The sequence below is a fragment of the Homalodisca vitripennis genome, chromosome 1, assembly GCF_021130785.1.
Source record: "Homalodisca vitripennis isolate AUS2020 chromosome 1, UT_GWSS_2.1, whole genome shotgun sequence".
Taxonomy (NCBI): Eukaryota; Metazoa; Arthropoda; class Insecta; order Hemiptera; family Cicadellidae; genus Homalodisca; species Homalodisca vitripennis.
Window position 1 is genome coordinate 12,623,206 of NC_060207.1, and position 63,932 is coordinate 12,687,137.

At 32.7% G+C, this 63,932-nt stretch overlaps 1 protein-coding gene across 2 annotated transcripts; it reads left to right on the forward strand.

Moving 5' to 3' along the window:
• Window positions 1–11,713: 11,713 nt before the first annotated feature.
• On the forward strand, window positions 11,714–59,775 carry LOC124357298 (alpha-N-acetylglucosaminidase-like). Of its 2 annotated transcripts, none has more exons than XM_046808970.1 (18): window positions 11,714–12,093; window positions 23,463–23,641; window positions 24,416–24,597; window positions 25,994–26,212; window positions 30,317–30,478; window positions 31,084–31,149; window positions 32,121–32,184; window positions 35,077–35,222; window positions 36,308–36,392; window positions 37,758–37,907; window positions 38,439–38,581; window positions 41,509–41,581; window positions 42,871–42,957; window positions 43,810–44,009; window positions 45,362–45,482; window positions 46,774–46,867; window positions 56,428–56,598; window positions 59,453–59,775. In XM_046808970.1, the coding sequence occupies exons 1-18, from the start codon at window positions 12,018–12,020 to the stop codon at window positions 59,527–59,529; spliced, it is 2,295 nt and encodes a 764-aa protein (XP_046664926.1). In that variant the 5' UTR covers window positions 11,714–12,017; the 3' UTR covers window positions 59,530–59,775. The 2 variants fall into 2 exon arrangements, with proteins under 2 accessions (XP_046664926.1, XP_046664917.1); XM_046808961.1 differs by lacking the exon at window positions 36,308–36,392 and adding an exon at window positions 36,422–36,506 and having other exon boundaries at window positions 11,742–12,093.
• The last annotated feature ends 4,157 nt before the right edge of the window (window positions 59,776–63,932 follow it).

Here is a 63,932-nt window from a genome sequence, read left to right on the forward strand (position 1 = left end):
CCATGCATTCTGAAACACTATAGAAACATTCATTGACAAGATATTGCAAGAGAAGTTTTTTGAACTTTTTATATGATTGCTCATCTTTAAAGTGGAGTGGCAGGTGATTATACAGAGTAATATAGGAGAAGTGTGAGGATTTTTGACAAAATGTAGTTCAATGGATAGGATATTGCAGAAGTGATGTATTCCTTGTAAAGTGTTCATGAGTATGGTTTCTGGACATAAACTTATCAAGGTTTTGCTTGGCGTACAAAAGGCTCTGGAAAATTTACAATGAAGGCAGAGGTAAGATGTTAAGGGATTGAAAATGATGTTTACAAGGGCTAGAAGGTTTTATTCAGTTTGGTCATTAAGAGGCTGATATGCTGCTGCCAATTAAGACTAGAGTAAATCACCAAGCCAAGGAATCAAGTCGAAGAGACTATTTGGAAAGAAGATGGGTGATATGTTGAATCATTTTGAATCACTGTTCGGACATTGACCCGCATTTTTGGCAAGACAATTTTTATGAAACTATAAATAATGTAATTTAATAACTTACTTATATGTTACTTAATAACTTATATGACCTTGATTTGTACACAGTTCTGTCTGTATGCATCTGGACAGGATCCGCACATAGAGTCTCGCCAGAGACTGCCACAGACTAAACATGGACTGTGGCATGTTTAGTCAGCATAATAAAAACATAAATACAAAATTGTTTGAAGAATTTTACTAATGATAAAACAATAAAATTTCCAAAGGAAAGTGAATGAATGACCCACCAAACATAAACTTTGTACAGCCCCTCTCTCCTCCTTATAAACATCACAGTTTTCAAACTTTCATGGTTGATGTTAAAGCATTGCTCAAAGTCTGACTTTCTATCACATACCTTACCTTACATATGAACCTTGTTTGTAACATTTTTACAGTCCTAGCAGCTAATATGTCTATTCTACAAAAGAATAACAACTCAGATCATATGATACATTCTTCTCTGCTATGTTGCAACAATAAACATGTAAACAAATGTGTGTGTTTCTTTGACACTGTTTGGACAGTTGACCACTGAATTTAAAGTATACTTTGTCTAAAATATGCTAAAACTGCATACTATGCTCTCTACGAATCACATCTTCGATACGGTATTGCGGTCTGGGGAGGTACCACACTAGGCAACCTGCAACGGGTCCTAATACACCAAAAGAGAGCAATTCGGATCCTTGCAAGCCTACGCACAAGAGAATCATGCAGGCAAGCCTTTCAAGAACTGAAGATTCTCACTGTGGTCAACCTATACATCCTAGAAGCTGTGACCTACGTACAACTGAAATCACCCGATGAAGTGATGACTGGAGCACAGCAACATGACTACAACACTCGGCATGCTGCAAACTACCATCTTCCAGCTCACCGCCTAGCACCCACGGAGAAGAAGCCAACGTATGTCGGAGCAAAGCTGTGGAACGCCCTCCCACTAGAACTGAAGAGGAGAGACCGGCTGCAGTTTGGACACAAACTAAAACTCTGGCTTCAAGACCATCCATTTTACACGATAAATGAATTTTTAAATTGTACTATTCTCTAAGAATATGTTCAATAAAGAATTTAAATAAGCTTTAAAAATTTGCTAGAACACATTACCTAATACACGAAACAACAGAGAAACGTAACTTTGGTAATGCAATTTTCTGGACAGTGCCACATGGTTTTGGCGAGAAACATCACTGTCTGGACAGTGGCCTAAGTCAAATGTATTATGGCTTCTTTAAGAAAGGCTTCCTGCTTTTCAATCATTTATATAATCTTCTTTGTTGATTTTTTTTAGCCAAATTCTATTACATGTTAGGTTTAGCATTGTGTAAGCAATGTTCCAGTACGATGTGAACCGGAAAACATTTTAGATGTTGGTTATGATATATCGCAAAAGCCTAAGAACTAAAATATTTCATGTCTTCTTTTATTATCATGCAGTCACAATTTTGCACTATTGCACTGCAATATTGTAATTATCACAGTCTTGTAATGAAACATTTAGCCCATATAAACCCGACCTAGAATCGTCAGCAACTTTCGTATGTGCCCCAATTTGGAACTATAGGCACATATGATTTAATAAACCGATTTTAAATCTTTCATTAATTTCATTCTTATATTATTAATATAATAAACATTTAATGACTGTGACTGACATAATTCATCAAACCATATGTCAGACAATAAAAAATTATTAAAGGATGCTATGTTATTTATTAATATTAACTAACCAAATATAAAAAATCATAACAAACCCAGTGTACACAATAGCTGCAGCATTGTTGTTAGTGTCAATATTGTATTGCCAATAAAGACACAGCCTCAACAACTTCTTATCCAAATACTTGGCAATAGCTTGGCATACAAATTGCTCACTGTTTAAAAGTCAACAATAAACAAGTCATTCAGCCGTATATATATAAATACATGCTTGCCATATGAGTGATACTTTAAAAATATGTACATTGAACATAATCTCAACAACTGATCTAAGACTGTTGCTGTTCCTACATTCACTTTAGGCCAAGGAGCTTTTGCTTCCAGATACCTATTTGCTTTTGGGGTGTGCCAGTATTGGCATGAAATAAATAATTATATTTGAACTGAGCAAGTGGGTGAGGATTTTTACTTGTATTTACTTAGATAACAAAACCCTTTGATAACTGAATGGATTTAACATTTTTAACTCTTTCCTCATCTTAATCACAGTTAATCCTCAGTTAATTACAGTGGAGTCCCGCTAATCCGAACACGTGTAATCCGAACGTCGGTTAATCCGAACAGGTCCAGGAGGAATTATTTATAACGATAATGAACAGTTATAGGAACTAATTACTTAAAAAATGAAAATGGGTGCATCATTTCGTACATAAACAAAGAAAACTTTAACTAAATAGACATACAGTATTTTATTAAGACAAATTGTGTACGGTACAGTACATAAATAATGAAGTTAAATACAGTACCAAATTGAAACTTATAGGTTAAGTATGAGTTAAATTACTGTATTAAGAAGTGAAATCAAACAAAAATTGGACGTACAGTACTGATATTATTATTGAGTACAATATTAATTGTTAAAAGACATAAGTTCAGTTATTGTCTTCTGTCGCATTGAAGAGAGTTTATTGGATGACTCACATTGCACAATAGAACTCTCACACTAAATACGGTAAATGTGCTTAGTGTTCGCAACACGTTTATTTGTCAAGAAATACAATGCAAGTCAGAAAACATGTTTTAATAAACAATATTGATAATTCTATAACAAAATAGACCCATTCTCAAGTTTAAAACCGTATTTTTCTGTAATTCTGGCTAATCCGAACAATCACATAATCCGAATAGGGCTCGGTCCCAATTAGGTCGGATTAATGAGACTCTACTGTACAGTGTTTGGTGAAGTGTGATCATAACATTTGGAAGTTCGGATAATTGAATTGTTCTGGTTTTACTTCCGTTTGGCGATTTCTGCATCTGCTCATAGATAAGCTCACTTTTTTTGAGGTATGGTGTGCAATGAAAAGCTAGTTATATCTCCCCTAGTTTCCAACAACTCAGTTTTCATGCTCAGCATGTTTCTAAGCTCGTTTAAGGTTTCGTTCCTGGGCTCAGCTTGTGATTATTCATCACAGCGAACAACAATTAATTAGCAACTAAATACCAATGGTAAATGCAGTGAGTCTGAGCACTTAATAGTCATAAGAGCAATCTTCAACTCAAAGAGAAACCAAATAAATACCAGTGCCTCAACAGCCTGGATGAAGTCGGCTTCCATTGCAATCTCTGGTTGAGATTGTGGTTGTCAGCCTGGATGAGTCTGCTTCCCTTGGAATCTCTAATTGAGATTGTGGTTGACAGCCTGGATGAAGTCTGTTTCCCTTGGAATCTCTGATTGAGATTGTGTTAAGTCAGCCTGGATGAAGTCTGTTTCCCTTGGAATCTCTGATTGAGATTGTGTTAAGTCAGCCTGGATGAATTCTGCTTCCCTTGGAATCTCTGATTGAGATTGTGTTGACAGCCTGGATGAATTCTGCTTCCCTTGGAATCTCTGATTGAGATTGTGTTAAGACAGCCTGGATGAATTCTGCTTCCCTTGGAATCTCTGATTGAGATTGTGTTGTCAGCCTGGATGAATTCTGCTTCCCTTGGAATCTCTGATTGAGATTGTGTTGACAGCCTGGATGAAGTCTGTTTCCCTTGGAATCTCTGATTGAGATTGTGTTAAGTCAGCCTGGATGAATTCTGCTTCCCTTGGAATCTCTGATTGAGATAGTGTTAAGTAAGTCTGGATGAATTCTGCTCCCTTGGAATCTCTGATTGAGATTGTGTTAAGGCAGCCTGGATGAATTCTGTTTCCCTTAGAATCTCTGATCGAGATTGTGTTAAGTTTATCCATGTTAAATTAAATGCCTCTCAACAAGAATATATATACAATCAAAATAACTGCATTTAAGTGTCCACATCCATGAAGTTACTGTATTTAGAGACTGCTGTACTTAAAATGCAACGCTATCACATAAAGCGTGACATGATAATGGAGTATACAATACCTTGTCTGCCTAGATTGTGATAGGAGGGTCATTGCTCAATACTGATGAGAAATCCCTTAAAATATGGTCAGAAAAAGAGGTGATGAAAGAAGAATCCTACAGAGTTAACTGGATGATGAATACTTATATAATGTGATTGATGGTGGTCAATAAACCTGGAGCTCGCTTCAACTAAGAGGCCAGAAACATGTGGAGCCGAGACATCTTCACATAATAGGACAGACTGTACTTCTTGAGGGATCCAACAATATCAATAGAGATACTGTTCTATTTTTGTTGATAAGTATAGTTTTAATGCAGTTTACTGCATAAAACTACTGTGTAAATCGAGATTTCTTACATAAAATCTGTAGCTAATCGGCATAAACAAAAGAACCAAGAGCACCAACATTTCTTATGAAAATATCAAGAACTTAGTCACAAATTGCATTTTTGGAAATAGTTTTATCCGAATTTCATCCAGACATAACTATTTTAACAGAGAACAACAGAGCCAAAATTGAATTAGAAAGATTGAATAAACCAAAATTACACTTTATTTCAGAGTACTATTATAATACTGCATCTGGAGGTTGTGTAATTATTCCTTCAATGAAGGGTTTGAAGGGGAGCCATCTTGGTCCTTCAATAATAAACAAGCTCTGCCAGGATGAACTGTTTGAATACTGTGCATCTGGATTAAAAAATGAAAATATGGGGTTCCTGCTGATTTAAAAGCTTGGAGGTTTAAAAAGTACGCTATCAGAATTTCTTGATAGATCATACCATGTTATAGAATTTTTGTTAGATAAAGAAATATATTTAATCATTGCAGGAGGTTTCAACATTGCCTGTTGAAACATGAAAGAACAAAAAGAATTAAGGAACATACATCAAATCAAATTTATTCCTTCATTACCATTACAATTTAATGAACACAAAACAAGAAAACAGAACAAATATTTAAAATAAGAGAAGAACTTTTTACTGTATAATATAAATAAAAATGTTTTACAACTTATATTAGAAGGAATGCCTACATAGGCAGCGTAGACTGTGTATAGGCATGAGTTATTAAAATTGTTTCATAAAAAGTAAATTTAATTATGTGTGAAAGAGTAATTTGATATGTATGAGTTAGAGCCAAAAATTATTATTATGTGGATATGAACAACTCATCAGTATGGACACGATAGATATTCAATAAATGATAACAGAATATATTCCGAAACCAACACTAGCAGGTAGTGATGAGATATTTTTTTACATATAAGGTAAAAAAAGGTTTTAAGTTCATTTTCAAACAAGAGTAACCGAAACATCTTATATCTGCCTTGAAGATTTTGTAACAAATATTAGTGCACAAGATTTTAAGGTCTCAGGAATACTAACTTTTTTACTGTGAAGGACATATACTGGATTTTATGGTGTATTTGAAAATAATTATTTATTTCTCCTTTTTATACAAGCAAGGTACATGTAATAATGTCTTAGAAATTAAAACTGCCACGTTATCAATTTATGTGGTAGTTATATAGACAAAAAAATCAAATAAAAATGCACAAAACAAAATAGACAAATAGTCAATTGACTCGTTTACAAACTGAGAGTTCAGTAATATAATGACTAAATTATTTATCTCAGTGGCGTCAACTACAATTTTAATAAATATACACTAGTATTAAATGATAAATACAAATACAGAGAGTAAAATAAAGAGCAGTATTAGACCAATGTTTTAAATCATGTTTATACTAATAACCAGACTATATTAGAAAGATTACAAAAGATTATCAAAACTGATTGATTAGGTATTTGAACTATTGCAACACTTCCTTAAGAAATACTAAGCTGTCATGCTCAAGTAGGCAGAATGATCTTAAGCTTCTTGCAAGACTTTTTCTGAATAACTCTGAATAATTTTAAGATGCATGGGCATATTTATTAAAAACATTTGGATTCAGCATACTGGAAGGAATGTCTGAAAATGAATTTATCAACATTATCTAAACATCTGTTGTCAAGAACTTCTAATGTCATGAGGAATATTTATGTTACCCCTATTTCCACTTCTTAAATAAAATAACCCCAGTGAGAATGAGAATATCTTTATTTAAAACTTTTGAGATTGCAAATAGTGTCATAAATACATTAACATTAGGGGAAGGATTTTTGCAGAAACTCTTCTAGCGTGTAGAATGGGCGTTCTATAAGCCATTCCTGTAGAGCGGTCTTCAATTCCTTTCCTCTTTTGGACAACAGGTGAGGTGGTAGGCGGTTGTAGAGCTTCACACCCATGTACGAAGGTTTCCGCTCGTAAAGCCTCAGACGATGTGCTGGAAGGTTGTAGAGTTCAGCATTTCTGGTATTGTACTCTACAACCTTAGCAGTACAATTTTAATGAAAAAGCAAAGCTATCTGTAACACATAGACAATTTTTACCAGATTACATGATGATACTATTTAAATTGTTATAAGGAAATGAGGAATGGTAAGTCTTTTGGATTACCAACAAATACTATTTGATTGCTTGGCAATATTTTAGCAAGGCAAGATATGAGTCTTGTTTCTCAGATCTGTTAAGTATCAAGATACAACCCTGCTACTAAGCCAAGAGTGACTAGAAAGCACTGTATTAGCTGTTATTTCAGCTAAAAAGACTGACACAATCATTGGCCAGCCCAAATCATAAGGAGGTTTTATATGACTTACTTTGTTACTCTGAAATTTAAATGGCCAAAATAACTCAATGGTCAGTTATCAAAAATTCTAAGCTGGAAGGAAGAGGGGTAACATCACAATGGATGAAAGCATCAATATGCATTGTTTTTCATCCAGAAGGTACTGATTTCATGCTACTGTGTAAAAATGGGTGGCCTGGAACAATAAATTGCTGGCTTCATTAAATTAAAATGCCTGTAACTTGGATCTGGGAACGGTCTTAATGAAAACTCTTATGGAACCAACCATTTTATTGAATAAATAGTTACGCTCAGCCATCAGAGAGTAAATAAGTGATATTGTATGGACAAAACCTCCTTAAATGCATTGTTAGAAGATAAATAAAAATTTCCTTTTTTAAATAAAATTTTAATTTTAGATAAGTCCATGCATTTGACTCAGAAAAAGGATCAACCTATCCTCGAGAATAACATATTCTAATATAGACAAGTATCTAAATAATTCTTGATACTAAGAAAACATGGAATCATCACTTAAAGTACTAAAAGCTCTAAGTGCCTGTAAAAGACTTTTTGGATATAAATGGGAATTGAATTCTGAGATGAACCATAATAAAATCAATGGACATATATGCCGCTCTTATGTGGTGACCAAAACAGAAATGAAGCTTCAGAAACTGTTATGTGTAATTATCTTAGGAGTAATGTAAAACTAGGGCTCTGGAGGATGTACTGGGGTTTACATATCAAAGGAAACAGATGAATATGGCAATGTGACTAATTACAATAGATATTAGGTGATAAAGTCTACTACCTCACAAGGTTATAAGGAATTTTCTGATGTTGAAATGATAAAAAACATATCTGAGTGCAAGATAAAGAAGTGCCGAAGTGCCACTTTGATAACCATAAAGTGTCATCAAAAGTATAGGTACATGGTATACAAAGGAAACTTACCCTACAAAAGATGTTAAGGTGTTCTGAAATTTTACACTGGAGGTTCATGGCAGTTTTTGGAGTTCATGAAACAGGAGTCATGATGGAGGTGCCTTAAGAAAACAAGTCACAGTGAACGAAGGAGAAATCATGAAATGTATTCTAGAAAGCTTATCCAGAACCAGTCTGAATGCTGAATATCTAAAACTATCCAATATTAAGCAGGCTGCTTTAAAAGCACTGGATCCCAATACTCAAATCAAATCAAAATCTGTTTTAATACCATCAAAATTACAAAAAATCATTCACAAAGTCACAGCCAAGCCAGTCTCTATTTTTAAAGTAGATAAAAAGGTTAATACAATTAATTCTGGTCAGTATAAATCTAAATTATACTGTTTTTTCAATGTGTAGAATTAGATGATGTCACAGAATTGTTTGTCAATAAAAATTGGAGTGTTGTGGAAAAGAATTCTTCCAGTGAATAAAAAAGTACTGTCTATAAAAGCTAAAATAATATATTTTTTCTTTATCGGCTATATGTTTTATGTAATATTATGATGTATAATTTTAAAAGAATTAATTGGTTAGTATTTTGTGTTTTGGTTAATTTGTTAAGATTTATTCTATTTCTTGTGTTGTATACATTATTATTACTGTCGGGTTTTAAAAGTTCTGGATTGTGAAGCATATTGAAACTGAAATCTAAAAGACATAGGTTTATGACAGGTTATGATGGCTTGAACTTAAAAAATTATAAAAAGAAGTATTTAATGTTTTAAGTTATTGATAAATATGCTCAAGCCCTTTTTGGGGGGAACAAGTGGATTATGAATTTTGTTTGCATTTCTCCACGAAACCAACCTAACTAAAAATGGATTTAAAGAAGGCCAAATAAGCAGTCTTTACATAATTGTTACGGACACATTGAGAGTGTTGCCTAAGAATAGTTAACGATTTAGACAGTATGTGTTGATGTACGTTTCCCAATTTAGATTTTTATCGATAAATATTCAGAGGAATTTTGTACTACTTGATAGAGTGCTGTGAACGTCATAATGTATCTCCCTTCCAAACTATTTATTCTTCTCTAATGTCGGGGATTAATTCAGATTTACCAAAGCCATCCTTAGGATTCCCAGAATTTTGTTTAGACACAAAATACTTAAAATTACATTATCAACACTTTCATCAAAGCAAAATTTTATTTATTAATGAACTCATTACTACATGAAATTTATCATAATTTTGGATTAGAATGTCTTAAAATAAAAATAATTTAAATCTGAATCATAACAGGACTTGAGTTTGCAGAAGAACTTTGGCCTACAAAAAAGATTCTAGGAGAAGGTTCATATGATGATTACCCTTACAATGTTGAGCATGGCTGCTGATTGGATGGGTGACCACTAAGGGATCCTGCCCTTGAAAGCAGCCCACCTACTTGGTTAAAATAATTTTTCAACCAATTTTTAAGATTTAACTTTCTTTTTATATTCAACATAAAACTTACTAAATTATCAAATTTAACTGTAGAAAACGTTTAATGTATTGTGCAAAAAATAACTTGCCTTGAAAGCTTTTTCAAACATATCTTGACTTGAGATGAAATGTATAGCGTACATACAATACTATACGCACTTATATTATTATTGCATACAAATTTAATTTAAAAAATGAGCAATAATTTAAAATTTCATTTATTTGAATCATTAAACAAATAAAATACAAGATTTGTTTACCAATTATATTTTATTTTTAAGAATTGAAGTTTACTCAGGATTACCAGTAACAGTCAAACTGAATAGAACTAACATATAAAAGACACTGGCTTAGAAGTATAAACATGAAAAGAATAGTACTAAAATTAACTAAGTAATACAAACAAACAACAATGCAACACTCGCTTAACAATAGTTCTTTTTCTTCTCTTAAGACAAGAAGCTTAGAAATTACATCTAGTCCTACAAGGACCCTTGAGCTGCTTCTGGTGTGACAGGATATTCTGGATGGTTAAGGTTGGGGGTAGGGGTTGCATCTTGTCAAGATTTATGAGGAAGAATTTAGGGCACTAATCTTAAGCCATGTCCCCTTGGAAGAAGGATAAGCCAGTTCTGAACTAGCCTCTCCAGTCAAAGCAGCAGAAGGTGGCATCCTTATGTCTAGGCTAGGAAGAACCTATGGCTCTTAGGTAACAAACCCCACCAACTCTAACAGTCATCCCCGCAATAGACTAGATCTATCAAATTTCTGTTGCACCTCAGAATCTTGACATCTTTGCGGTTACTGATGTGCCGCTCCTGAACATCCATAATATTGCCCAGATTTAAATGACACATTGGTTGTTGCTGTGCCCAATATGGGTTCAACTGGAAGATATAAACAACAAACTCTCTTGGGTGTAAATATAGTAAGTTGCATTGCCACCTTACATGTTCTATAGCATTTGTAAAATACTGTATAAAGTTTTATTCACAACTTTATATTTTAATACAATTATTTTTTTAAACGTCCATACTGGCATTGGGATCAAAAAGTTTAAAAATATGAAGACAATAAACCTACTATGGATTTTATTTTTAGTGGACAACAGGAATTTCTCTACTATTTTTATGGATTTCAGCTTATGAATAAATATTAGTTTAAATTTCTAAGGAATCTGTACTGTATCTTGTATAAGTTAGGTACATAATTATATAGTAAATAATTTGGACTACAGTAGATATCAGATAGTGTATAAATAAAAAATAATTAGACTAAAAAGTCCTGTATTTTAAGTTTAAAATATTGTTGTTGTTTAAGTTAAATAATAAATGCTATAATCCTTCTGTAATTTTAAAATGATTAAAGTTTTATACCAATTTTGCTAATAATTTGTGGTTTGAACTTCTACCAACATAAGTGGAAAAGTTCTTTTTTCCTTGAAAGATAGAATATGTACAGTTTATAAGAAAAAGACTTTGAGTGATGTAATAAAATAATTGAACGGAAATACTACAGTTCATGAAAACATTTAGTCATAACTAATTATAGAGTTAACTGGAAAGAATTGTGTCCATCTAGCATAACACATCTATTAGACTTCAGCACTTTGTTGAATAATAATATTATATCATATATTGTATAGCCTACACAAGTATTTATAAAACAAAAATAAAACTAAATGAAAGGAATGTTGATGACTGATGTTAAATGTGTTCTTATAACCCAATAAAAATGAGAAGAAATATTAAAACTAAGTTTATTGCTATTTTTACTGTTTTTTATAGCATCGTAGTAATTGATAAATGTTATGCCCTACACTTTTCGTGCAACATGAGGAAATCTCTGATATAATATAACCCTTTTTGTCAGGTTATTGCTAGTTATAAAACCTGTTTTTACTTGCAAAATGAATAAGAAGTATACAAACGTTACAACAAAAAATTCCCCCAGTCCACAACTAACAGGTATTGGTATTGCACTGCCTTTCCTTCAACTTTAATTTGCTGAACTCGTGTGTGATTTTATATATTTATGTATGATATATAATTAATACATTTTAGCAATATTTGAAAACTAGAGCAACCAGTTTAACATACAATATGCACCGGCATAATAATGCTGCTGTGGGCATATAGCATATAGCTGTGGGAATGTCCATCTATTATATTGCTTGCACGAGTGGGAGTAAATGGACAGTGATTAGAGTGTAGTGGGGGAGAGCGACCTTGAGCATGGGACTATTGTTATCAATGCTGACTATAGTTCAACTTGTTTCTTCATTGTTGGACAAATACAAAGTTAAGCTCCAAGCCTGTCTTGGAGCAATCAATCTTTAGTTGTTGGAATTGAGTTTCAAATTATGGCTAAGCAAGCCGGTACAATGTGTACCATCATGTGTCAAAATTATTTCATCTACTTCATGGTTGTGTTATCAGGTATGCTGTGGATTATATTATTCTAGCTATAGTATTGTTGTTTACTGATGCATTGTCTGTAAGGAACTCAGGATACTGTGTTCTTCAGAATCTAATGCAGAGTTATGAAGTTAAAGCACATAGTCCTATAATAATTAAAATGGTTCTGTAATTTTTTGTATGATTCTTCTTTTTTCAATACCAATATTTCATGATTATGGTGTCAAAGAACTTTTTGTTATAAAATGGAAAATACAGTATAAAAATGTACCTGATGACATAACCTCAAAACCACTCATAACCGTACTAGCAGGTAGCAGTTACCTGCGTTAAAAAGTGGATATTTATGTTCATTTTAATTTACTCCAATCTTAATATTTTTTTGTTCCAAAGCTGATTTTGCCTCTGTCCCGACCAAGAAAATATATATACTTTACATACACAGCTCTGAGAAGCCTACTTTTGCAAAAAGACAACTTAAGATAGGTTTTATAACAATATTTAAATGAATACTATAGTAAAAGTTAGATTGCATTGTCTCTCATATCTAGAACACTGTTAGCAGTTACACGATGCAATTTAGTATACTGCATGTATATGATCAGTGCTAGTTCGAGTGAATTATATATCCAACGCACATTTTGAGTTTGCCTTGTAGTTACGATCAAGAAAATACATCTAAAAATTTGTAATTACGGCCATTGTAATTTACTTCCTTCTTAGTATGTTTTGTTCCATAGTTGATTTTATTTTGTTTCCTGATCAAGAAAATATATAACACAGATCGGAGAAGCCTAATTCTGTCAAAAGAGAACTTAGGATGGGTTTTGTACCAGTCTTTAAGTTTATGGTAAAAGATTTATTAAATATTTTAGAACATTTAGAGCTGGAGTTAGTTCAAAAGAACAGGTAAGCGAAATTTTGTCTTGCATAGTTCTTGTTGCATCTTCATCAAAGTCTTCATAATCAAATTCTGAACTCATTACGTTTTAGGACATTTTCTAAGGTAGATTAGTACTTACCTAACCACTGAAATCTGAAAAGGCGTTAAAAGTTAAGGGTACTTTTTATAAAATTTACCCACTATAAATGAAATAGGAATAGGCCTATACTTATCCTAAGGACCGCTAAAATGTCCATGTAAAATTTCAGTACAATCAGTTAAGTAGTTTACGGGTGAAAACAAAATACACAAGCAAAGGCACTTTCGCATTCATAATATTATATTAGATTAATGCAAGTCTGTTGAAATAATGAAGTATTTATGGAATGGTGTAAACAATTGCATGACAAGATAATGCACACATTCTAGGAAATATTTATACTGTAGTAAATACCTTAACCTTTAAACCTCAATCTGACAATCAACATTATAAAGTCGATCTAAATCTTTTTTCAAGTGGCAATTGACATTATATTGTCGATCTGACACACATGTGTTTTGACAGTACTTATAGTACATATATCACAACTTCCAACACTATTTATATACCATTTTAAACAAAAACTTACTGATTTCAATGGTGAAATTTGTTTTACTATTTTAGCAACAGTGACGTCATAAGTCTTATCAGAGCAATTTTCTTCGTCTAGGCTTTTTGAAAATTAGTGATATATCATAGGTATTGTTTATAATGTTGGTTTATAGTTTGTTATATTTTTTTTAAACTATACTTTGTTAAAGTTTGATATATTTCAAAAATATTGAGTGTAAAAATTATATATTAAAATTTTTTTAATAATCGTATTTATAGTAATAAATTTATAGTAACGTCTCACCACTTTTCAAAAAAAATTTGTGGAAATTTATTATTAATTAATTTATTGTTTTTTAGTGCATATAATTCTATACATTTTGGTATAATTTGGAAACATTTAGTGTAAGAATTATATTTTTTGTAAACTTTAGAAAATACTCGTACCCATAGTAACAAATTTGGATTTTTGTGTACTGTTTGTGGTTTTTTCAAAATATATATATATATATATATATATATATATATATGTATAATTTTTCTTCGAGAGAATCTGGATACTATTATATATATTTTCAGAAATTAGATAAAATAAGGAATAAATTGGCTATCCAGGTTCTAATATTTATAATTAAAATAGGTCCCACCACTTAAAAAATTGTGTAGTAATTTTTTTATGGTTTATGCATAATGTTTTATACCATAATTATCTTATCTCCACATGTTCCTGAAAAAAATAATGTATTACACATATAGGTTTATAGTAATAATGTACTTTTTACATAATATTTAAAATATAGGTACAAAACACTCAAACTTGGGCTGCCATCTGAGGAAACAATGATTGCTAGTTCAAGGGTTAAGTTCCAGATGTTTGTATTAGACATAAAAATCATCAGTCACAAGAATACCTAAATAATAAATTTATAATAAATAATAATAATAATATTTATAATAATAATAAATTATATTTTTACAAGATATTTATGCTCTATTTGAGTAATTTTGAAAAATGTATGTAGAACATTTTTTTATCAGGATTGTTAGTTTCTATTTATACTTAATTTTTTATTTATCAAATCCTTTTTGTTCAAAACACTATACAATATAACAATATACACACATCTTGTATGCAGTGAACTTAAAAATAGGCAGACAACTTTTTTGCTTTTATCAATAGTCAAATGTTAAGTAAAATTTATCAGCATTAATTTTAGTATTGTATTACATGGTTACAAGGTAATTAGGGTAAGGAGGCAGTCAACTACGACTTATGGTGCTTGCTTGTCAGTTTTGACACTGATTTTCTATGTCAAGGATCTGTTAGATGTCGCACAATGGTTCATGACTAGTATGTTGTGTAGTAAATATGCTGTTCAGGTGTCTGCAGAAGCACTGTGAAGGTTTCCTGTGATGTTTCAGTCATCTATCCCTCCACCCTCCACTACACCAGTCAATGCATTCATGTAAAACAGTTGATTACTTTGAGGTTATGTTATTGTAAAAGTGAGTTGGAAGCAGATCCTGAAGGTCCCAATATTCTAGTAGTAAACAATTTAAAATGTTACTTGGCATAACAAATAACTGTCACTTTAGTACCTTGTTAGAACATTATACAGACATATCATCTTTGATTTCTGTCTATTTCTGCACCAATAACCTGTTCTTAAACTTTTCTAAAATGAACATTATGGAATTTTATTCCCAAACCCCCCAACATGTTCCTAATATTTACACATTTGGTGGCAATCCAATAAGTAGCAGTTTTTCTGTAAATTTCTCAGGGGTCACCTTGATTTTGACATGAGATGGAATACCCATATAAACACATTATCAAAGCAACTAAATTCAGCTACATTCGCCCTGAGGTGCCTTTCTACATTTGCCTCAAAACAAGTTCTTAAAGTGGGTTACTTAGGCTTATTTGAGTCAAAGTTGAGGTGCGAAATAATATTTTGGGGATTTTCTAGTGTCATCAACTTTAATAGAGCATTCACTCTTCAAAAGAGAGCGTTGAGGAATGAGACCAGATGAGAGCTGTAGAGAGCGTTTCCGATCTAGTGGGATCCTATCCTTGGCCTCCCTTCTCACTCTTTATTTGACAATGTTTGTTTTTCAAACAAAATCTTTTTCCACATTTTAAATCATGATCATAACACATGGCACAGAAGTTACTTAATTTCAGACTGTTTGAAACTCAACCTTTTTGAAAACTCTAATTTTTATTTTGGTCCTAAACTGTACAATTTACTTCCAAATTTAATCAAAATTCAAACAAATGTAAACAGTTTCAAAATTATTTAAAGGCTTACTTGATCGGGAAGGCTTTTTTACAGTGTCCACTAGGCTCTCATGATACCAATGAATCTTAGTCTTGATTAGACTGATTGTTTTTGTAGTAGGAATAACTTAAAATTGTTATAAGAATTTATTGTGTTTTATATTTAGAATGTATGCTCTATTGTAAACAGTTCTGTTGGTTTTTTATAATTACTTTTAATAGGTACTGATATTTTAACTTGCACAGAAAAGCTTTGTGTTCTATTGTGTGAATAAATTATTCTTATTCTTAACAATAAGTGCCAATCTGTCCTGGACTGAACATGTTAATACTCTAAGCAAAAAGCTTGGATCTGTAATTTGCAGTGAGAAGAATTATGTGTGTAGCTGGGCAAGAGGCTGCAAAGGATGCATATCACACCCTGGTGGAATCACACATCAGATATGGCCTGGCTATATGGTGAGGAGCATCACAGCAGAAACTCAATAGAATGCTGATTCTTCAAAAAATAACTATCAGGGTACTGACTAACTTCACTCCAAAAGAGAGTTTTAGAATAGCCTTTAAATCACTCAGGATTATTACTTTCATCACCACACATACACAGTACATTTACACAGTAGTTGTCTACACAGACCAGACAAACCTCACAATAGGGGAAAATATCCACTCCTACAACACAAGGAGAGCAGAGGACTACCATCTTCCAACACACCACACCACGTAACATAGCAGAAAACCATAACATAACAGACGAGACCTACATCGACATAACACCAGAAACGCAATAGATTTCTTACTCCCAACTCACCATTTGAGTCTTTATGAAAAGAAGCCTAGCTACAGAGGAGCCTTGTTCTACATCAATATGCCTGGACATCTCAAGAAAGTATCTGGACAACGACTGAGTAGGCAACTAACAGCGTGGCTAGAAGACAGACCCTTCCAGTCAGTGAATGAATTCCTGGAAAGAGCCCTTGACTAAATGAAGACTACATAATGAATTTACAAACACTGACTATTACACTTATTTATAACATTAACACTTCTTCTTGACCTTTGTTCTGTTCTCTAAGAATATGTACAAAGAATCTGAATCTGAACCATTGTACATCGGGTGGAAAGTCTTCAAAAATGCTTCCACAGAATCGAGAAAAGCATTCAAAGGCTAACAACTGAAACAACATCTTTAAGACTGGCTGAGGGAGCGACTGTTTTACTCGATAAACGAATACTTCAATAACCTTCAAGATAATTGACATTTTAATGCAAGACTAGAACTTCTAAATCTTTTGTAACACACATGTAACTTTTTGACAAATGTATATTTCTTTAAAAAAATCATAATAGAGATCTTTGATGTATTTGATTGATTGATTGAATTCTATGACAGATTCTACAAAGCTTATCACTGCAATCATTGTTGATTTTTGTTTTCTAAAGCCATGTTAAATGTTTTACAGAATATTACTACTTTCTAAATGTGCATAAGTCTGTTAAATACAACTTTTTCATAAATTTTTTATAATAAAGGTAACAAAGATATTGCTCAATAATAAGGGTCTTATTTGGTAAAATGCAACTCTCAGATGTAAGTATTTCTAACAAACAATAAATATATTAAAATAACCATTACTTTATTTAATTGTTTATTCACAATTTGTATAACTGTTATTAGGATGTTATCATGCCTCTTGAAAATGTTTATTGTACAGAATTAATAATCTTTATATCTCCATCTTGAGCATATTTTAAGTAAATTAACATGTAATCAGTATTGCTCTAAATAAATTGCAAAACAACAATATATTGTTATTCAATTAATATTTTGCAAAACAATATAATTTTGTGTGGTGATTTTAACTAAAACTTACACATTGATGTATCAAACATGGTCCTCCAAGATTTCAGATTCAAGATTATTTATTCCTTATTAGTTACAATTTTAAGCATTGCTCAAGTAAACATATAAATGAAGCTTCAACATAATTAATTAACCAAATGACACTCTAAAATAATATAAAATTGCAAAATACATACATTCAAATTAAAATGCCATGAGGGAAAAACTTAAAAATACATTTTTTTACTCATTTAACTAGGTAATAGGTTTGACCGCAGATATATGTCTTCGGATAACCTCACAATGCATTGAACACGACAAGACAGTTAACAAGATGTTTTGCTGTGTTTTATCAGATACACTTGTAAAGTATATGTGACCTGACATGATGCGATGGTCTGTGATGTCTGTCCAGTTAAGACCAACATTTAAGAGCTGACTGTAGTGGGATGGCTGTTTTACTCCATAAGAACTATATTAAACCTCAAACACTTTTACATCCTTCTCTTTTGATATAGAAGTATAGGTGATTTCTTATTTTATAGATGTTCTAATGCAAGATATAATATGCATCCAAACACTTTTTGTTTTTCTCCCAAAGTGTGTACTCAATAAGTTTTGAAATTGTTATCTAGGTAATATAAAATCAATTGAAAAACTAAAAAGCTTTTTGATGCGTATTAAGTATATTTTTTTAATGAAACATTCCCCATAAGTCTACAGTCAAAAATTACGGCATATAATTAATAAAAATCAATCATCAAGATTTGAATAATCTTAATGATTGATTTTTAACACACAATAAAAATAAAACTAACACAACAAAACAAACCAATGACACAATCTAAGACACTAACAACTAATAACCAACACAACACTAAACAACTGACACCAAGTGACACCAGTGTTGAGTTTAACATTTATCTTATTTAGCTAAAATCAGTACAAATCAATACAGTACATCTGCCTCTTAAGAGAAAGATGAATAATAACATAGAAAGTTCAATTTTTTAGCAATGACATCCCAAATAGTATTTAAGACATCAATGTTATGATGTTCTTTCAGATTAATATTAAAAATTCTAGGATTGTTTGAACTAAAATTAGCATTTTATCGGCGATCATAGAATTAGCATAGGATAAGGTACTCTCCTGATACTTGGTGTACAGTGCATGAAGAGTTTTGGTGATTCTTTCGTTCTACTGCGATGCATACTGAATGTTTTTTTTCACTTAGGATAAGACATTTAGGAACCCCTCATTGTACTTAGATCTAAAGACCTTTGCACCTGCTTTCGGAGTGATAGGATTTTCAGGGTAAGTAAGGTTTCCTGTTGAAACCAATGAGGAGTAAGTAATAGTAGCCTCTATATCTCTATACCGTGCCAGAAGAAGGACATCCATCATGGAGTTACCCAGTTGTAAGTGACATCAACTTTACTATACACAGTGTAACAAGGAGGTATAAGCCGGCCAGAAGTGAATCCTCCCAGGGTGCATTTTAGTGTAGTATGTGACTAACCAGGGTCACATGACTCACAGTGTACAATATTCAGATTGAGTTGTTTAGATGCGGTGTGTGACGGAAATCATAATTCTGAGTATTGTTTACAGACGGAAGATATTTCATTTTTGTGTTGTGTACTATTTTGTGTAGTCTGAGGCAGCTCAACTTAAAGTTGTACTAAACAAGGATGTAGCCAGCAAGGAGATCCAAGGGGTCCAGGCCCCCAAATTGTTTAATTCTTTCAATAAATTTTTTAGTAAACTATGATTATTATTTGAATAATTCAGTATTACTGACTTGTACTACTGAAAGATCGTTCTCAACAAAGGAAAGGGTCAAGAACTTTTTAAGGAACAAAATGGGGCCTTACTCTTTGTCTACTACGGGAAGATATCAGTTGTCTGGATCCCTGAAAATTTTCCTAGCTACGTATTTGGTACCAAACATTTTGTATTAAATGCCTCCTGTCACTTCTTGTTGTGTTATGTTGTGTACAATGAAGTTTGTGGCCGGCCTTAGATACATTTTTGAGATAATTTTGAAATTCAAAATAAGGAGGAAGTTGTACATTTTTAGATCGTCATAGTTGACTCCAGGTTCGTACCAGGCTAAACATTAGACTAGATACTGCAAACCTCTCCATCTCAGTTGGTAACTACACTCATTTTTATCCTTCTGAAATTTTGTTGTGTCTTATATTGGCTAAGTATTTAGCTAAGCGTTTCCTGCAAGTTGTTGATGAACAGAAATCCTACTTTTGTCGGTCTGTCCACACGATAAGAGTTGAAATTTGGTGTGGAACTATACTTTTATTACCTCACACCACTCATTAAAATGGTGAACATCGGTATGGGAGTCTTTATTTCTGTCTTTCAAAATGCGGCTCTGGTTACAGTGGTCTTATAGGTAACCATGTAGACAATGAGATATATACATAATTATCAAGCATAGTAAACAGAGTATATTGTGAAGGTTAATCATTTGAAATATTTTGTAACTTATAATGATTGTGATAAAGTTAGTTATTGGATTGTTCGGATTTATAAAACACTTTATAAATTTATATTACTTGTGTAGTATTTATACATGTTTATAAAAGAAAAAGATTTTATGTGTTTATGTGGATTGTTATAACCAGAAATATAGAGAGAAACACAATTTCTGTTTAAAATTTTACCTTTATCCACTTTAACTCATCATTATTCAAAGAATAATTACAGTAAAAGAATCTTATACAGCATGTGTTTTATGTCTCTTGAAGAACGACATATCAATCATTGAGAGTTCTAAGTTAATAATTAGAGGTGTAATTAATTTGTTTGTGAACCCTTACAAAATTGTTTATTATCTACCATTTTGAAATTTTCAAAATATTGAATGGTACTACACGTTCTGTATGTAAATACTAATTTGGATTTATGCTCATTAGAATTGTATTTATTTTTAAATCAGGCAATATTTATTTCAAACTGTCTTTACTGTGTTTACTCTTAAATGAGGTGCAGATCAAGTGAGGTACAGTCACAAGACTGAATTCTAGACATGCTGCACCCGACCCACTGTGCCACAGCAAATTTCTTAGAAGGAGCATCACTAGCTGGACAAAACAGGAACACTCCTTTTTGGCTAATGTGCTCAATAGCTCGTAATAGTACTCGCCCTCAATAAAATATGATTTCAAACTATAGAATGACTATTCTTGAAATCCCAATTCTAATGTTTCACGAATGGGTAAACACTGCTCTTTATATGGGGCGGCTATGGCCTTCTTAAGGTTTGCCAACCCTTCTCTTTCAGGAAATAGATTTTGAACGAATCTTCCTTCACCAATTGTAAATCTTGGTCGCCATTATCTTGCACTGGTTTTAACTGTGGATTAATTACTAAATTAACAAATCAAGTTGAAGTCTTGATCAACGCAGGGAGCTCTGATATTTTTATATCAGAGACTGTTAGATGTTATAAAATTCAACATTCGTAAATATCCAACGAAGCACCAAATATCTATAGCATCAACCAGTCATGTGTCTCTTCTATACTCGGCCATTGTAACCTATTGCAATTAAGTCCCGTCACTACTCTGAAGAGGACAAGTTCATACAAAATTATGTTAAAGACTGCTCTCGGAAGGAATAATTGAACCTAGTAGATCACCATGACAAGCCCACTAAGTTGTCATCAGTAATAGACACAAAAGACGTTTGTGCATTGACTACTTGCAAACTGTTAACAGCTTCATACAACTTGATGCATATCCTTTACTGCATGTAGAATCATTTATATCAAACATTGCTCAGTACAAAGTATTTAGTACAATTGATCTAAAGCATACCATCAAATTCCAATTCTTCCTAAAGAACAACCATTTACGGTATTCGAAGCTAACGGAAAACTTGACCAGCTTAATCATATTCCTTTTGGTGTTGCAAATAGCGTAGCTTGTTTTCAAAGAGCTCTTGATTAGATTATAGAATCAGGAAATCTTTCATATACATTTGCTTATCTGGATAATGTTATTATAGGTGGTCAAAACCAGACTGAACATGATCGTAATCTTTCCAGATTCACAAAAGCAATCAAGAAATACAATCTTACTGTAAATAAAAACAAATATAAATTCTCACAAGCTAGCATTCCGGTTCTGGGATACATCATGGAAAACATGTCTATACGCCTTGATCCAAATCGAATGATGTCACTTTTAGAATTCCCCAACCCAAACAACAATGCGTCTTAAAAAAGCTCTTGGTATGCTTTTTTACTACGCCAAGTAGATATCAAAATTCTCTGAGAAGATTCGGATTCACACTAATATAAATTCATATCCTTTAAATAAGCTTGCCTTCAAAACTTTAAAAGAAGAAATAGCAAGTTCCAGTATAACTGCAGTTGATGAGTCTATCCCTTTCACTGTCAAGACAGATGTATCTGATTACACTATAGCAGAACTTTGATTTCTCAAATTTTGGTATATTGTTCTCCAAGAAACATACAATACGTGCTGTATAAGAATTTGTTTACTGTCATTAGTTTTGGAATAATGATGAGAAGTTGAGAAAGCTTACGTTTAAACCGAAAACCGTGTTTTTTTTTGTATATTTCATTACTATAACCCAAAATAACACATCAAATTATTTTTCTTTTACTTGAATACATTTATTGAAATTATTTCCAAGGTAATGTAGGTGTATATTTTAATGTGGTAAACGATGGAAGTGAGATGTTTAGCATGTGAGAGAGGTCAACGGGACCCAGTTCTCTCAGGGATTTTCTTTAGAAAAACAAACTATACCTCTGAGTGTCAAAATTGAAAATTTTAAACACCAGTCTCCATTGGGAGTCGCACTCGGGGCTAAGATATTATATTATAGCTGTGGGGTGAACACAAAACTCAATTTAAGAAGTCTGCCTTGTTAAAAAGTATATTAACTGTTATTATTAAATATTTAAATACTAGTGATTATCAATTTAATAACAATTATTTAATAAATAATTAATATTATTTTTAATAATAGTGAATATTTTATGAATTGCTCCCTCGGTTAGACAAGGTTTTATTTTTTGGCAAAATTACTTTAAATTAAAAAACAATCATAACAGTTTCAATAAATTTAATTGAACACTTTTAAATTTGTATTACTTAAAAATGTTATTAGTTTAGTTTTTATTGACCGTTTGGTAAAAATAACATGTTATATCTTTGTTTTCAGACATGGAAAAATACACATAGAACCTTATTTAAAACAAAAATAGCTTTCATAAAAGAGACATGGTTCTGACTGCCAATACCTAAGTAACATCATTGTTAAAATCTGGTTTTACAAAGACTTAATAGAACTGTATAGTTGGAAATAAGTGAAAACAAGGTAACTTGCAGTAACCTAATAACTTGCAGTAACCTAATAACTTGCAGTAACCTAATAACTTGCAGTAACCTAATAACTTGCATGTTATTTTACATACATTGGCGAGGCAGCTGATATCAGTTATGAGGAATTCGTTGATTCATAGAAATCAAAATCACATAACGCGGAGCAAAGATGTAGAACAAGGAAATTTTGCTCCATACAACAAAATTAGTTCCACTTTTAATATTCTACAACTTTGCTATTTGTCTTTTCCACCCCTTTAAACCTTTTGTTGTCTTGTTCAGGAAGAGAATTATTATAGTAGGCATAATAATGCTGATTATGCAGCTTTGGCCGTTCATTTCATATATACTATCCCTTGTAAATTGTACTTTATCTGAGCAATAAAGCATTATCTGATTCATTTTGATTTCAGCATCAGCATCAGAACTGGTATTTCAAGAGAGTTTATCAAAGATAAGAACTTATTCTAATGCTTCAACGCAAGAAGAGGCAGTGAAAGGTCTTATACAGCGAGTTATCGGTGACAGAGCTAGTGAATTCAGTATTATGGTGAATCCAGAGATTCAACGAGAAGGTGCAGATGTTTTTAAGGTGAGAGTGCAAAATATAGTGTGAGTTAGAACCAGTGGCACACCTAGAAATCTTCTCTGGGGGGTGTCTGGAACACTGTGGAGTTGGGAGTGTGGAAACACTCCAAGTTCAGTTGGGAAAAGTTTTAAAATATTAAGTTCTAAAGTGGTTATTTTATAATGCATTTAAACTAATAAAAAGAACAACTTGTTGTCCATTTTTGTTCGTAACACCCAAATTATTTGGTAAAAATTAATTACTTACTAAAGAACTTGTACATAAATAGTTTTGGTAACAATAAACACAGTATATATTAATAAACAAAGTAAAGTGTTAAAAGTAATAATAAAAAAATGTACTTAAAAAACTAAAAATCCTTTGTTTTATTTGAGTCGTAATAACATTCTTGAAAAAAAATCAGATTAAAAATGTTTTATTTCACTAAACATTACAGATAAAACTGTACACAATCATACATTTGTATTGGATTTGCAATAAAGTACAATTTTTTACACTGAAAATTGTGTATGTTTGATTTTTTACAAGTTTCTAAGTTGAAAACTTACAATCACAAAATGTCAGTAGATATTATATAATTAATACAATTAATTTAACTGAAAAGTAAAATTTTAAAAATAAAATTTTGAATGCTCTGATATCTGGACTTTAGTATTATTCAACGGTTACAGGCATTCCATATAAAAGGATTTTAGTATTTTTCTGTATTTTATCACACATATGTATACCAATATTTCAAGTAACTAAATATTAAGTTACTTTGTCACTTTATTTCAGATATATAAGTCTGAGAATGACTCTATAGTGGAAATTGAAGGCTCTTCAGGAGTGGCTGCTGCCTGGGGGTTCCACCACTACCTGAAGTACTTCTGCAACTGTCATATCTCCTGGGATGATAACCAACTGAATTTGTCTTCAGTTCTTCCACCAGCTAATGTTCAAAAAGTCGCTAAGGACAGGTAAGACTAAGTGTAGCACTCAACTATAATACTTTGATATACCAAGGACCACGGGGAAGAATAATCAAAGTCCATTTTTCTGCTAAATTTAGATCATCATGGGAACAGGTGTATTACTACTGATAGTTTTTACCTATAATTTGTTAGGTAAGATGGATAATAGTCGCTCTGTTTGAATAGAGAAAAGATTGAGACTAACAGAAAAATATGATCATGTCCATGCGTGGCAAGCATTGGAGATCGGTTCGCTCCCTCCATTCATATCTGATTTATATAAATTACAAAAGTAGCTTTTTCTATAAGAGGCAACTATTATATGGAGGGTGATAAGGATATGAGCCTTATAAATGTAAAATCTAACACCAAAATACCTGACGAGTGAAGGAATATCATCAGCAATAGCAGACTCAAGCCTTCACCATTTACTGGCATTGATTTTGCCAGAGAATTCAAGTTTGGAGCTTGGGCAGGCTTCTTATCTGGAATTTATGTTTAAAAGTGCCCTATTATCATACAACCAGAGTTTTAAAAGTTAACCAAAAGGAGCCAAGGTTTGTCTTACACAGGGAAACTACCTTGGAAGGTGTTTTAAAGCTTTTTTGTAAGAACCAATAAGTAAAATTACTTCACAATGGAAAACTGTCCATTAAACCTATAAAAATTAATGATGAAAAGAATGATAAAACACATTTAAAACAGTTCTTGGCAAATGTCGACTCTGAAGCATTTTACAACTCACTGGTTCCTGCCTTTGAAATGGGCGAAGGAGAAGATGACCTTAAGTACACAGATAATCCACCAATTAATGAAGTCCAGTAACTGGAAAAAGCGATTGAGTTCATAACATCTTTTTATTTTGAATTAAGCTTTTCATGTTCACTTTTTTTGAGTATATTTTTTACTTGTAATATGTATTAAATGATGAACTACAATGCATGAAGCTTAAAACAATTTCCATCCCAATTTTTTAAGTTGCTTAATCGACTTCAAACTTTAAAAACGTTTGAACGTTGAAAATCTTTGTGTGTGACTGTGACTCAACTGAAAAATTATGCAATCTCAATACTGCTGCTTATTAATGTAATATTCACATATGTATGTACTTATTTTGATTATGCTTTTAAAGTCTACTGTGATTCTTAGTGAATATGTACTGTATGTTTAAGAAATCTTGGGTGTCAAGACATTTTATAGCTTTAAAGAGGCCCTTGTGGACCTCATAGGAGGCCAGTATGTTCCATTAGATAGTGTTTAACATCTGACTTTACCATCAATTCATTATCAGTTGTTAATTTTATATGTTAATTACAAATCTTTATCTGTTTTGATGTGTATGTAAAATTGACATTGTGTAAGTAAATAATTGATTAATGGTTTAAACTGATTATTAATATAGGTTTCGTTACTACCAGAATGTATGCACAACCAGCTACAGTTTTGTCTGGTGGGATTGGAAGCAGTGGGAACGGCACATCGACTGGATGGCACTCAATGGCATCAATCTGGCACTGGCATTCAATGGACAGGAAGCCATTTGGCAGCGAGTGTACGCAAGACTCAACATGACTACGGGAGAGATAGACGAACACTTCACCGGCCCTGCTTTCTTTGCCTGGTAAGGAACGGGTTTTGCTTCTATGGATCCTGGATTACCAAGCAATAATGGCAAGATAAACTCAATCTCTGTTGAATTACAGATTACACTTATTAACGTTCTTGTCTTTTCTAAATGTAAACAGTGATATTGCATTGTATAAATTGTGTAATCCATTGAAGAAAAAACAAATAACAAACAACAAAATGATATGTATTGATTTGAACATTAAGTACAAAGTACAGTCATCAAGAGTTTTAGATGAGTTCTATGGTCATTAATCAATATGGTAGCCTTTCTTTCTCTAAATGTTCTTCAACACAGTAGAACTTTTTCCAGCAGCCAGTTGAGAAGAGCTTCTTTGAAGTTCCTTTTGTTTTTTTGGTTTATTAGTTCAGGTGGAAGAGTGTTAAAAAGTTTAGCCCCAATGAAGGAAGGGTCTTCTCTCATATAGGCAGTCAAATGATGTGCTGAAAGTCTGTAGTTAATTCTGTTTCTAGTATAGTAATGATGTCTCAGAGAGGTGTAATAATCCTTTATTAACTACCAATACCTACACTGATGTATAAGTTGGCTAAAGTCTGGAGTTTCAGCTTTTAACACTCTCCGGCACAAGTTACGGAAGCGCAGTTCAGCCACTGTCCTAAATGCTTTTTTTTAAGAAACAGCACCCTGTTTAGGTTTCTCTGGGATGAGAACCCCCATTATATCAGCCCAAAATGCAACTGCTGTTCAAAAAGTCACTTAATTACATAAAGGGCAGTGCTGAGTTTTTTTACATAGTTCATCTAAATGGAGTTTCTAGTTGAGGATCTGTGGTCATTCCAAGGCATTTGGCTTCCTGAAAAGTTGAGGTATTGAATAGTCCAGGAGCACTCCTGTGTGGACTAAAAAATAGCTGTTTAATTAAATAAACAATAACTCCTTAAAATTTATTAAATTTTGTAACATGACAATATTATTTTATTCTACCAGGACAATCTGTAATTTTATTCTCTTACATGATAAAACTTTATTACAACTCTCTTTTATTTATATTTTACACATTACTTTACTACTTAACAAGGTTAAACTAACACCAGCCTTTAGGTTCATGTTGGCTCCACAACAGACATCCTGGTACACGGACATTACTTGCAGCCCTAGGATAAATTAACCCCAGCGGCCACCCCCTCCCCCTCCCCCTAGGTGGAACTTCCTACGATTTGATCGTCAGAGCTGAGCGTTGTGAGCAAGCCAACTTTTTATTATCACATATGATTTAACCTCTTACTGAGCAGCTGGTGACCGAGAACCATGTCACCATGTTCATGCTGCTAGACATACTTGTATATGTTCCCAAGCGCAACCTCACTTAGACTTATTTTTGGCCACAAAAGCCTAATAATTCAGAGTATGTGACCAATATTTTAAAGAGTTCCATTATTCATTTTTATATGTTTGCTATAACGTTTTAGCATTAGAATGTACTTTATTTCAATGTAAAGTTTAAACAAGATGAGTAGTTCGGATATCTTAAACATTGAAACACCAATGGGAAAATATTGATGGATACTAGCATTTATATTATGTAATTTAACTTCATGATCATGGAATTAAATCATAAAGCACATTTCAAATTAATACATAACGTTTATTTTAATTTAACTTTTGAAAATCATTAAAACTTACAAAGCATTTGATCTGTTACAAATGTTTTATTTCAATACATAAATAAGTTGAAATGCTGAATTCTCTAATTAAATAATAGTCTTGTTTTACAAATATGGCTAAGAAAACCCAAACCGGCTCTAAAAACCATTTCTATATTTATAGAAAATATATAATAAAAAAATTTATTCAAATAGCAATTATTTGTTTAAATTATTATATTATAAATTATTATTACAGTTCTATTGTTTCATTTGGGGGGGGGGCGGGATGCAGACGTCAACAAAAATACAGACTCGAAAAAAGCAGAGTTGAAAAGACAATTATAAGTAAAAGCAAAATAATATGAATTGTAATAGGCTACTTAAAAATAAAAATATTAAGGATACAATAAATAAACATTCTATTCTCACATTATTCTCAAATACGGAAAAAAATTTATTGTGAGTGGGATTAGTGATTAGGATCTACACTCACTCTATACTCGCAATAAATCTAATATCTAAACACTTGAATTTCTAGCTTAATTGTCTTGCAAAATCTTTAATCAAATCGTTAAAAGTCTAAGGCTTGAAAAAGGTTAGCATTTACAACAAAAAAACTAAACCACCTGAATCTGTCAGAAATCGAGTTCGTAAAGTAATTTTTATTCTTTTCAACAAGCTGATTGATCTTTCTGCAGATGCATTAGATGTCATCATGCGTAGTAGAAAGCCCAAAGCTGTGCTCCCATTTGGGAATAATGTTGCTAATGGGATAGTCAACTGCTTTTCTCTGGGCTTGGTAATCTTGTTATCATGTCGTTCTCATTTTTCATCAAATATGCCCTCAACAAGTTTTTGAATTATACACTCTCTTCTCCAAAATAACCATCTATGTCAGTCTGATACTTTTTAACCAAAACTGAAGATTTTTTTCCCTAATTTCTTCATTAGAAATTGTCAAAAAGTTATCTGAAAATCCAAACTTCCTCCTAAAATTACTGTTTCCTATGACATTGAATATTTCTTTGCTCCCTCGAAACTCCAGGCTAAGGGTGGCAAGAAACTTGACAACATCTACTACATGTTTTAGCACTTGATGCCAATATTCAACTTCCTTAAGGTAGTTTTCATGTTAGGCAGAATCAATTTGTCCAAAAACATTGTCTCATAATACAAAGGTGTTTGTATTTAACCTATGTTCCACACTCTATTCATGTTCTTTAAGTCAGTTAGGATTCTTCCACTCCTAGAATTCCTTGCAAAAAAACTCATTACTAGAATGGAATAATTTTCATTGAACAAAATAAAGGCAGTCAGTAGTATTTGAATACATAAGCTACTCTCTTTTCTTCATCTCACCATTTGGTTAATGGCTAAAAGAAATGTGTTCTTTACTATTCTTAGTTTATCAAGATAGTGATGTTTTGATTTTGGAAAATAATAACATCAAAACTTACTATTCTTAGTAAGTGTTTGAGAAGATTTCTTATGACAAAATCCATTGAATCAACAGATTAATTACTCCATGAACTTGAATCTAGAACATTTAAGGTGGATTGAGGTATGTGATTAACATAACTGTAAATTAAACTGTCATCATTCAGAAATCGTACAATTACAAGGACAAATTCCTATCAAGAAGTACTGCATTTGTCTCTTGCAAAACTATACTAATACTGAGACTCTCAAAATAATGTAAACAAAATATAAGAATAACAGTGGAAACAATGGGAAGGAGCAGCATCCCTCGCCCATTGGGAAAGGAAGTGACTCAAAGTCACTCGGGCAGTGCTGGATATGACATTACATTTGTAGATTTGTAGCCTCCTATACTCTGGCAAATATTAATATATATTTTTCACATGTGTGTTGGTTATTTTAACTAGATTGTATTGTTTGTATACAAACGTAATATACTTACAGTAGTGGTAATTTATTAATTGAAAATAATAAAAATTCAACTCTTGTTCTCAAAACTTTTTACAAAACGTTTTTACTTGTGGCCCTAGGCGGCAGCCTTGTCAGCGTAATGGTAAATCTGGCCCTGCACACAGAGTGACTCTCAATAGACCAAATTTTTACCGTTTTCAATTTCTATTTTGAGGTAGTAGATGTGGAGTTTCACACAAAAATTTAACCCTCTAAATTAACTTGTTTGAAATTTATTGTACCTACAAATATATATATATATATATAAACGTTAAAAATCGTACAAATTAAAAATAGTACTTGCTCTAAAGTTTATTTCTGAGGTAGTATGTAACTGGTACAGAACGTTTGGCCCACCCTGCATATATTAAATATAAATTAAATGGAAACCCCCAGATTCATGAAAAAACAGTTATACAAATTTCACCATTTTTTTTATTAATACTTAATTCTTAGTTGCTTATGAATTTATTTGTTTGCTTAACTTTAACCGTTCTCATATTATTACAATGACCTTGCTCTCCAAACCATGCCAATAACATGAACCGTATGGGATGTACAGGGGCCGTATGGGTAACATCAGAGGCTGGGGTGGACCACTCAGTGTCAGCTGGCACGATCAGTCTCTTGCTCTTCAGAAACTTATATTGGATCGCATGAGATCTCTGGGAATCGTTCCAGTGTTACCTGCATTCGCTGGGCATGTTCCTCGGGCTTTTAAGAGGTAATGTCTTTGTGGATTAGTTTCAGTTTGAAAGAACATTATCAATTTGACCTTTTATTGTGTGAAGAAAAGGCTGAGAAATACTAGCGGCTCGTTGTACAGGCATGCTTGTAACCAATGAAAAATACTAATGTCCAGATATCAGGACGATACAAATTCTACAAATTCTATTGTGTATTTTATACTTAAAAAATCAAACACACAATTTTTCCAGTGTCATAAAATTGTATTTTAATTATAAAACTAATAAAAATGTGATTGTCTATATTTTTATCTGTAGTGTTTAGTGAAATAAAACATTTTACATCTGGAATTTCTGTAAAAAATGTTCTTAGTCGGAGAAAGAAAAACAAATATTTTAATTTTTGGTAAGTACAATAGAAAGATCAGAATTAATAATTCTCACTGCTTCATTTAACTGGACAGAAAAATATCAGTAAGGGTAATTGCAGCATGAACAGCATATATATGTACTTAAAAGAAAGATAACTCTGATAAAAAGATCATATGTAAACAAAATGATGTTAGAAGCATCCGAGTATATTATAAGTAAATATTAAATGGAGGTAGTTGAATTATGATTCATGTCAATAATTTTCCTTTAGATTGTTCCCGGATACAAATCTAACTCTAGCTTCTAAGTGGAATGGATTTGAAGATAAGTACTGTTGGTAAGTAAAGTTAATCCTAACAAAGAGTTTTGTATTGTTTATTTTTTAACCCTTTGATTACCACCTAATGCTACCTAAAGATATGTAAAATTTAGTCATAATCAGTAAAAGACTCTGGCACTGAAAAGGTTTAAGAAATAATTATTAAATTACTAACCGATAAGTAAACGTTTTATTAATTTACTTCAGGAAATAACTCTTTAAGACATAATTTCAAATTTTACAATTATGCTTTGTATTAAACTGGGTTTCTTTGGATATTGAATCAAAATTGTATTATAATGATATACACAATTCAATATGAAGTAGTGATATCATCAAGATTGATTAAAACATCAAGATTTATACCACAGAGTTTTTGATGGTTTTTTTTTCAGTAGTGCTAAAATATAGTGTTTGTACATTTTTTAAACGAGCTATAAAAACTTGGATTAGTCACCTATACACCAAATTTATATTTTCCATTGATAGTCTACTGTCAGTTACCAAAACAAAAAGTCTGACAACTTCATCATAAATAGTAGTATAATTTGTACGCATGTCACTTTATAGTAATCCTATATATTTCATGGCAGTTAACTGAAGTTTTATTGGCATTTTAACATTTAAAGAAGTCATATATATATATATATATATATATATATATATATATAATTTCAAGCTGAAATTTATTTAGAAGTTTATAACGTACATTTTAAATCGAATTTTGTAAGTATTGAAGTCTTATTTGTTTAATTTTATTGAAAGCGAATAAGCATAAGTAAAGCATTTATAGTTGATTTCTTAGAGTAACTTTAAATGAAGACAACTTTTATTTTCATTCATTATTTTTAAAGTGACATTGTATTTTCTATACAGATTTTTATTTGTATAGTTTAATACAAGTTAAAACTGTTATATAATTTTAATTAATTTTTTTGAGCAGTTAACAATACAGAGGTAGAGATGTTAACAACAGGTTGTCATTTCAGCCCTTATCTACTGTCACCACAAGAGCCACTATTTAAACAGATTGGGTCCATGTTTTTAGAAGAGGTTAGTAAATCAAAATTTACCTAATTAATTATTATCTATTGTTCTATTTATATTGTGTAATTATTCCTCGCTTTAACCCTTTACATAGCATGTATCCATGTAGATACATCATCCTGACTCTAAATAGTATTTTTAGTATGACTCACTCACTAGATACAGCCATTTATAGAGGTCAAATTTAGCTTCCCTCTTTTATTTTTCTTGGAGTGAGTTAAAGGTTATCAGTTCATACAGACCTTTACAAGGATTTATTAGCCAAGTGACTAGAATTAAATTAATTTAAAAGTTTTCATACAAGGAAAACAGAAAACAGGAATCCATTCTAATGATTGTGGCTCCGTTTGAGATGCACTTTTTTAAAAAAAGGTAAATTGGGGAGTATAGATCTTCAAATTTTCAAAAACAACTGTTCAATTTAGAATTTTTAAAGCATTGAAAAAACCATAACGTATCTATAGTAAAGTTTCATTTCTCCAGTCTTTATATGTATTTGGCATTTCATTTTATCTGGCATGTTATGGTGAAAACATTGAGTTTATTCATTTAACTGATCATAAAGGCTATATATCTATCAATTACAAAATTATGTATCTGTATTTTACTTAGACAATACAATACTGATCTGAGTGAGGTAGGGATTCCTGAAATGGTTGAAATGAGTTAGTATTTAGTCTGTTAGTTAAGTAAATTAAATAATGTAATGAGCTTTGAAAAGATGCACTTTGCCATTCCTGTTTGGTTTTTTTATTTACACCATACAATGAGATAAATTTAACCTTTTAACTGACATACCAGATTTTTCCATATCTGCTGATTGGCAACTTAAACAAACATCTGCTTTCATTTCATATTTGTGTTCTCTGTACAATAGTATGATCCTGCGGCAAACTCAACATTAAAATAGTTATATTTATGGAAATACAATCCTGAACCAAGTGGTACAGCACTTTCATGTTGAGGATATAGTAACGCAGATGAAGATGTACTTGTCAGTTGGCTCCACTGATCGGTTATATGTAGAATTTGATTAGATTTTGTAACATCATAATACAAGATCATTTCGTTCCACTACTTTTCAGCATATTTAATATTAATTTTCCCTATTTTAAACTAAACCTCTAGCCAGTTTCTTTGTAAACTATGAGTTCATTCTGTTTTTAACTGAGTATTTCTCAGAGGTTGATCTGTGGTTTATATATCAAACAAAATGAGTGACAATGCATGAAGTAATGAATTATTACACTGTAACAAAATTTCATACAGTAAGATTGTACGTTATACTCATTTCGTAAGCATTCCCATTTTGCAAAGCAATGTTGAGTTAATTTGGCACCAGTGGATAGCTGCATAGCGCATTGTCACTTTATGTAATGTGTTGCTGGTGGAATACCCACACTGCACAAAGTTTTCTCTGTTAGATAACGCGTCACTGTCACTTATTGTCATGTATTACACACATGTGCGCATGTGCATACACACACACATAGAAAAGTTTTCAACAAAAAAATACTATTTACATACTTATAAGTCCCTTCCATTGCCATTTTTGAGAGATGGTCATCTATCAATATCCTCTGAAGTCACCATAAGAATGGCCCTGCTCATGAAGGGAGCGGATTTGTCTGGACAAGTCTGACAGTAATATGTTCTTTTCATTCTTGGTTAGAAATTTTCAGCACCAATGGCATTGTTTCTCTACTTCGGTTAGAGACACCTCGTTGAATTTCTTTGGCAGGTTTATACACCTCTTGCCACAGCTTCTTCTGATCTGGAGATTCAATAGCATCCACCGGCATCATCAGTGCTTTTATGACCCTCTAGTATGAAGTCATAAACCTATTTTGGGACATTATATATTGCGAAAGTTTAATAAAACATTTGCAAGTTATGGACGATAATTTTCTCGTACCATTGTAGTGTTTTCCTTTCACAAAGATGGTATCTTACTTTACTTATATGGGAAGAGGCTTCTTTTTTTAGTTTTACCTCTATTGTAATATTTCAGTGAATTTAAAAACCGCCATAATTACTGTTACTTTTTACAAGGGATTGAACTTGAAATTTTCTGTCAGTTACATGTTTAATTCCAACATTGCCATTGTTAACCTACCTAAAGCTTTAAAAACTTCATTACAATGCAAGATTATTAATTAATTATTAACTTATTCTAAATATACTCACATACAAAATGAATGGATGAATATTAAAACAATATGTTATACATTTTTTAATATAGCTTGCCAAAGTAGTATAATTGTAATACACTACTTTTGATTAAAATGTTATCATTTATTTTCATCTTATTGTTTTCTTTCAATTGTGCAAGTACAAGCAATGTAAAGAATTAATTTAGACTCCTTTATTAAATAACATTGTCAATAATAATTCTAAGCCTGAGTAATAATATTGTAGCTTCATTCTGGTCACAAATTTCTACCTTTGGACATATTTGTATCAAAGTGTGTATTACCTTAACAGATACACAATTATTTAATTTGTTTATCAAATTGGTGTTGAAAACATTTAAAAATAGTGTAGCTCTTAATAAAAAGTAGAGATGCCATTGTTCAGTGAAACAAGGAATCAGTAACACTATGTTTCGAGATCTGCAATCTGATCTCTTCTTCAGGTACAGTAAATTTAAAATCTACAAATTTATTACAGTACCTGAAGAAGAGATCAGATTGCAGATCTCGAAACGTAGTGTTACTGATTTCTTGTTTCACTGAACGATGGCAAATGTCCGGAAAAATCCTGTTTCCTTCACGATCCTTCCATCGTCAAAAATAACCTTCAAACAAAGAAGTAGAGATGATATTTATAATTTATTGTTTATGTTTTATTATACTTAATATGTTCTTTCAAATGTATATTACATGTCGTTTATTACAGATGGTCAGTGAATTTGGAACAAATCATATTTACAACTGTGACACGTTTAATGAGATGAGTCCCTCATCAGGTGATCTAGATTTTCTTAGAAGTATCGGGGAATCAATTTTTCAGTCATTGACTCAAGTGGATCAAGATGCTGTGTGGTAAGGACTTCACTCTGACATTATCATTTTGTGTTTGGTTCATACAATCATTTGAGACGTATTTTAAAGGTTTTGTGTTCAGTTACACAAAACACTAAAGTATTTTTATTTAAACTTTACCAAAGTTGTGTAAAACACATGCTAGTGCTCGCAAAATATGACATGATTTATTTTACTTAAATTTGGAGAATAATAACTTCTAATCTTTCTTAGTTTCTAATACCTACCTATACATACACAATGTACTGAAGTTTTGGTTTAACTGTGTTCTGCTATAAAGCCTTAGTAATCTTAATTCCTTTTGGAACTTAATCCTCTTATAAGCTTTTTCCTATGGTCAAATTAACCCCATGTTGAACTTATCCCTATTTTAATTCATGTCCTAGTCATGAATGCCATAATTAATTGGGTAATATGTCCAGAGCCCATGTCTAGATGCTCAAAAAGCATCCAGGCCTTTTTAACGGATCAGGATTTATCATCGGGATGCTCAAATTATCTATAACCTCTGCCAAGTCACCACCAGGGAAAAAACCAGCATTCCATTACCTTAAATTTAATTTTTACCAGAATTGTTGTTCATTCACCTTAAATTTGAACCACCTCTCTCAATGAACTTCCTTTGTTCAACTTTTTGGTCTTATCAATGTAACACTAATTCATTTGAATCCTTAGTAATTAAAATTAACTCCTGCAGTAACCTCTAGTCAACATATCGGCAGCATAACACCTGCTTCTGCTTATAATCATTATAACCTCTGAAGAAATCAACATTGTGATTTAATTAACCCATTTGTGAACTTCACCCTTTAGTAACATATCAGGAAGATTGAATCCATCAGCAAGTGGGTTAATATAATGCAGTCGGCAGTGTGGTACTTGCTGTAGAGTATTTTGTGGGATTTAAATTCCAATCGATGAGAATAAATCATGTTTAATTTTTGTTTGGAATTACACTTTTATAGCACAAAAAATTTCAAGTTTTCACTCAATTATTACTCATCAGTAGTTGTATTTAATTGAATTATATTGTAGTTCACAAAATTGATTTTAATTTTGTGTATAACATCAAGTCAATGTCACAGGATGATGCAGAGTTGGATGTTTTATCATGAAAAAACTTTCTGGACAGAAAGTCGAGCTGAAGCTCTGTTAAAGAGTGTGCCCATTGTAAGTAATGGTTTCATTTTTTTTTGTAGGATGCTTCAAGGGTGGCTATTTTTTAATCAGATAAGCTTTTGGAGTAAAGAAAGAGCTCAAGCCTTATTAACGTCTGTGCCAAAAGTAAGTTATTTTTCATTAACTTGATAAAATTTTAAAATTATTGAATTATATTTCAAGCTATTATTTATATGATGACTAGTTAGGATATTATTTTCAGAACTGGTATATCTATTCTATTTAATCACTAAGTTGATGCAAAATATTAGTAATAATAATATGTACTCTTCTGAAGAAGTCTTAGTGGCTTTGAATTATTAAATTATGTTTTTATTTTTGTGATAAAAAGTATTTGTACAATTTATCTTGCATCTCAGAAGCACTAACATGATTATAGCAATATTTAAAACATACAGTAGGTGATATTTTTAGATTACTTGGATCAATGTTGAATATTAATTAATTCCTCAGATTGAGTCAAGTTATCTGTTTTGATCTCTACATTTCCATAAAATACTTTCCCCATAAAATACTGGTTCATGATTCTCACTAGTTGAACAACTTTGTGGGTCTGTACTGAGTGATCTTTAGAGCTCACACAATGCAGCATTTACTTTGGTGTCTACTGCAATAAACTTTTAAAAGAACTGAAGTTTTTCAATGTAAGTATATCCCATAAAAAGCTTTGCTTAAATTATAAAAAAAACTCTTAACAGTAATTTTGGTAATATATTTCCAAGTTACCCCTTCTCTAAGTTGTATTTGTTTCACTGGCCAACAAACTCATCTAATATTTTTCAGGAATTATAAGTTTGTACTTACTTATCCAGAAAACAATCGGTAGAAAGTGTGCTCTTTAAGTTAAAAAAAGCAAAAAGTGTTATTATGAATTAATAGATATATTAACACCTCTTGGGTTATTTGTTTTTATGTATTTTACCATAATAACTCATTTTTGGATTGGTTTATTAGTGAAATGAGCTCTGTTTTGATGATCAGGACAATTTGTGAACACCTCTGCTTCCTGCTCCATTGTATAGTCCTGAAGCCAATACGGGTTGAGCATACACTGAAGCCAGATGCAATTATATTTTGGAGTGCACCATATGATCATAAAATACAATGTTGTTTCCTTCCCCCTCCAGGATGGTTGACAACTTTTGGAAAGTGTTTGGATGTGATTAATAATTAAGTTATAAGTATTACAGTTTAAGTAGACAGTATTAATTTTAACATTTTTTGTTCTTAATTTCATTGTTTATAAACTTGATATCTCACATGGATTTGTTCACAACATTCTTCATTTGAGCATGCATACATTTTTTATTTACATATTCTTAGATGACATTTTAACTTTTGCAATTGTTGTTCCAGGGGAAAATGTTGGTACTGGATCTGATGTCAGAGCTACAACCTCAGTTTGAAAGGCTAGATTCATATTTTGGCCAGCCATTTATTTGGTGTATGCTGCACAATTTTGGTGGCACATTGGGCATGCACGGCACAGCTAAGAGAGTAAATGAGGTAAATTTTATCAGATTGTAAGATAGTAAAGTGTTGGTTCCCATATTATATCTTGGTTTGCTTAACTAATCAAGAAGGTTTTACAACAGATGACTATAAAAAGGATAATCAGTTATAGGCTAGTATCATTTTAGTATTCTTCTCTTAATAAATATATGATGACTGATTAAATCTGAATAGTTAGCTTTGTTTATCATTTAATTTTGTTAACACAATATTATTTCCATCCAATGTTAAAATTTGTAGAACACAATGTTCTGATATGTGATACAACAGAGTTGGAGAACTATCTTGAAAATCCATTTTATTCTGCATTAACTCATATTGGTTAGTGGTTCCAGTTTTTTGTGTAACTATACATTTAATTTAAATGCAATAAAAAAGTTAGTTTAAATTTGTATTTTTTCTATTTAGAATGAATCTAGGAATCAATTTTAATGTCATAATTTTACAATATAATATGAGTATATGTTTAAGTTAATTCTATCCCTTTTTTTTATCACATAAGTTGACATTTTGACATCCTCGCAGAATGTATTCAGAGATCGCAGTGCGCCCAACACCTCCATGGTGGGGATAGGTCTCACGATGGAGGGGATCAACCAGAACTATGTAATGTATGACTTGATGATGGAGATGGGATGGCGAGAAGAGCCCTCAGATTTGTCCCAGTGGTGAGCGCAACACTTGGAATTTGTACTTATTAGTATATATGATAAAGGTATATGATATAAGTAAATTTACTGTTTAGTAGAACAAAATTATTGGTTTCAGGTTACAGATTAAATGTCACAAAACCCACTCAGCAGCAAATGTTAATTTCAATATTGGCAGTTTTTAGGATTATAATTTCAATACTGGTCTGTATATTAAAGGTGTGAGGGGTGTATTCTTTGGATTGGGAACGTGCTATTTTAATTAAATGGAGCATGTTAGATTTTGCTATACAATATAATATGTGAAATACAGAAATTTATTTGAATCCAACGTTTCTTGTCAAACAAATTATATACGGCCTTTATACTATTTATTGGAATAGATCTGGGTCATCTCTTATGTTGTATTAAATTTTTTTGTTAATAAAATCTAAAATGTTTCCACAAAATACGTTTTGTAGATGTTGTGATAATTTAACGAAAGAGTATGGAAGTCTTTTCCCAAGGAAATATGACTGTAAATGTGCCCACTATTACTGCTCACTGTGGCTCCAAAAGGAGGCAACCCCAGTACCCCACCCTACCCATCTTGAAAATTATGTCACCAAAAGTCCAACCCACTCCTACAATCATCTGTATCAGTAAACTAGACCTATTGGTCAAGTTATACCTCTACCTTAGTATATTTGCGGTTAACGATGTGCCATTGGGCTGCCGAAAGATATGTATATAACAATATCTGCTTTTGCTATATCCAGAAAGTATATTTACTGAGGCTCTCTAAGCCGAAAGGATCTTTTTTTCAACATATTGGCTACACTGCCCAGTAGCCTGATACCTCTCCTCTGCAATGAGACCAATTTGAGGTCAGAATGTTGAGAGCTGGAGATTCAGCAATAATTTTTGAAAATTGTCAATCTTATCTCCCGCTAAGTGTAAAATATACAGCGTCATCCGTTATTTCATTTGGTATAGAAAAGCTCTAGTAGAGATTTATAATGAGGTAAAAACTGCATATGATGATAAAGCTGTAAATCATGCAAGTGTGTTCAAGTGATGTAGCGGGGTTAAAATCGGTCCTACATCTGTGCATGATAATAGCAAAAGAACTTCAGTTGTGACTTTTAATCATGGAAGAAATTGAAAAAGTGCTTCATAACAATCGCAGATTGGCTGTGAATGAACTTTCTGTGATATTTCCGCAAATATTCAAATCTCTGCTATACTAAACCATCACATCATGGAAACCATAAAATATCGGAAACTGTCTGCGAGGTGAATCCCAAAACAGCTGTCAGACCAACACAAGTTGAATCTAGTGGAGGCCGGGCAAGGGTTTTTGAGACGCTAAAACTCCATGAACATAAATTTCTCCCTTCCATTGTTTGGAATAATGCAGTTTTTTATCTTATTATAAATCTCAATTGGAGCTTTTCCCTTCCAAATGAAATGGCTTAGCTGCAGTAAAGACCTAATGAATAAAAAACACGATTAATATGTACTCCATATGGTAAAAACCACTTGTAGTCTCACAGTATAGCAGCAACAAAAAACAGATGGATGTCAAAACAAAAAACAGATGGATGTCAAAACATGTATGCAGTGCTGTGGACACTATAGTTGGAAACTCTTTTGGAAACATGTACACACAGTTCTTTATTGCATTAACCCTCCATCAGGCGCTTAAAATTAGAAACACCATCAGGCGCTCACGGAGGTTTCCTCCAGGTTAGCGAATAATGGATATCATAGTCGTTTAAACTGTTTTTATATGTTTAAATATTCATACTGATTTAATTACAATGTAATATATTCATTTTTAGAAATTAAATAAAAATTACTCTATTATGTAATGAATTATCCAAATAAGAAATTTAAAATTTAAAAAATGTTATTGTATAGTAACAACATGATTTATTTTAAGGAATAATGCAATTAATTGTAAACATGTTTAACCTACTGTAATAATATAAGGAAATTAACTTAGTTTTTTATCTTCTTACAAAAACAAATTACTTCAATTCTTGAGATACTATACAAATGTGATGTCAATTATTACTCTAAAATCAAAATGTATTCTTTACTAAAATTTTTTTTAAACACTACACAAAGTTTCAAAACATTTTCCTTCTGGTTCTTATAACGACAATGTTCACTCCATAAACAGTACTGAAATGTTCCCTAGCACACGGGTACTGTACTGACAAGTCTCTCGTCTTCATTCTCAATTTCACAAAATTCAAATAAAATATATTGTAAAACTTAAAAAGAAACCATCACAGGTCACACATTTAGGCGCACACGGATTATTACTCCATAAAAACTAAACACTATAAGGCGCTCACGGAGATTTCGTCCAAGCACTACAAACACAACATCGGGCGCTCACCGAGGAATCGTCCAGTCTCGCACGGAAGTAGACCTCATACTGACAGATTTTGACAAAGATAAGCGGGAGGCTATTGTTTCGCTTCCGCGAAAGATGCTCGTGAAGTACACTGCGGGAAACGACTGCCAACATCAGAAAAGTAGTAATATTTTTAATAATAAAAAATACACGGAGGAAAACTCCGTTTAGCGCCCGATGTAGGGTTAATTGTTATAATGAATATATTTTTATATATTTCTAAAATAAATAAATGTTAGCTAATAAATAGAAAACCAAATATTTTATTTGGAGTTATCTAAAGCTCTGAAGTGAATAAAACACACGATCAATGGCCATTTACAAACAAAACTTATGTAAAAGAACATTTAAGCTCATTCTATGAGATGTTTATTATATTACTGTGAAAACACCTTACTTAGATAAGAGCTTCCAAACACATTGTTGTAACGGAAATGTAAAGAAATACAATGGTTATTGCTAAACACAGAACAGAGGACATGGCGTGCCTTTTGCCCGCAATGGGTTAGAGAATTAAAATAACTGATGCATTGTGCAGGTTCAGAAACTACTCCACACGGCGATATGGCCAAGATAATATCCACCTCAGTAATATGTGGCAACTGTTAAAGGTGAGCTGTGTTTTAGATTTTAATTTAATTTATTTTTATTTTTAATGATTTTATTTTTTAATAATTATATTGTAAATCATACTATGGCACTGTTAGTAAATCAGTAAATTTTTGAATGGCATAACAGTGTAAAATCACTCTGATTTTAAAATGTACTTTTGTTTTTTCTTATAATAAAATTAAATAAATTTTTTTAAATTAGTTATTAAGTTATTTATTGTTTTGTAGTGCATATAATTCTCTAAATTTTGGTATATTTAGGAAATATTGGTATATTGTAAAAATGTTATTTTTTGTAAATTTTTGAAAATAACCGTACACATAGTAACTAATTTAGCCTTTCATGTATTATTTGTGGTTTTTGCAATATGTATATATACCGGGTGAGTTTTTTTTACCGCTAAACGTTTTATTTAGGGTACAAAGAGTGCATGTGCAACGTCTCAGAGAGTGAATTGAGACAGAAGGGCGGCACTTCGAACATTTGATTTTAACTTGTAAAGTTACTAAGCTATTAGAACTGGTCCTTTGTTTTGGTATTGCTATTACAATAATAATTTTTTATATAATTTTTAAATGTGTTCAATAAAATATGTATTCTTTAAATGTGTTTGTTTAACTGCGATCTATCTAAGTCGCTGCTTCTGAAATCTTTTTTATCTCAAATCTTTTTTTACTAAACATTTAGTCAAAAAGTTAAATGAATATCAGAGCAAAATGATTAATGCTCAGCGTAAAATATGTCTAATATCAAAACACATACAAACTACACATATAACAAAACACTAACAACACATAAAACTAACATCGATTAAACGTGCTTTAAGAGTTCATGCCACTGATGATGAAAACTTCCAGTCCACGCAGCTCCTGAACCATTAGAGATATTGAAAAACTCTCAATAGCAAAAATGTGCTTATTTTTTAGAGTAGAATCAAAAACAACATAAAATACAGGGTGTTCCATAAAAGATTTTAAAGTTGGCCACCATATTTGAAAATGGCAGCCATCTTCAAAAAATGTGAAAGTGTATTCCTGAGTGAAACTTAAAATTAAACAAGTTCCAAATTTAAAGTGTGGTGCTAAGTCGTGTAATTAAAAAGTTAGCTTTAGCTATTGGATCACTTTAAAAAAACTCACCCGATATATATATATATATGTAAAATGAATACAAAGTAAATATTCCTAATTCTATAAATATTTGCTTACAATGGGCCAGTGTGTGATCCAGTTATTACCCATATATAGTATGTTATGGGTTGGTTGTAACATTTTTGTCCATGTTCTAGGATAGTGTTTATGACTACAAGTTCATAGTACAGCAACACGGGCGTTACATTGTCGTCAGGAACCCATCTCTGCGGCTTATACCAGATGTAAGACGTCTACTTGAGCTTACTTATGCATGTTTGCCAATAAATAGTAAGTGTGCGAGCTTTGTCAACATAGTATCCAAGCCATAGTAACTGTGTAATGGTCCTCCTCATAGTACATCCTCATCCTCATCATTAAGCCATTATTTTCTTTTAGTATACCTTCCAAATCTAGAAACGATTCCTACAATCATATCTTGTAATATCTAATAGGTCCCTTGGGATTTGTTTCATTTGTTCTAAATTCTTAAATCTAGTTCAATTTAGGGACAAGCCTACTATCACAAAGAGTCAGTACAGTTAAAAGGTTTGTAAATTTATTTTATCATATTTGACTAAGAAATGCTGGAATTGTCACCTTTCTAGTATGTGAACAAGAGAGAACAAATGAATGTTTCAACAATTATATAGCTGGAGCTATGATACTTTGGGACAAACCTTGTGTATTATTGTCTACAAATCGTATCCCTTGTGTGATTTTATCTCATTATGAGAAAAGTGTCCCGTCAATCACAACCTTTTTGTTAAAATTTGCTACTTTGTTTATACTAATAAAATGTGAATTGAGGAAGTCAGAGATAGGATCAATCTGACAAAGCGTTGGAAATCATTTTTAAAATTGGTTAAAAAATCCAAACCGTGTTAGCTATTATATATAATGATGGGTTAAAGTAGTTAATTTATCACCTTGACTACCGAATTTTGTCACTATATGTAATAACTAGACATACGTAATGACTGATTAATTACAATAACTATGACATCTTTGCTATATTTTAAATGTAGAACTATGGATCTTTACAAGTTGTCATGGCTGTCAGTTGGATGTAAGTATAGTATTGTTGTGTTGCTTAGGTATGGTACAATGCGAGTGATGTGATGAAGGCCTGGGGTCAGGCTCTGTTAGCTGTTAACTCCAGCCCCTCCTTGGCTACCACCAAGACATTCAGGCATGACTTGGTGGACCTGACAAGGCAGGCTCTCCAACTGCAGATTGACTTTATGTATCAGCAAGTCGTCAGGGCTTTCCTCCAGAAAGACGCAGCTTATCTCAGGTAACACCTAATAGCAATCTTTAAAGATGCAGTTTATCTCAGGTAAAATACTTGTATACCTAATAGAAATCTTTAAATATGTAGTTTATCTCAGGTAAAATATACCTAATATTAATATTTAAAGATGCAGTTTATCTCAGGTAAAATATACCTAATCTTTAAAGATTTATTAAAGAAATTTTATTCATTTAAATGAGTTCTTGTGAAAAAATTTATTGGTTGTTTTATAAATTACATTGAAATTTCAGAAATAAATAATAACATGACCAGACTGTAAGCTGTAATTTGAGATATCTAGAACAGTACACTGATTAATTTTTACAGTTTTAAAATTTTGTATATGATGCAACACTTTCAAATCTTTTTGTCATTAGCCCAGCTTAACTCTAAATTGTGTTGTTAAATTTGAGTGATCTTGTGTAAATTAATAATGTATCTCTAATTGAGACCCAAATTGCAAAGTTACTTAAGGTTACTTCTGACTCACAATTTTAATTTGATAAGCATATCAGTTCAATATATTGCAGAATAATCCCAAAGCTATAAATATTGCAGAGATGTTGGACATTAATCCCTGTTGATGCAAAGCTGATGATAGTTTAGAGGCTCATGCTTCCAATAATACATTATGCACTTCCTGTCTTTGGGTACGGTTTAACTCAAGAAAACTGTAACCCTTTACATAAATTGGAGAGCAGTGCAGTAAGATTTGTGTGGAATATCCAGAAATATGATCGTATCAGTGAGTTTCATAACGTGGCCGGAATGACATATTTAAATAAATGTTAAGGTTGAAATAGCATCATTGGTACATAAAGTTTTACTCACAAGTAACTCCCTTATTTGAAGCAAAATTGTAAAACGCTCTCTGCTGTGAGGAAACGGAACACTCGACAGGATGGCATGCTACAGCTGCCTCAGATAAGAACAGAAGCTCTTTTTCTATGCTTATACTTATACTATAAGTAAATCCTTTTTGTATTTTGGACCTTATGTTTACAATGCTCTACACTCACTCCTATGGTATACTAAATAAATAGGCTTTAAAAAGGATTTGAAGGGTTTGATTAATATTAATTTGAGTTGTTTTGTAATATAATGAGCCTAATTTATTATTTATGGTAGTAAATTATAATGTTGAAAATTGCTCTAAAAGAAGTTATTGTTATTATTTTTAATACATATGTTAATAATATTAAATTACTAAGAGTTAAATTACATTAATTTAATGTTGTTAATTAATATAAAAATTGCATTAATCCAATTAAAGATTCATACTTTAACCTGGCTTCTTGCACACATGTTATTGAGTGTCATAGATTGTTTATGTATCAAAAACTTGGTTTTTCTAGTAATTCAACAAACACATTCCTGGAGATCATGGCAGACATGGAGACTATTCTTGCCTCTAACAAGTGGTTCCTGCTAGGCCCGTGGTTGCAGTCGGCTAAACTGAGAGCCTCCTCACCTCAGGTACAAACACCGTTCAATTCTTGATCCATTGCGTTACGCAGGTGTCAGTAGTTTTTGAGTTCCGAATTTAAGACATATTATGTTAATTACATTAATGTTACTCTCAACAACATGAGTCACTGGAGCAGTATGGTTTATGAACGATGCCTGTCCATGGTGAACTTAGAAGTTTTGGAAGAACATGTCAAAGGACGATAAGTGTGACGATCAATGTAGGGACTTTGTTTGCTTACTTAGAGTTAATAAGAGCCTAGCTTTTGCTATTTCTATGGCTAGGATTCTGAATTTAACTGATAAATTATTGATATAAAAGTCAGATCTTCTCTATATTCAATATAAAAATTCGCGTAATTTTATAAATTAAAATTAATTACTAATGTATTGCTAGGTGAAAAAGTCAAATACATCTTAAACAACTGGGCTAAATTTTTTAATGTTGAAGTCCAAGAAAGGTTCTTATAAAGAAAAAATTTAAAAAGTTTTCCAGAATAAATAAATTATAGTACCTGATCGTCAGACTTCTTGTAAGATATATTTCATTTCAAGAATATACTGTATATAGAGTTTCAAGATTCTGTATACTAAAAAAAAGCTTGTATATTTGCTGAAATAACACTGATTTTTTCGAAGTATGAACAAGCCCTAGGAGCCATGCTGAGACATTTTGTAAGGTCCAGGGTACATTGTGATTAGTCTCTTTAACTTTCTTTCTGCATATACTAATATAATGGATTTGCATATAAAATTCAAGAGGCTGCACGTTAGAAAACTTACATTATGGCTAAGTATTGCAACAGAGGGCAAACACATTTAAAATGCTTTTTCTTATAAAGCATTTCAATTGTTTGTAAATGTTACAAATAATAATATTTATAATAAAAAGGCAAAATGTAAAATAGAACTTGAATACCAAAATTTAATAAGTAAAGAATTGTATTTTATAATATTTAATTTGTGATCAGATGGAATATTTCTAAAGTTAATATTAAAAATTTAGAGACAAAGAAGGTAATAGGCTGAAAGTTGACAAGTTGAGATTTGCAAAAAAGGATAGAATAAGCTACCAAGCTGTAAATATTAAGTCCCTAATATACGAGGGAATTTCTAAAAATGTAGTATCTTTGCCAAGTTAGGTCAAATTTTAATTTTTAATGGCAGTGGTAGTTTTTTTTTTTAATTTCCTTTAACCGACAATAATATTAATTTTAATTTTAAAAAAATTTATTTATGACAATTTTGATTTTCTGTGGTCTTGATTCAAACGTTTTTAATTTTTATCTTTAATTTTCAGGAAAAGAAACAGTTTGAATACATAGCACGGAATCAAATTACTCTTTGGGGTCCTACTGGACAAATAAGAGATTACGCATGCAAGCAATGGGCATGTAAGTATCAGCTGTTTGAATCTTTTATTATTCTTAACTGATGGTACCTTATTTGTAAAGAAAACAGCATGGTAAGTTTTATTCTTGTATTTGTTCCTTAATGATACTTATTGATCATTGCGGTTTGTAAGTGAGCTATGATTAATTCTGCACTGTGTTTATTTGTTCTACTTACATTATTTCTTGGCCACGATAAGTGAAACATCTGGAATGTGAATTTAATTTTGCTGTAGTGCCACTGTCGGCATTGTACACATGCACACTTGTTTCTTTAGCTTTAGTTCATCACCTCACAACAGTCTTGTGTTTTAAGTTTATTATGGTAATTAAAAAATGTTTATAAAAAGCTGTTAATTCCATTGATTATTATTTTATTTATTATTTGGTCCTTCAATGTAAGTAAAATCAAGACAGCTGAGTCCATTATCTGATTAAGGAAAGTTATCATGAAAGTGTTATGAGTTATGGAATAGTGTGAAATAGTTTTACAAGTTGACTGAGGTAAATGCCTAAAGGTACAGAGGCACAGTGAGAGTACTCCAGTACTCCAGATCACTCCATATATTGTTGCAGTTAAGTGTTAAGGTGTTAAGGTTGTACCTCCATGTAAAATGAAAATTTTCTTAAAAACATGTTTAAAAACTTTAAAACAGTAGTTACTTTCCGGACTTGTCTTGTAGTTCTCTCTATGCTAAGGTTTGTTTTTTTTTTATTTTGTAAATTAATACTTTTTAGTAATAGTAAAAAATTGGAGATATTGTAAGACTAATAAACAGGACAATGATGAGCTATTTAAATCTGCTTATTTCATCAGCTGTTAAACCCTAAAACCTAAAGCTGCTATTAGCTAAGGATAACTAGTGATACAACCGAGTGATGAACGGTTGCCGAGATCGGTCACAGAGCAGGCACCATTTTGTTGCACAGCAATGTTCTGGGGCAATGCCGTGAATAGCCTATTAGACAGAGCCACATGTAAAATCAGTAGTTGCTCTCTCTTTCCCAAATGTGCACAGTTGTTTATCATTTTACCCTCAGACTAACTGAGGCTTGTATTGCAATCAAAATATTGGTATATTACTAGTTATATCATTTTTATTTAGTCTAGCAATACATAAAATGATTGTTTGGACATAAGAAAAAAACTAACTATTGCCTATGCATATGAAACAATCAATGTCATTAGATCACACCATAAAACAATCTATAACATAAGTCTTTACTTAGGCCCTAATCTAGAACCTAACAGTGTATATTTGCATATTTTCTTGACTCTTCACCTTTTCATTTCCATTATCACTGTATTCATATTTCAGGTCACCCTACAAGTGATGTGACTAATGACAGAGCACAATTTTACTGCTCCAGTCACTAAAACACCCTTAGTTACCCTCAGATAATAGCAGCTTAACTGATGTATTACTGCAATAAGTAAGCTGTCTACAGTACCAATAAGTTAGGTGAGAGCCTGGTGACTCTTATTACTATCTACTTCTACAGAGAATAGCACTGTAAGGTTAAAACAGTGACCTTTTTCCTTCTTAACACGTTCAATGCGGTTGCGGTAGATCTACTGCACGGCTGCCTCGCGCCAGGCGCGCATGACGTAGATCTACTGCACAGCGCCATTGTTTAGAAACCCAGTCAGTGTGCTCTCAGCACTCGTCGTGTATGGTTGTCCGTTTTGCAGCAGCGAACGTGTTAAGAGGAAGACTCCTAACCAATTTTAGTTGAATGAACTAGACAAGCATATTAATAAAAGTAGACTGTCAAATCAGGCTCAAAGAAAACAAATTAATGGGGTTTTGACTATTACAAGGACTACAGACAATTATCTAGCTCATAATGGGCCAAAATTATTGATATTATATATAATCAGTAAATAAAAGAAAATGAATAGGGGCTTTAATACCTAAATACCCCTAGCACTTAATGCTGTGAGGGACCAAATGAATATCACATAAACTAATTAAAATACTTTATGAGTAGGAGAAGGTATACAAATGGAGAGAGGTTATAGATTTGTATTGCAACACACGCTGGGCTGCAAACTTCAATTTACTAGCACACAGAATGGCACTGTACTCGGAAAAGCAATCTTACATGGAAGCTAAGTTCAACATTCTGCCTGAAGAAATAAAACTACAGGAAGAGAGCATCGCTTTCAAGAGAGCTGAAGAAGTGGTTGGTGAAGCACCAGTTTTATACCATTGATGAATTCAAAAGCTGGAGAACTCAATGGGGTTTGGAGGCTTGAACATCTTGGACTCAATATATTCATAAACTCGACTTTAAAAAAATCACAAATACTCAGCTAACAGTCCTACATCAAAACATCTGTGGGTTAGGAAAAAAGGTAGACCGCCTAAACCACATCCTTAATGAAACACAACCAAACTTAGTCATATTAACGGAGCACGGACTAAAAAAGGAGCATCTGAGGAGCACCCAAATTGAAAACTACTCACTAATAGCGGAATTCAGTCGGCAAAACCACAAACTGGGTGGGGTCGCTATCTATGTCGAACAGCCCCTGGTACAAAATGCCCTAGCCATTGATGTCTCCCACTTATGTCAGGAGCTCTGTTGTGAAGCGGCAATGACCAAAGTTAAATGCATGGAGGAAACCATTTACTTTCTTGGAATCTATCGTTCCCCAAAAGAGAGTGCCAAATCCTATATAAACAGCCTATCAAATATCCTTGACCACATAGAAGCCCATAACAAACCTGTAGTGATCATGGGAGATATAAATATAGACGACATGAAAGACACCACAGAAAACACCCTACATAAATATAGACGACATGAAAGACGCCACAGAAAACACCCTACTTAAGGATGAACTAATTACACACAACATCCGAAGACTCCTCCTACCTGCAACACGCATTACGCATGAAACAGCCACTTCCATTGACTTCATATGTACTAATCTACCTGATGGCAATGACACAAACATTGTTATGACAGGTCTATCAGATCACACGGCACAAGTACTTAAAATAAACATTTGCAAAATTAACAACAGTTCACAGACCACGTTTAGAAGAGTTTTTAGCCAAGCCAACCTAAACAATCTGAAATCCCTCTTGTCAAACAAAAACTGGGACAATATCCACTATGCCCCTAATACAGACGTAGCCTACAACATTTTTACCAATACCCTTCAAATAGCTCTTGACATTGCCTGTCCCAAGAAAAAAATAGAGCAGAGAAAGAAACAGGTAAAATCACACTATGACTCCGAGGCTAAAGAGCTAAAAGACATTTTTCTCAGAGCCTTGAGTAAATTTATAATGACAGGGAATAACTTAGACAAAGAAGACATGGCAAGAAAGAAAAAGAACTACGATATCAAACTTCGAGATCTAAAAAAACAAGCGAATTCAAAACTAATTGACTCAGCTAGTAACAAAAGTAAAGCCCTGTGGCACATTATAAACAAAGAGAGGAAAATTAAAAAGGATCACCCAGATGAACTCTGCATATCAATAAATGAAGAGAATACAAACAACCCCTCTATAGTTGCAGGACACTTAAATAAATTTTTCACTGAAATAGCTGAGCTGACACTGAAACAAAACAACAACCGCCAACCAACCGACGACAATAATCAAGCAGACCACACTTCAAGAAAAAACATAAACAACCCACTAATTCTACAACTGACTAATAACAAAGAGGTAACATCCATTATAAATTCCCTTAAGGTAAAGTCCTCCAGTGGAGTAGACGAGTACTCTTCAAAAATAGTGAAGCACTGTGTAAATTAACTCACACCACCACTAGTCAGTATAATTAATAAATCTTTCACCCTTGGTGAATTCCCGTCAGCACTAAAACTATCAAAAGTATACCCTAAATATAAAAAAGGACAAACTACAGATGTGAAAAACTACCGCCCCATTTCTTTGATCTCGACATTCTCAAAAATTATAGAAAAAGTAGTCCTAAATAGACTCATGGCACATCTAAATCACCAAAAGCTCATAAATAACAGCCAACACGGGTTTCTAAAAGAAAGGTCAACTTCGTCTGCTATAATCAGCCTTGTTGAATTTATTACTACTCAAATTGACAAAGAACAATATGTTACTGCCCTGCTACTTGACTACAGCAAGGCATTCGATTGCTTAGGACATGACATAATTGCAAGAAAGCTAACATCTTTGGGTATAGTAGGAGGAGCAAAAAACTGGTTCATGAACTACTTAACAGGCCGCTCTCAGATTGTCGAGGTGCAAACCACAAGCTGCGGTGTAAAAACCACAGTCAAGTCCAACCCATTGCCTGTCAACCGTGGTGTACCTCAGGGATCGGTCCTTGGCCCCGTCCTCTTTGTGCTCTTTGTTAACGATTTCCCCGAACATGTTCAAGACCAACACACCACCTGTGTTATGTATGCAGATGACACAACACTCCTGGTCAAAAATGACACTGCCAGGGGAATCCACGCAACAGCTACAAACGCACTTAATAAAGCACTCAATTATTGTAACAGTAACGACCTAGCAATAAACCCCTCCAAAACAACTCAAGTAAATTTCAGCAGAAAAAAAGACCCTATCCCTAACATACTTGATATATCAACAAAAAATTCTGTTACATTTTTGGGAGTTGTTCTGGATAACAAACTTACGTGGACAGAACATGTGGATAATCTATGCAAGAGAATCAGTACTGGAATCTATGCCTTGAGGCGAATCAAATGGGTTAGTGATCTGGAAGCTGCCAAAACAACGTACCACGCTCTTGTAGAATCGCATTTAAGGTATGGAATTGCGGTGTGGGGTGGATCCTCAGCCAATAACAATAACAGACTTCTTCTTCTACAGAAAAAAGCTATACGAATTCTTGCTGAGCTCGGACCTCAAGAAAGCTGCAGACAAGCTTTTAAAACTCTAGGAATCTTAACAGTCACATCATTATACATTTTACACATTATCTTATACGTTGACAAGCTAAATCTACAGACCAATGAAGACTACCACAAATATAACACAAGAAACTCCAAAAACTATGTCCTGCCAATACATCGCACAACCCTGTATGGAAAAAGTCCAAGCTACAATGGCCGTAAACTGTGGAACATTCTTCCAACACCAATAAAGCAACTCAAAGGAGCAGCTCTCAAGAAGCGACTCCATGACTTTCTTGTGAGCAGGCCAACCTACACGCTGGAAGAATTGAGGCCAACCTACACGCCTGAGGCGCAGCCATGTTCATTGACACTGACAACATAATATTTGTTGTACTTGTATTTCATGACCCTATTTCTGTTCTTAATGAACACGTAATAAAGAAATTTGTCTATTGTCTATTGTCTATTGTCAATTCCATAACATTTTGACGCCATTGTAATTCTCAAAGAATGTACGAATAAAGGTATATTGTCTATTTTCTATGTATAGGACTGCCAAAATCACCAAAGTTGTCTTCATCTGCCACAAACACAGTACAAGAGTTTGGTTCACATCCTCATGAAAGGATTGTTACATTGTCTAGCTACTTGATAGTGGATTAGAATTATGAAACGAACAGTACAGAGTCATGCGGCAGCAAATTTAAAAGTCACTTGGCAGTGCAGAGTAGAGGAATTGAACTAGTTACTAGTTACCCTCAAAATTACTACATTTAAACACGGGACAAGAGGGATAAAACTACACACCTCAGAAATTCAGTTAACCATTTTAAGGTGGAGAGAGAGAGTGCACAATGTACTCGACTCAGGGACGCCACACCACATGAGGAAAGCTCTTGAGATACTCAGAACAAAGTAAATAGAAAGACACTAGGGACCGAGGAAATTCCAACCCCAATACAGCACACAGGGATACAGCCAAATGTGTTGACATCAGAGATAAGAGGCGATCAGCTGATCATAAAGCAATCATCTGTCTGTATTCAGCCAGCCAATGTAGCTCTTTGGAATTTATTCTACACATGTAAAACAAATTAATCTTAACCCTTTTCGCTCGGATGGGCAGCAGTGCTGACCAAATATGGCTTCTCGTAGGCTTGTATTATTTCAGCGCGTACTGTCCACTCAGATCGGATGGGCAGCGGTGCTGTCCACTATGGCGCCTGCGTGCACACAGCAGCCATGTCATTGTTGCGTCCCCACCAGCTCAGATTTATTTTCAGCACGTCATTGATACTGTGCCTTTTAAAAAGTTAAATGGAGGTCCAAAGGTAAATAATAATGTAGTCGAAAAGTATTACAATGGAAATGTTATATTTCTATAAACTAAAATGAGTTACAATGAGTATTAATAATGTGACAGTAAATAATTATAACATGATAAAAAATAAAATTGAACTGCTTATTATTGTTCCGAATATAAATTTAACTGCAGGCTAGTTGTCATCTTGTTGTTGAAATATCTGAAATGAATGGTACTTTTCAAAACAAACACCGATGTGAAGACCGGGCTCATTTTCACAAGTTTTGCAATAAAACTTCACTCTTTTTCTGGTGCTGCCTTGTGCTCTGCTGCTACACACGACGCAATCCTTCACTTTTCTACCTTCAAGAGGATAAGGTAGATGAAGTTTCCCATTTAGTCGGGAAATGTCTTGCAATTGGGATGGTCTTCCTTTTTTATTTGTATTCCTTACATCGCCAATAAGCTCTAATACCAGTAATTTTCTAAACTGACGTTGAGACATTTTACCCTGTGCTTCAGACATGTTGTACAGTATATAGGCGTTCACTAGTGCAGCTTCTTGGAGCCAGAAATACACTTTCCTCCACCATTTAAGGGACTTTCTTGTGAACCCATAAGAAGCTATAAAGTGGTCCGCCAAGTCCACTCCACCCATGTACTTATTATACTGACATACTGCTGTAGGTTTTTTCACTTCTTCAACTACACCTTGTTTCTTTGTCATATGTACTATCTGTGTACCATTGCCGTAAAGAGTACTCAACATCGTTACCTCATTTTTGTCTTTCCAGTGAACAAGTGAGAAACAATAATCTTTTCTGTAAAATTTCATGTCACCTTTCTTTAATTTAATCACAGATCTAGTACCGTTAGATTTTGACTTCTTTTTTCGAATCTGCAATGGCAATCCTATCCTATTTCTAAGGATAGTCCCTGTTAAGTGAACTTTAATATCACTTAATTCCTGGTCTAGATCCATATTTTTATAATATAAAGCTGGAAGAAGCTACAGCTACCAAGTATCTTGGTGTTACTCTGGATGACAAACTATCATGGACAGAACACATAGACTCTCTTTGCAGCAAATTAAGCACAGGGCTGTTTGTGATAAGACGAATAAAAATTTTATGTGACATGACAACAGCTAAAATAGCCTACCATGCCCTTTTCGAATCACATCTACAATACGGAATTGCTGTCTGGGGTGGTACTACAGCAAGAAATCTCCAACGTGTCCTTGTCCTCCAAAAAAGAGCAATCAGAATTCTGAGCAACTTACAATCCAGAGAATCTTGTAGAAAAGCCTTCCAGGAGCTAAAGATCCTCACAGTACACAATTTGTACATCCTAGAGGTAATAAAACATGTATATATCAAGATGCCCGAACTAGCAAGCAATGGATCACAAACCCACCAACACAACACCAGGCATGCTCACAACTACTGCCTACCTATACACCATCTCAGCTCTACAGAGAAGAAAACAAGCTACTCTGGGGCAAAGATGTGGAACGCCTTGCCAGAAGAAATGAAGAAAACTGACAAGCTACTCTTTGGACAGCACCTAAAGATCTGGCTACAAGACCGGCCCTTCTATTCTGTAAACGAATTCTTTGACAGAACTTCTAATTTGTAACTAAATGTAAAATGTTACCACAGCATTAGCTCTTAAGATAAACTTTATGACACTGTACTTATCTTGAAGATAATGTAATAAAGATATTTTGACTTTGACTTTTGACTTTGACTTTAATACCTATCGGTAATTGTATGGAGCCCTTCAACAGCTCCATAAGACTCCTTAAGTTTATTCACTAAATGGAGAACTATTCGGCTTGTTGGACCTAAGTCCGGTCTTTCCAACCGGTCTGTTGTTGATTTACCGAAGTATGGCTCTAAACAGCAAATGTAGCCAGTCTGAGAATCCGAAAGTACGAATACCTTAATACCCCATTTGATAAGTTTTGCTTTGTTGTATACCTTAAACAGAATGCGGCCCTTGAACCCAACGGTACTTTCAACGACACTTACTGTACTGTTAGGTATGTAGACATTTCTAAACTGTTTATCTAGGTAAAGTACGACATTTCTTACTTTACCCGATCTGGATAAAGTTCCTCCTACGGAACCAACAGGAGGAGGAGCAGCATGCAGGTTCCAAAAAATCTGAAGAAACCTCTCCTTCGAAAAAATGTCCTTAAAAAAGGGCTGATAATCCACCCAATCCTTTGAAAAGTAATCTTCAACTTCGGGCTTGTGGTTCATTGCCATGTTCATTAAGCAACCAATAAAAGCCTTAAACTCAATAATGGTTACCTCTTTCCAAGTCTTCCACATAGATTCTTTCCTTAATTGAGTTACTTTCATTATCTTTTCTTGGGCGTAACGATTAGTTTCTTTTACAATCTCAGTTAATAACTCAACTGTAAAGAAAAGTTGGAAGAAATGCAAAGGGGTTGTTGGTTTTACACCTGTTGGAGGTTTAAAACCACTATTGAGTGTCCAATTGAATTTTACAAACATTTCCTCACCTTCATTCCATTCTCTCCAACCGTTACAATCTTCATTTTCAGCTTCCTCATCTAGTCCATGTTGACTTTCAGTACTATTATCTTCATGTTGACTTTCAGTACTATTATCTTCATTGTTCATTTTGTCTGCCACATCTTCGTCTACATCATTTGAGTGTACTGAACTATCACTATCTCCACCATTTAGAATGTCCCTAACATTGCCTGGACTACAGTCAACAAACCTATATTCATTTATTGTTATCACTTTAAAAACACAAAATACAGGTATTAATACTGATATATTTACACTTTTATTTACAGTTATATTTACACTGATATCTACAATACTTCATTTACACTAATATTTAATAAAATTGCACAATACTAAGAATAATAAACAATCCGTTCTAATAATGCGTGTAGGTTAAGTCACTAGTGACAATGTGGTTAAAAGCACGCTAAAACGAAAGCCTAGAATGCAATATTGACCAGATGATCAATTTCCAAGCTTTGTAATGAAACAGCTGATTGATCTTAATGCGTTGTATTATAAAAAAATACGTCAGAAAAAAAGAGTTTATAACTTGTGGTCAACGCTGCTGTCCATCTGAGCGATAGTAGGATTATTCAACGGACAGCACAGCTGACCATCCGATCTCTGAGGACAGCAACTCTAAAAATAAATGCGCGCACTAGAGGAAATGGCGGTGGCCAACACTGCTGCCCATCCGATTTCTGTAGACATTCTAACATTACCGCTCCGAGCAGAAAGGGTTAAAGAAGAAATTATTATTTTTATATTATAACAGAGTAACTTTAAACATTGATTGGTAGGGTTTAACTCTGCTAAGGGATATCTAAACCATGTTTGATGTCAGATTTGATGTCCAACTACTACACTCCCCGCTGGGAGTTTTTCTTCAAAGAGCTGATGTCTTCAGTTGTCAACAAGACTCCCTTCAACCAACGTAACGTGAGTGCAGCGATATTTACTGAGGTTGAGCAGCCTTTCACTTTTGGAACTGATCTTTATCCTACTTTTGAAATCGGTAAGTTCATTACAAATCGTACTTCAAAATGATTTAGTATAATTTGAAATATGAAAATCAGTCAATGTCAGATCAGAACATAGTACTCTGTGAAATGTAATTCTATTCTTAAAGCATTTAGTAATTAGATAAAGTTATTAACACAATAAGTAAGAAATTATGAATGAAATATAACATGATTTGTTAATATCCTAACTGATTTATAAATGAAAAAGAGGAAATACAACTTTATATTGATGGATTTGGATTGTTATTTGGATCTCATGTTTTATCACAAGCTTTAGAATTTGTTATTAATCTAGATGAATTCATTCAAATTATATTACAAATGTGGATTTTACTCCAACTGTAATTCAGATTCAATAATATGTCCATTTATGTCCAGAGTAAAATAGTGAAGTATCAGAGGATCTATGGAGAATTGCCTTATCTTGTGTTACAAAGTAATCTTTTCTGCCATCTTGAGTCCTGTCCCTTGGATTATTCAGCTCATTGTAAATAAAAAATCTATCCTGCTTCAGTAGATAATAATAATAATAATAATAATAATAATTCTTTATTTTGTCAAAAACACAGAATATACATTTTGCATATACATATTCATGCATAATAAAATACATACATACATTTACATAGCATAAATCAAAATAAATGTTCTTACATTAAGTAACTACAATATGTTCATTTTAAGATGCAAAAACAGTCTCAATAAAAGATAATATAACTTAAAAAAAAAGCTGTATTTAAGACAAGACAAAATAGGAACCCCATAGGTAAAAACCAGTATTGGGATCTCCATCACTTAACTAAAGCAAAAAAAAAATCGGCTAGCAGCGACACGCAACTCGTATTAGGAAAAAAAATTTATTTTACTCAAAAAATAATCTCTGTTTAATAACTCTGTGCTTTAAATTACACAACTAAATTTATCCCTTCAAAAAAGTAACTGTACAACAATAACAAAATAAACTATTATTACAGAGGGAATAAAAAAAAGATAATAATAATAAAATCTACACACTCACATTCACTGACATTCTGATTTTCAAAATCTGCTAAGACAACCATGTGTTTTACAGACTGATAAATTTTTTACATTGGTACAGAAGTATTATTTTTCATTTTAAGATTAATTGGTTTGTATATAAAATAAATTTTTGTTTGTTGTAAATAATTTTATAGAAAGAAGGGCCTTATCTCTTTACTAGCTTATTCACCCTACTACCCATAAAGACTAGATTTGTGGATGAAACTGAAGTGGAATATCAGTTTGAGTTTGTTCGATACAATATCAGCTAGGTACTTTTGATAAGCAGTGTTTATTGGCAAACAGTAAATCAAATCTATATTTCACTTCGACACAGGTTGAACATAGTAGAAATGTATCCTCTCGCCCATTATTTCTCTCTGTTGTTTATACATTTACATCTTATAAAAATAATACATACTTTTGTCTAACAGTCGGTTTGACAATTTAGTTTATCGTTCATCTTAATGTACTTATGTACTAATATTTGAAATATTGTCATAAAGTTCACATTTAAACATACTAAAGAATCTGAGAGTGAATATTAGTCAGTTTAGTTTATTTAGTTCTTATTTAAAAATAGTATATAACCTATTGAAATAAAGTACAATGCTACTCAGCAAAGACCCAATGGATATGATGAAAAATATATTGCTTTGGCTAAAACATAATTATATATGGTGTTCACAAGGTATAGTTCCTTCTTTTCCTTTTTTATCTGAAGTGTCTGGGGATAATGAAGGACTGTAGTAGTATATTACTAATACACACTGACTAAACACACAAAAACCAGTGTGTGTGTTTTACTGATGGCAATAACATTTCGCATTTCAGAAACGTACAGGAGAAAGCAAATTCATCTTCACTTAGTTAGCGATATTTTAAAGATTTTTAGTGAATCTTAGGGCGATGGTTTCTTCTATTGCTCAAACAACATTATCGCTTGTACATTTATGATTTCATAAAAGTCTATAAACTGTCTTTGGTATAATGTGTATTTTTGTATTAGAATAAAATATATTTTTGCAAATAGTGACAGAATTAATCACAAAGGGGGCTCAGTGACCTATAGGACTTCTCTTATCTGATAAGTTAATCTGTTGAGGACATGTGGACTCTGTTGCTAAAGGTGTCTAATGGTAATTAGTACGTGCTTTGAGACGAAATATCTGACGTCTTTTTTATTGTTAAAATAAAAACTCTTAAAACAAGTTATGTTCAAGTATGATCATTGATACTACTGAGTATAAAATCGTCCTACAACAATATTTTTTTAATAAAAATATTTTTCAGGAAAAATAGCAGTAACAGGTATATCTATATTGAAGCAGACACATTCAATAATACACAGAACTAACATATTTCTAAAATTAGATTTTTTAAATGATTATTATGTTTTGATTGCAGTTTGATGTAAAAATCATGTTAAGCAACTTCTTGTGTCTTCATTAGCAAGCAATAGCTATCATCACTCTCTTATAAATAAAACACACAATTTATGATTCAAGTTGAAATGTACAGAATTTTATGTGTCAATATTTATTATTTTTAATTAAATACAAAACTGGTTGAAATTTGTAAAACTAGAACTAAATTCAAACAATACAGAAAAAACATCTACTCATATCTCATTGTAGTTAAACTGGAGAGTCTCAAATCAGAATAAACATTAATTGAGTTCATAACCACAGTAATGTAATTAGAATTGAATATTGATTCCCAGAATTTTACCCATTAGTCTACTATATTCCTATAAAATATAACTATTACAACTGGATTTTATATAAAAGTATTTTTATGTGTATCTTATATATTTTGGCTTTTTAGGGGATTCAGTGGAAATATCAACTCAGCTTCACAAGAAATGGCGACATCTTGCTGATAATTACATATATAGCAATTAAATTCTATATTCCATAATAACAGACTGAAAGAAAGTCATAATCAATGTAAAAAGCATATATCAAAACAACGTGTGTTCTCAAAATAAGTTACTTGTGGAAAATGTTAATAGTGCCAAAATGTATTTTTTAAGACTGACTTTATGCATTTTGTTTTAAAATATCATTTACATAATCATTAGTTATATTATTTGTATGAAGAATGTATGGTAGTTGTACAAGGTGTATTCAAAAAGTATTAATTCTTTATCTAAATTATTATTATTTACCCCAAAGTAGTCTCCATTAGACATTATATACTTGTGCCAATGTTCCTTTTAATCCCTGAAGCACTCTTGGAAATAAATTTTTGGTATGCTCTTCAACTAATTTAGGAATTCTATTTTTATCTCACAAGTTGTGGCCAAAAGTAGCGCTTTTACGTTTTTTTTTAATTTTTTTGAGCAGGAAAAATCCATGTCTGACAGGTAGTTAAAATTTTTGCCAAAAATCTACACAACCAATGAAATAACAAATAATGAAACAGGTGCATTTGTATGGTGGAAAATTCATGGATTGTCTCACCATAAATTCATACCTTTTATGGATGGCTTTACAAAAATAGCATTTAACTTATGAGTAATGAGTAATTCTTACAACAAAATTAGTACAAATATTCTGATCCATTGTGAAATAAATGGAAAAATAGTCAATTGTATCAAAATATAGCCATGTAATCTGTTTGGCAGATAACAACAGATTAAACATTCAATTTGTCCAGAAATTTATAGACATGTTTATCAACACGCTGAAAGAAGGATGTAAATCAAACTAATACAACCTGTGAAATTGCAAAATGTGTCGCTTTTTGAAAACACCTATAGGCTACATATATTGTGTAAGCCCTCCGATATTAGCCAGAGAGGCTCATGGTTAATAAAAGGGATAGCGTTTTGCTGCCACCACCCTAGCTCGTAGGGAAATTTAGAATAGTGGTTGAGAAGGGTCTTGAAAATAATTACTCACGTTTCTCCTTTGTTTGAGTCCAATCTATATTCAAAATGCACTAAAACACTCGTAGGCGCACCCAAACTACTATATGTGTACCGGTGTGCTCGCATCTCACTCCACCAAAATAGACTTACTTCACACACTCTACATTGCCAATCCCTCCGCCTACCTCCGAGCCCTCAACTCGACTGCCGACTCGTGCTGACGAGTGCTGACCCTTGCATTTCCTCAGCACGGCCAGTCACCTCACATCACGCGGTTAAAGGACTTGGGTTAGTCCAGTTAATTTACACACTGTGTAATTACTAAAATACCATCTAAAAATTACTATATTAAAATAGTAGTGTGCGTGCGCGCTACATCACTCTCCCTTTCAGGAAAGATGGATCATACAGAATTTTCATGGTGATACATCTTAGATTCTCAGAATATAACAAACATTTACAATACTTCAAAAAAAAATGTATAGGATAACATTTTTACATTACATCATTTTTTCACAACTTAAAAAGGACAAAATTAGTATTTTAGGCTGCGTAAGTTCTTATAATCTACAATTTTAATTCTACTTGACATTGACAATCACTTAAGATATATGTCCTCCCTAACTACATTACATTTCTTGAGCTTGGCAAGTCCCCACATATTTATAACAAATATAGTCTTTGCAACACTGACCTGACTGGTTTCAGCACTACAATGAATTTCACAATACCGTACTTCAAGGCGGGCTTGGTGTATTGAATTGAACAAAGGAAGACTCCTGAATAATTTCTGCGAGCGGAGTTCCATGTTCTACTCGAATGGTTGGGGCTTGCCGCTCAGCAACTGAGGACATCCTCGCACAGGTTGGCATTTTCCTGTGACAAAACAAAGCTACGCAAAGTACACTATTCAAAATGAACAAAAATAAACATTGAAACTATGATAATGTAGAAATAGTTCAGTGGGGTTTCTATACTTTCTTTGATTACTAGGGTACAAAACATGTGTATCATTTAAAAGCTTGTTTAAGGTCTAGTTCTATGTGATTATCTTTAAGATTGTCCTTGACTTTTTGCATTGTTTCAAATAACAAGCTACTGTTTTTAAAGATTAGATTTTCTTCGTGAGATAGCAACAGATATTAATCTTTGGGATGTGCAAATGGTTAATGTCAAATTTATATTTTATATTTCCTTGAGTCCTCGAGAATAACTTATTATATTTACCAAAGATAGCGCAACTTGAAGCCTGTTTTAATATTCCAGACTTGTTTAAAGTTAATTCTAAATAACCTAGATGTGGTGGAGAGATAACTGAGTTTTCTCCATCAGAAACTCCTCATACAGTTAAGTATGACTTTATATGGTTCCTTTAGGCTATAGATCCAATCATTGCCGTTTTGGATCCATACAGGTGAAGTTACATTTATGGTTAAGGTTCGTGAACATTTTTCTGTGACTAGGTTAGATCCCATGAATAGAGCGAATATACAATCATTTAACGCTATGATGCAATACATTTATAGAGTTAGGACACAAATAAAAATGACTTAGTCTACACTGACTTAGTGTGTTAAAATCGATAGGTGCATAATACTGTCTCTCTTTGGAGATCAACAAATAATCAACTTGTACATTCCATTTTAAACCAATGTTGAAGGTTTGTTTGGTACAATGGAATAACTTCTACTTTATAAAGTTCAAGACGTCTGTCTTGCGAACTTAAAGGTACAGTTACGATCAATCTAATTCCTGTACTTGGTGGCTAAAGCATGAGCAGTGCAAAAGGTGTAATACATAATACGTCCTCTTCCATTAATGGTATAATTAGTTTCAAATGACGAGGTATGACTTTTCCTATGTCAAGCAATATGTTTACAAACTCATGGGGTGGTAGTAATTTGCTGCTTATTCTACCTGTGTTTACTAATTCTAAAGCTTGCCTAAACTCAACAATTCTTAACTTTGCTTCATCTATGGTTTGACCTATAATGACGTGCTAGACTGACAGATTTTAAATGTTTTGTTAATGAACGATGTAGCATAATGTTTTCTTGTTCGAATCCTTGGAGTGAAGTGATTAACATGCTATTTGAATGAGTAAGTTTAGTCATTATCTCTGATATGGCTTTAGTATTTGTTACCATCTTTTCATTCATGTCTTTCATTAAGGTGATTTGGTTTTCTCTAGAACTCAACAGTGATCCGCTAAATCTTTTTTATCTCTTCAAACTTTACTATTAACTTGTTCCATATCTTCGCTAGTGGGCACACCAAACAAACCATTTCAATGCATATCCTCCTGCATCAACTAGTCCTCGCTTGGAGCGTTCTGTAGGTAGAAGTCTAAAATAAGTCACTTACATCGGATTCATACTGGTCTATCCCGGTCTTAATTCTACTATATTCGAAAGCAAAGTCCTCATCCCACACATTTACACTAGTGTTCGTATAATAAACTAAGTCTGTGCACAATGTCTTAAGTGACTCAAGTTCGTCTCTTATTTCTATCATATTAAAATCTAATACAATCTTCCATTCATCCTCGGGAAATAATTGTGTCATGAAGTTTCTTGAAAACGATTCCCTGTGTCATTTCATTCTCTGCCATTCCTGTCTCGACAAAGAGTACAAGTATTCCTGAAAATCATCATTTAGAATCCTAATAATTGTTTACTTCATTGAATATCCTGACTTATTCGAATTTATTTTATTACGTACAGCTTGATCTTATGTTTCTTATCTTAACCTGCGTAGATATAACTTCTTTCCTTATAGTGTACTCAATCACACATTTGAATTGTTTGGATCCTTTAATTTGGCTTTTATTCACACACCTTGCATACCCATTCATCAACATTCGTTTCACAGTCATACAACATTCATACTCACACGCATACAAACCCATTCAATTCGGAGTAACTATTGCATTCTACTTTGTACGTGGTACTCTAAAACATCTTTTACTTACACATCAGACAAGAAGCATAACATACTAACGAGGAATATTTTTAGTGTATCATGTAACATCCTCAAATAACAAACAATACATAATTATTCAATACATTGCGTTTTACTTTTAACTACTAAATAAACGATGCAATACGCGTTCACTGTCATAACAATATGTATATACATTCCTATTATTTAATAAAACTTCATAGTCTTTGAATCTACACGGTTTTCTTCTATCTCTTATGGATCTAAAAGGGCCTGGTCGCTCTTCTGCGGTTCCTGGGCTTGGTTCTCTCCTGTCTTGTTCTTCATTTTGTCCGGCTACTCTATTGAATGCCTCTTCATGGTCTTCGGTCTCTTCAATGATTTCTTCCTGTTCTTCTTCTTCTGCTACCTGAGCAGCTTTTTGGATCATTTTGGCTACTTCCTTGTTCTTGCAACTTAAACTCGGTGACAGGTTTTACTCGATTCACATGT

Bases quoted from the DNA above. Each gene is read 5' to 3' on its own strand.
- LOC124357298 (XM_046808970.1), top strand. From the start codon at position 12,018: ATGGCTAAGCAAGCCGGTACAATGTGTACCATCATGTGTCAAAATTAT. The intron at 38,582-41,508 runs GTGAGCGCAACA...TGCATTGTGCAG, and splicing joins CCCTCAGATTTGTCCCAGTG to GTTCAGAAACTACTCCACAC. The intron at 56,599-59,452 runs GTAAGTTCATTA...TTGGCTTTTTAG, and splicing joins TTATCCTACTTTTGAAATCG to GGGATTCAGTGGAAATATCA.